The sequence below is a fragment of the Scyliorhinus canicula genome, chromosome 6 (assembly GCF_902713615.1).
Source record: "Scyliorhinus canicula chromosome 6, sScyCan1.1, whole genome shotgun sequence".
In the NCBI taxonomy this organism is placed as follows: domain Eukaryota; kingdom Metazoa; phylum Chordata; class Chondrichthyes; order Carcharhiniformes; family Scyliorhinidae; genus Scyliorhinus; species Scyliorhinus canicula.
This window is the reverse complement of record NC_052151.1, coordinates 173561381-173633469: the sequence shown is the minus strand read 5'-3', so window position 1 is coordinate 173633469 and position 72089 is coordinate 173561381. Positions and strand designations below refer to the sequence as shown.

The window sequence follows — 72089 nt, the reverse complement described above, 5'->3', positions numbered from 1 at the left end:
TGCAACTCCACAAGGTCCCTGGCACTGCCCCACACTTCAGTCCATATTCAGGGCTCCAGGCTCTGCTCCAACCTCAGCTCACACAGTGGGCTTCTGGTTCAACCCCTAGAGGAAGTTGCTATCCACCAACACCATCTAGCAGCAATGACCCAACTGACATATCTGTTCGGCAGCTCCGAGACATGACCCACAAGGAGTGTCAAGCTGAAGGCGGGATCCAGCATCCAGCCACATGTCAAAGTCTGGAGTCAGGAGTCAAGTTTCAGCACAACTTTCCCATCACATAGAACATAGAACAGTACAGCACAGAACAGGCCCTTCGGCCCTCAATGTTGTGCCGAGCCATGATCACCCTACTCAAACCCACGTATCCACCCTATACCCGTAACACAACAACTCCCCCCTTAACCTTACTATTAGGACACTACGGGCAATTTAGCATGGCCAATCCACCTAACCCGCACATCTTTGGACTGTGGGAGGAAACCGGAGCACCCGGAGGAAACCCACGCACACACGGGGAGGACATGCAGACTCCGCACAGACAGTGACCCAGCCGGGAATCGAACCTGGGACCCTGGAGCTGTGAAGCATTTATGCTAACCACCATGCTACCGTGCTCCCACACTAGGATCGTTTTCCTGCAAGTAGCGAAAGTCAATGGTTAGCTCAACATCATGAAAGGTTTTGATCAAGTCAATAAAAAGAACCCATTTTCTATTGGCAGATTGGTTGATGAGCAGAAGACACAGATTTAAAGTGGCTGGCAAAACAACAGGCATCCTCTATGCACTCACACACATAATGAGATACAGACAGGCAGTGACACACACCCAGTACAGCCAATCAACACACAGGACAGAACACAACCAATCACCAGGCAGAACACTGGAAGGTGGTCTCCGACTGTAAAACACACGAGGCATCAACACTTTGCCTCTTTCCACTGGTGAGGACTGGAGTGACAGTCAGGGTGTATATATCAGTTAGCACCTTCTACACGTGGCTCAGAGCTAGTCTGGTCTAGTTAGTTACAGTAAGCACGCTAAGATTAGTAGAGTGTCAAACCCACAGCGAACTGTGTGCACTGCTTAACAAGTTCAATAAAGCGTATTGAACTACATCAAAGTTTGGAGTCTACTTTCAAGTACAACTACATCCAGTTGCAGTCCGTGTTACCCCAGGGTGAATAACACAACATTCTATACTGTACAGTTTCATCCTATGATTCTATGATAAGCTGAACTTGTTCAAATGCTTTGAGGTGCTGTAGTTAAATCATCCTCCAAGATTTCTATATGTATGTACAAACAGGGGCGGCATGTGGCACAGGGACTGCGGCGCTGAGGACCCGGGTTCAAATCCTGGCCCTGGATCACTGTCCATGTGGAGTGTCATGATATCCACTCATGTATATCATGAGATGCAGACAGGCAGTGATTGACACACAGGATAACCAATGAACACACACGACACAGAACAATCGATCACCAGACAGGACACCACCACTATAAAGCCCACATGGCATTAAGGCTCTCTCTCTCTCTCACAGGACATGGCTAGGGAGATAGTCGCAGTGCACAGGCCAATGAACATCATCACCATGTGATAGAGAGCTAGTCTGGTCAAGCCAGTAGGAGGTTATCAGTTAGGTTAATAGAGTGTCAACCCACAGCAGATTATGTACATCAATCAACAGGTTCAATAAAACAGTGTTGGACCATCTCCTGAGTCGGAAGCCTGTTTCTCGTTTTACTGCATCCAGTTGCAGTCGATGTAAGACCAACACAGATAACACATCATGAAGTTTGCACATTCTCCCCATGTCTGCGTGGGTTTCACCCCACAACCCAAAGATGTGCTGGTTCGGTGGATTGGCCACAATAAATTGCCCCTTAATTGGAAAAAAAAGAAAAATTATTGGCGACTCTAAAATTTAAAAAAATGTTTTTAAAAGGGTATGTAAAGAGAAAAAGTTTGATAAAAAACAATCTTACAGAAATTTGGGAATTCATAATGGCGATCAAAATGAAAATGAAATTAAAATCGCTTATTGTCTTATGGTCTTATTGTCACGAGTAGGCTTCAATGAAGTTACTGTGAAAAGCTCCTAGTCGCCACATTCCGGCGCCTGTCCGGGGAGGCTGGTACGGGAAATGGCAAATAAAATAAATTCAGGGCAGCACGGTGGCACAGTGGTTAGCACTGCTGCCTCATGGTGGCGAGGTCCCAGGGTGCAGGGTAGGCGGATTGGCCACGTTAAATTTTTTTTTTTAATAAATTTTTTTTATTGGGTTTTTGAACAAGGTATAATTACCGTTATGTACACAGGATAAGAAACATATATATATATATACACATATAGAAGAGAAGGGCACAGCCAAACATACCAAAGAGAAGAAAATAGTACATAGTAAAAAAAAATACAATAATAAATAAAATAGAATAACTGGTAGGGTATTGTACACCAGCTCGACAGCGGCAGCTCTGTACACCTGGCAAAATTATTTACAACACGTAAGTAGGCGACTGTTTGCGGGGGAAGGGGGGGTGGGGATTGGGGAGGCAAATATACATTTGGGTGCCGGGGAGATAATTACAGTGTGCGATACTTGGCTGTGTTTCGTGTTGTTGTCACCTGCTTCTCCTGGACGGATCTCGCTGCTGTCTCGCGCTCGCCTCCGCTTCTGCTGCTCCTGCCGTCCTCCGTCTTTATGTTTCTCGTTTTGGTATCCCGTGCCTTTCTTCTGGCTCCCATTTCCCTGCCCCCCCCCCCCCCCCCCCCCCCCACCACCTCGCTGGTTCTCCTCTCTTGTTTCCCCCCCCCCCCCCAACGGTTCGCCTTTCTTTCTTCAGGTTTAGCTGTCTCCCCCCCGTGGTTCACCTTTCTTTTCAGCCACGTTAAATTGCCCCTTAATTGGAAAAAATGAATTGGGTACTCTAAATTTATTTTAAAAAAAAGAAAATAAATTCATACTTTTCTTCTGTCTTCACAAAGGAAGACATTTAGAATGTACTGGAAGTTCTAAGAAACACAAGTTTTTGTAAGGATCTGAAGGAAATTAGTATTTGTAAGGAAATAGTTTTGGGGGAATTAATGGGATTGAAGGCAGAAAAATCTCCAGGGGGTGATAATCTTCATTCCAGAGTACTTAAGGAAGTGGTCCGAGAAATAATAGATCCATTGGTGGTCATTTTCCAAAATTCTTTGGACTCTTGAATGGTTCTTACAGATTGGAAGGTAGCTAATATAACCCCGCTATTCAAAAAGGGAGATAGAGAGAAAACAGGGAACTGTAGACCCGTGAGTCTAACATCAATAGTAGGGAAGTTGCTAGAGTCCATTATCAAAGATTTCATGGCACAGCATTTGGAAAGCAGTGGTATAATCAGACAAAGTCAGCATGGATTTATAAAAGGAAAATCATGCTTGACAAATCCATTAGAATTCTTTGAAGTAACTAGTAGAGTTGACCAGGGAGAACCGGTGGTATTTAGACTTTCAGAAGGCTTTCGACAATATCTCACATTGCAGATTACTATGTAAAGGTAAAGCGCATGGGATTACAGATAGTGTTTTGAGATGGATAGAAAGCTGGTAAGCAGACAGGAAGCAAAAAGTTGGAATAAATGCGTCTTTTTCTGATTGGTAGGCAGTGATGAGTGGGGTACCGCAGGGATCTGTGCTATGGCCCAACTGTTCACATAATATATTAATGATCAGGACAAAGGAACTAAATGAATTGGACGGGATTCTCCATCCCAACCTTGTTTTCCGATCAGCCATGATCATAATGAATGGCAGAGCAGGCTCGGAGGGCCAAATGACCTCCTCCGACTTCTATTTTCCATGTATGTTTCCATGTATGTTACATATCAAAATTATTTTTTTTTTAATGAATTTAGAGTAGCCAATTCTTTTTTTTCCCAATTAAGGGGCGATTTGAAAATGAAAATGAAAATCGCTTATTGTCACGAGTAGGCTTCAATGAAGTTACTGTGAAAAGCCCCTCGTCGCCATATTCCGCCGCCTGTCTGGGGAGGCTGGTACGGGAAGCGAACCATGCTGCTGGCCTCCTTGGTCTGCTTTAAAAGCCAGCGATTTAGCTCAGCGAGCTAAACCAGCCCCAATTTAGTGTGGCCAATCCACCTAAACTGCACATCTTCGGGTTGTGGGGGTGAAACCCACGCAGACACAGGGAGAATGTGCAAACTCCACACAGACAGTGACCCAGGGACGGGATTCGAACCCGGATCCTCAGCGCCATAGTCCCAGTGCTAACCATAGCGTCCCGTGCCACCCTTACATCTCGAAATTCTAAGGGACCGTTATGGCAGCATCACACCCCTGAGCTGACACTGTGATACAGCAACCTGTTTACTGCTGATCTTGTGGGTGATTTCTGGGGCGGTTCAGTTCAATATCCATTACCACCAATCGGGTGGAACACAGGAGAAATGTTTTGAATGTGGGGAGCCAGGAAATTAAGAAGCACTGCTTTTAAAAAGTCAAGCGTGGTTGAAGACTGCATCATCAGGTATATAAAAAAGTATTTGATGCAATGATTTACAATGAGTTGACTGTCAGATGGCTGAAATAGATGGCATCAAATGTGATTCAGTGTCAGTTTAAAAGCAGGCCTCCCAAGGATCTGGCACTTTGGAGAATGGGGCATGGTGGAGGTTGCAGAAGGACACAGACACTAAATCACTGAGCATGTTCAAGACAGAAATCAATAGATTCCTGGAGACCAATCATATCAAGGGATTTGAAGATAGTGCAGGAAAATGGCCTTGATGTAGGTTATAACCCATGATCTAATGGAATGGCAGAACAGACTCAATGGGCCGAAAGGCCCACTCCAATTCTTATGTTCATAAACTTTCCAACAGTGCTGGATGAAACACAGCAAATGAGAGGAAGATTGTTGGGTGCACATAGGAGGAAAGTATAGAAAATTCTCCAGAATGTGCAAGGCTACAGGAGTAAGGTAGGACCGAGGTGGAATGCTCTTGTAGGGAGTCAGTGCGAACAGTAAACTAAGCATTAGTTTCACAAATCCTGACATAAAGCTTATCCATTTTTGGATAATTCCCAGCCAGTTTTGCAATGTATGATTAACATATAGAGTGTTCTAATGGGTTTACGGATTTAAAAAGGTCATAATTGAGTCAGGAGATGGTTTGTTACGCAAGAGGGAGTTGGGGTTATTTCAGGCAGAGGAGACAATTCATGGAGACAAGGGTAGAAAGACTGGATTGAGAAAATTGGGAGTGAGAACCCAGAGAACTCACATTCGAATGAGGAACGCTGAGTCAGGGACTCAAGATAGAACCAATTCGTCCAAGACTGATCATAGAATCATTGAATTTACAGTGCAGAAGGAGGCCATTCGGCCCATTGGGTCTGCCCCAGCCCTTGGAAAGATCACCCTACTTAAGCCCACACCCCCACCCCATCCCCGTAACCCAGTACCCCACCTAACCTTTTTGGACACTAAGGGCAATTTATTATGGCCAATTAACCTGTACATCTTTGAATTGTGGGAGGAAACCGGAACACCCGGAGGAAACCCACGCAGACACAGGAAGAATGTGCAGACTCCACACAGACAGTGACCCAAGCCGGGAATCGAACCTCGGACCCTGGAGCTGTGAAGCAACAATGCTCAGCACTGTGCTACCATGCCACCCAAATAGGGTGGGATGAATTTCAGGGGGAGGGATTTTATAACCTGCATGCTTACCACTGGTTGGGGACTAATGGTGATCCCACAATCCTTTGGGAGCATCAGCTTCCCCAATTGGGAGGGGGGGGGGGGGCGGTGAAATCATCAGCAGATTCCCTGCATAAATAAAGCTGGCCAGTTTGCAACCAGCTAGAGGAGAGTGAGCAGCAAGGGAGTTGCTGCTGCTGTTGTATATGTTATTTCTTTCTATTCTTCAACTCGTGCTGGATTCTTCGTGGCCCTCACACAAAGCTCCCAAAATGTTAGGCCTCACCCAATTAATTCAAAGACCTAAACGCAGTTCCCATAAAAGACAGAAGATAGGAGAGGCATTCTGGACATTAGAGAGCTGCCCCTTTAGGAGAAACAGGTTGCACAGATGCTGGAGTCACTCTCCACTCAAGCCATTGGGGATGGCAAGTTAGAAGTGTACGTGAAAGATTAGTGGGTGCAGTCATAGACAGTTGGTATGACATTCTTATGAAACACTAAACAACCAGAGGCTTCAACACCCTCTCTGTTTCATTAATCCCAAGGGAAGTATGCTCATTCAACTTTAGTTTGTGCCCTCTCTTCAGAGGAATAATAAGGAGGAAGAAGAAGATGCTGAGCAGGAGTTGAAGCAAGAGCAAAGAAAATTCCTCCTCGTAGACAAAGATAATAATGATGAAAATATGGAAGGAAATAATGTTGAGGAAAAGGCCCTGCAGGAATTTCAGGAAAACATCTTTCCCCATGTCCCTCTGACACAATCCCTACAATGTCACTCAGTAAGTGGCTTACTTTCTAACTACTACTCACACCAGCTCAGGTGAGAATCAGCAAGGATTCTCAGAGCACAAAGGAGCCAGAGAAGTAAGGAGCCGGTGAGAATGTGAAACCTTCTCACAGGGGTTGTGGGAAAAGCTACCCATGGGTCCAGACTCTAGTCCATGGGTACTCACCCAGAAAGAAGGATGTTTTCAGAATATTGCACTTACATGTCGGTTCAGAGAATGTGTGGAGGCTGACAGGCTTGATTCCAGAATCCACAAGCCTATTTGCACCAAGGCCGATTTTCACAGGAAGTTTTTCAGGCAACAGTACAGTACATGTCGCAATTAACAATAGCCTGTCCACCCCTGAAGTGGCTTTTACAAGTCTGTGTCTTACCTGCATGGAATTGTAGACTGCGACCCCGTTAGGGAGCAGATTAGGCAACAGCATTGTGTTGATTGTCCTTTTAAGGCCAACACAGCAGAGTAAAGGTCACCTGGCCTGGGTAACCAATCGGGATTCAGAGTGGGGAATCATCCCAGGGGGAGGAATTCTCTCACGCAGAGGCATTCCAGAACTGGTTGCACACATGCTGCTGCTCTTGTAGACCCTTGTAAATAAGTCCTTGGTTGTTCACTAATGAAGTCTCTGAAAGTGAATCATTACAGGCACTAATAGCAACTTCCATTTATATTGTTTCCTTAACACAGGAATCCATTTGAAGGAGCTCAAAAAAAGTGTCTTCAGAAAAGGTTGCCATCATGCCAGGGAGACGGCATTTGGAGGAATGTTTTAACAAGGGTCTTAAATTAAGAGCGAGGTATGGAAAAGTTAAGCAGGAAACTCCAGAGTTTCGGTCCGAAAAGGCAGAAGGTAAGAGGCGAGGCTTGGAGGAACCTTGAGTTTCTCGAAGGGCGAGAGAATGAGAGGAGTTAAAGCGGAGAGGAATTTGAACACAAGGACTTCAGTTTTAAAGTGGAAGGGTTGGTGGACTGGAAGCCAGCAAATATAGGGGTCATAGGAGGACAAGTCTTGGTGTGAGTTCGGAATGGTCAACTCGGTGGAATTTTGAATGTGCTCAGATTACGGAGTTTGGATGTTTGGGATAGGTCAGAGAAACGTTGGTACATTTGAGTCTGGATGGAGTTTCAGAAGCAAATAAGCTGAGGCAGGGGTGGAGACCGGGAGTGATATGAAAGTAGAAGTAGGTGGTCTTTGTGACAGGGTCCAAAGCTCAGCTCAGGGTCAAGCAGGATGCCGAAGTTGCAAATCTAACTTTTGTATTACCTTTAACATCTCGGATACAGGAGTCACAGTGCCGGCTATTCGGATTCTCGGAATAGTTAATATTTTAAAAATATTTTTATTGGCATTTTCAACTTTAACATGTATAACAGTTTGACGTGTAAGGCACATGTTGTATTTACAAAGTAGCAGCTCAAGTGTGCCTGATATTTACAAGCCAGTTCATGTCTTATGTACAACAGATTTAACAAGTGGTTACCCCCCCTTCCCCACCGCTGGGGGTTGTATTCTTGCTCTTTGGTGTTGGAAGGGGGGGGGCCTGCTTGGCCCTTTCCCTCCTCCCCTTGCCCCCAATGCTTCGTTTTGTGCCTTCATTGGGGTTCCTTCCCTCCCCTCCCCCCCCCCCCCCCGCCCCTGTCTCTTATGTGTGCCTTTCCTTGCCTTTCTCTCTCTCTCTTCCCCCCCCCCCCCCTTCCTAGTCACCCTTTGCCTCAAACAGGTCTTGGAACAGGCTGATGAATGGTCCCGGCACTTTGTGGAAGCTCTCGTCCGACCCTCGGATGGTGTACGTTATCTTCTCCCGGTGGAGAAATTCCGCCAGGTCTGCCAGCCAGTGGAATAGTTAACATCAGACAACCCAGAGAGCTGATGAATGAGGACAAACTTCAGCTCTATCGAAGTAGTCCCACATCTGGGATGAAAGTGGGAGCCGACTCGACGGCCATTAACAGGCCATCAGTGCAAACGTCGCTCAACTGAGGATTGTGGCTCATCCCCAACAGCTTCCAGCCCGATCAGCAGCATCCCCAATGAGCGAAGAATGTTGGTAGAGGGGGGAACTAAACCTAAATTGGACAATTACTGTCTCAATTTGCCATCCTGCGGGTAGCCCAGCTTAACCAGAGAGGCTCCTGCTGTCGCTCATGTGCTATGGCTGTTTTGCACACTGGGCTAAATCGCTGGCTTTGAAAGCAGACTAAGGTATGCCAGCAGCACGGTTCAATTCCTGTAACAGCCTTCCCGAACAGGCGCCGGAATGTGGCGACTAGGGGCTTTTCACAGTAACTTCATTGAAGCCTACTCGTGACAATAAGCGATTTTCATTTCATTTCATTTCATTTCATGGCATCAGGAAGATGTCAGACTCCTCTCCTGCTACCTTCGTACAGCCACACTATCAGCCCTGCTGCCTGGCAGGCCCACAAACACCGGGCTGGGAAAATGGAGCTCATAGACTATGGGCAATCGGGAAGTGACCGATGTGTGGTTGCCACTTCTCAGGACAGATACACATGCCAGTCATTAGGTTTCTCCTTCAAAGAACCATACCAATGACATTTAGAAGGAAGATTTGCATTTATACAGCACCTTTGTAGCTGCAGGATGTCCCAAAGAACTTTACAGCCAATGAATGCTTTTTGAAGAGTCGCTATTGTAATGTAGGAAACATAGCATAAATTATGCACATCGAGCTCCCGCAAACAGTAATGTGATAATGGCTGGACAACCTGTTTTTGGTTATATTCATTATAATACTGCCCTTAGAAAATAACAAATTGGCAGCACGGTGGCACAGTGGTTAGCACTGCTGCCTCGCGTCGCTGAGGTCACAGGTTCGATCCCGGCTCTGGGTCACTGTCTGTGGAGTTTGCACATTCTCCCCGTGTTTGGGTTTCACCCCCGCAACCCAAAGATGTGCAGGGTAGGTGGATTGGTCATGCTAAAATTGCCCCTTAATTGGAAATAATGAATTGGGTACTCTAAATTTTAAAAAAATAACAAATTGCTTAAATGCAATGTGGAGAGGTGATCCAGCAGCAGCTCCCTGCAGGGTGACTAGGGATAAAAACTGCTTCAATTGCTAAATTAAAGAGGTACAACACAAAGTGTGAACCAACCATAAATGCTTATTTTATGGAGGGCACGGTTCCTATTAAAACCAAACTTCCTGGTAACTTGTTACTTCGTGGAGCAACGGTACAGTTTTCAGAATAGACGTGCCTATTTCAGAATAGGCTTGCCCTACACTCACACCAATAGGGCACATGAAGAATGCACTAAGATAAATTTTATTACCTTCCTCCTTGTACAAAATTGGCTGAGATGATCTGTGACTTTGCTAACTGTTGAATCTAGTTTAGCTTTCATTGAGTGGCGGAACAGATTCGATAGGCCGAATGGCCGACATCTGCTCTTGTATCGTATGGTCTCAACGTATTTCAATAAATCTACAGCGCAGTGGCATAGTGGTTAGCACAGTTGCTTCACAGCTCAAGAGTCCCAGGCTCGATTCCCGGCTTGGGTCACTGTCTGTGCAGAGTCTGGACGTTCTCCCCATGTTTTTTCATGGGTTCCGGTTTCCTCCCACATTCCAACGATGTGCAGGTTAGGTGGAATGGCCATGCCTTTAGAATTGCCTTTAGTGTCCAAAAAAGGTTAGTTGGGGTTACTGGGTTACAGGGATAGGTTGGAAGTGTGGGCTTAAGTGCAGTGCTCTTTCCAAGGGCCAGTGCTGACCTGATGGGCTGAATGGCCTCCTTCTGCACTGTAAATTCTAGAATTCAACAACTTTCCAAGGGCCAGTGCAGACCTGATGGGCTGAATGGCCTCCTTCTGCACTGTAAATTCTAGACTTCAACAACTTTGCCTTTATTTTCTAATTTTGTGTCAAAAGGAAGACAATTCATGTGCGTGGTATTTATTCCTGAATGGTTTAGGTTCTTCATGCGGACGCGCCCCATTTCCTTTTTGCTGCTACATCTAGCCTCACTCAATGTTGACTCATGATCAGATAGCCTGTCGTCACTCATTTCTTCTTCTCATGGTCCCTGCCCATGACAGGTGGGACCATGGTAATTATTCACCAAAGCGCTGTTTTTTTTTTACTGTGGGGTGGGAGGAGGGGGGGAGGCAGACCCCGGCCCTACCTCTGCCAAAATGGGGAATGAACTCTGTGCTATTGGTATTTATCTGATCCACACGCTGGCTGTCTAGCCAACTGAGCTAACCAACATCCACCACCCCCCCCCCCCCCATTAATTCACTTACACATGACGAATTGCTATTGTGTCAATATCATTGGATGAGGGCATCCATGCCCATAGAATTGTGAGTCAGTCACTCAAGAGCAGCCAGAGCATTCGGAATTGTGTCATAGAAACATAGAAAAGAGGAGTAAGTCATTTGGGCTTCATCATTCAATATGATCATGATCATCAATCTCAACACTATGTTCCTGCGCTTCCCCATACCCCTTGAGACCTTTAATGTCTAAAAATCTATCTATTCCTTCTCAAATATATTCAGTGACTTTTTTAAATTTTAGAGTATCCAATTATTTTTTCCAATTAAGGGGCAATTTAGCATGGCCAATCCACCTAGCTTGCACATTTTTGGGTTGTGGGCCAAAACTCACACAAACACAGGAAGAATGTGCATATTCCACAGGGACAGTGACCCAGAGCCGGGATCGAACCTGGGACCTTGGTGCCATGAGGCTGCAGTGCTAACCCACTATGCCACCGTGCTGTTGCCTATATTCAGTGACATTGCACAATACCCTTCTGAGGTGGAAAATTCCACAGGTTCACCTCTTGAGTGTTAAGGAAACAAAGGCTGTTTTTCTGGTGTAGAACAAAGCCAGCAGCACATGTTCAATGGCCATCCCAGCTGAGGCTATTCATGAAGGCCTGCCTGCTCAACCTTGCCCCTTGCCTGAGGTCTGGTGCTCCTCAGGTTAAATCAGCACCAGTCAGCTCTCTCCCTTAAAGGGGAAAGCAACCAATGGTCATCTGGGACTATGGCAACTTAAATTTTTCTTTGCCTTTCTAATGTCTATTGATAGATATTAGAAATAAAGTATAGTTTAGTTTAAGTGGGATTAATTAAATGATTCTGTGCCTGGAAGGATAAAACCTACTTTTGATTCATGCTGGACAAAGGTGTTTGTATGTGTTGGGGTTGGTTTCAATCCCAACTGTGACCCTTTGTGCTTAGATAGGATATGACATTAAGAGTAAATAGAAGTAAGCCATTTCAGTAAGTGACCACTTTCCAGAGGGATGGACTTTCCTTTGTTTTTAGTTTTAACTGGAAGCCAAAGCAGTTGGAGACAGGACACTGAGGAGGAAACAGTTCTTATCTGCCAGGAGAAGCTGGACAGGGAGTTGCATAAATGTAAGCTTCTTAAGGAACACAATACAATCCAGATAACCAGGGAATTGGGAGATATAATTTCTAAAGGTGACTGAAGTTAAGAGAACAGAGGAGGTATTTTTCAGGCGAATTCAAGAAAAAGTAAACAAAGTGTTCTTAGTTAAAGAGACAATTGCAATAACAATTAAAAGTGGGACAGCAGAGGTAAATTGAATGTTTAATACCATTTAATAGTCTGGGAATTGAGTGTGAAAGCAATTGTGAACAGTTTGTACAGCTGTCAAGACAAAGAGGTTGGTGCAAAATCCTGGACGGTATTCACTGTTAAAAGTGGAGCAGAACCCACTGTTGTAAAGTGTCATTTGGAAAACCCGGTCTGGATTTCGGAATTCAAATTACTAAAGGAAAGCATTGTTGAGTGAAGAATTTGACGTGTGTTTTTGGGACTCGTGTGACAATCATCTCTGGGAATTCAGATGAGAAAGACACAGACACTAACTTGGGTTCAGAGCGGATTGTGTGTATTTGACCACAGTCAAACTCTGTGCTTAAAAGAGACTTTGTGTGTTAATGAAGCCATTGTCTCTTGCTTTGTAATACATGTTAATCCTACAATCTGTATGTAATTGTTAATCTAAAGGGGGAGTAAAGGAGTATTTTATTATAATACAATTTTTTTCATGTTTAATATTATTTTTTCTTGTTAAAACTAATGAGTCTTGTGATTCTATTGCTCCACGTTTTATTTTTAAAATGTAAAAGGTACGGGGTGTGATTCTCCGCCCCCCCCCCCCACGCCGGGTGGGAGAATAGCGGGAGGGCCTCCCGACATTTTTCACGCCCTCCCGCTATTCTCTCTTCCCCCCCACGCCCGACCGATGCCACGAATCGCTGCTCGCCATTTTTTACGCGAGCTGCAATTCTCCGAGGCCGATGGGCCGAGCGTCCGGGCCTTCACGCCCGTTTCAACACGGCAGCAAACACACCTGCTCGCTGCCGTCATGAAACGGGAGCCAGATGCCCGTTTGAGGCATCTGGGAGCCCGATTGGTACGGCAGTACCACGGCCATGCGAAGGGGGGCATAGGCCCGCGATCGGTGCCTCTTTTCCCTCTGCCGCCCCGCAAGATCAAGCCGCCACGTCTTGCGGGGTGGCTGAGGGAAAAGACGCCAACTGCGCATGCGCGGGTTGGCGTTGTTCAACCTGCGCATGCGCTGCACGGGGCCGCGCTCCTAGCCCCGCCCAGTGGGGAGAATCGGCCCCGGAAGTGGGCATGAAGGCTGCCGTGGGTCACGGCCTGTCCCACGGCAGCCTTTACGATTCTCTGCATTTGCGGTGAATCTCGCCCACGGTCTTTTGAGCCAGGTTTCTATTCTGGGATTTTCCCATCCAGTTATCTGGGATCGTATCATGAGTGAACATGAGTGTAGCGACGAGGGGATTTTCTCAGTAACTTCATTGCTGTGTTAATGTAAGCGCACTTGTGACCATAATAAAGATTATTATTAAGTTTTTCCTAAAACTCAGTGCTGAATGGCCAAACCTGTATCTGGACACTGTGATATTGTTCCCAGCCAGGGGAAACATCATCCCTGCATCTACTCTGTCCAGCCCTGTCAGAATTTTACAGCTTTCAATGAGATCTCCTCTTACTCTTCTTGATTCAGTGAACACAGGCCCAGTCAACTCAATCTCTCTTCATACGACAATCCTGCCATATCAGGAATCAGTCTGGGTGAACCTTCGGTGCATTCTTTGTATGGTAAGAATCACAGGGTGAGTCAGCAACTTAAGGTGAGGAGAGCAGAACTTTGGAGGAATAGGATAATAAAACACAAACTTTGGGTTTGCAAATATTGGGAAGCAATATATCATTCGAAATAGTATGAAATTATACCAAGACATGTGATCTTAAAGTAAAAAAAATCCCAAAAGTTTAATACATCAACCCCGGTTTTCACAAATCCCACTGTACAAAATAATTCAATAACATTTCTACCTCGTGGTGCATTGGATTTACCACTATTTTACAGGAAACAATTACATATTGAAAAGCCTCAGTGGTTGTACCCGATGTACATTCTGGCAACAACCGGGTCCCAAACAGGAACCATTTTCAGCTTTCCAAGAAACATTATCAGCTTGAGCATTTCCTGCAATTCTCAACTTTCCATCAATACAAATTTATAATACAAGGTATTGTAGAAGCACAGAAAGCAGCGGAGCATGAGAAGGGGTTTGAATGGAGGAAAGATATCCAGCATTTGAAGGCGTTCAGGCATCCAATACAAGAAGCAGCAAGATAACTCTGCACTCTAAATCTACAAAACTAAATTCAAAAGCTCAAATCTTCTGAAGTTATTTATTCTGAAGCAATCTAGAAGCAGCCAAACAAAAGTATTTATCTCGTCACTATATCTTGCACATCATCATTGTATTCTATGCACTGGACTTGAAAACACATGGGATCATGGTGCACTGATACTTCGTGCATTCTGAGTACTATTTCAATGCAGGTGTTAAGTTATATAAAACTTGTTAACATTTGTAAAAACAAAAGTGGCATGAGACTCATAAATTGTCTCGCAGTGTACATAGAACATAGAACAGTACAGTACACCCGCACGAGTCCTACAGGTTGGAGCAATCAGTCTCCCCATGAGTCTCAACTAATATGAGCTCCGGGCAGCACGGTGGCGCAGTGGTTAGCATTGCTGCCTTACGGCGCTGAGGTCCCAGGTTCGATCCCAGATCTGGGTCACTGTCCGTGTGGAGTTTGCACATTCTCCCCGTGTTTGCGTAAATTTCACCCCCACAACCCAAAGATATGCAGGTTAGGTGGATTGGCCACGCTAAATTTGCCCCGTAATTGGAAAAAATTGAGTACTCTTAATTTTAAGGCAAAAACTAATACGAGCTCCCCCGCTAAAAGGACAGGGAGCCTGAGGACACTTATGATTGAGATCTGTATAAAGTCGGTCAGGTAAGCAACCGACAGCTCAGACCTGGCTGGGATCTGATGCAAATTGTAAATATAATTGCTTTTTTTTTTGACCAACTCAGTTCGGACTCGTTTGTGGCCTACTAAAGTAATTTAAAGGCTTTGGCTCGTTACTTTTTATGCTTGAATGACCCCACAAACCGCTGCACAAATTTCTCAAACTTATTTTCATTGTGGGGCGTTGCATGATTCCCTTGAAATGAGAGGAATCTTGAACCATGGCGTGACTGATTCCTGAGAAAAGAGTTGTTGCTATCAGTCGACCTCACTCGTAATGGAGTTTGGTCAGCTGCTTCTGGTTTCAAGTTATCACATTGCGGCATGTATACTTTCTCAAAACGGCTGTAAACTCTCCGCTCGTTAGGTTGGTAGCTCAGTTTTGTGGCGTTGACCCTGTTTTTCGGTTCTTCAGGATTTTGGTTCTTCAGATGAGAAGGGGGACTGGAACCTGGTTTCTCTTCTCTGTTACGTATGTCTGATTGGTGTTCCATGGCAAATCTTGGAGCTGATGCATCTCCTGGACCCATGGCGTCCTGCCCATGTAAATGAGCATCTTCATTGAATTGTTCTTGGTTACTGGCATGAGCAGATTTTGGAGTGTTTGTGGAATTTGAAGATACGCTTGCTGTCTTTACTTTCTGCTCATTCCATGTGAATTTTGCTATTTTTCTCCTTTCCTGCTGGTCACTCTCAGAGGTCAATGTATCAGTACTGCTATTCATATTATTCGATGCATATGACCCTCTACTTCGAGGCCCATTGTCTCTTTTATCATTGGAGATGTTGAGCAGAGACCTGATCTTCTCTGAGCTTTTTTGAAGGAAATTGAATGTTGCTCATGACTTTTGTTGGATTTCCCAAATGCCACATCTTGGGAGATTCATTTCCATTTGTGTCAGTTAGAGAGTGGATTGACAAAGTCCTCCCTGAAGAGGAATGAAACTTTGTTTTTGGTAGTGTGAGCTGTCCCGATTCTTGTCTGGCGTTGTAATCTGGCTCTCTGTTTCGATCAGTCAGATGTGCTCGGAAGCTGTGACGAGAACCACATTGGAGATTGGGTCTTTGATTCACCTCTGTATCATTATGCAAACCTGGTGAATCACTAGATAATGCTTCAACACCTCCTTGAGTTGGAGTTTTTAATTCATCGGATGAATGCTGTTTATCTGCATTGAACAATGAGTACCCAGACCCACTCAATGGTTGATCTTGGGGCGTTGTTGACCCCGAGTTTGCACCAATAGTTGAAGCCGTTGATTCTAAGTCAGGGCTGATGACATCAGTCTGTTCCATCGCAGGGGTCCTGAAAATCAGTGAAGAACGCAGCCGGGATTGTGCCAAATTGGGGTTAGTTTTCATTTCCGCTCTGTTCGTTAATTCTAAATTTACTTGCATCCTGGGACCTAATGGATTTTCAAACCTGTCTGTTGTATTCAGATTGGTGTTGTCAAGTGGATCAGTGACAGAGTTCGTTGGAGGTCCAACTTTATCATTTAGGTAACTTTCAATTCTCCAGTTCCGTAAGCCTGTCTTTTTCATATTTTCTAGGGTTGGCAGTTTGTGGGTGGAAGACAGGTGCAGAGTTTTGGGCCCATGATATGTATTCCGAATATTTGAGCTCCTTTCGAATTTCGGCGTTGTTCTGTTTTGGTTCAGACGCTCAAGAGCATCTCTAACGGTGCTGGACTTAAATTCACCTCTCGATGAAGAAGTAACACTTTCATTTTCTTCGAGCAAATTCTGGTCACTTCTTTGAAATAAGGGTCTGTGGTTTGCTGATCTATTCAGCAAAAGATAGGACGGTGTTTCCGGCTGCTCGCCAGCATAACTATGTCGTTTCCAGTAATCGCTTCTCTCATATGTCTGCAGACGGCTGATTCTGTTGGCAGGATCTAGACCATTTGGAATGGGAGGTCCAATATGTGAATTTCGGAGATTAAATGTATTATCAATATTATTCCACTCATTGCGATGCATATTTTGCCTTCCACTAAACTTTTGATATAATGTGTCAAGTGTATGCCTCTGGGGATTATGTCTGCTGAATGGCTGGTTCTGGCTAGATGATGAAGCAAACGAAGATCCTGAATGCTGGTAGATCCCAGTTTTAAGACTACTTTGCCACATTAATGGTTGCTTTCTTTCTACCAATAATGCAGAGTTTTCAGTTGAAAACATGGCAGGGATAGCTGATCGAGCGTAGAGTGTCCGAAATTCTTCATCATACGATTCTACCAGGTGTCCAGTGATCACTTGCACCATACTGAGGTTTATCTTTTCGTAGGACCACATAAAGCTGAAAATACATAATTTATCAATTTAGTTGCAGAAGGATAAATAACGAGCACATCAAAATCTGAAATTTCAAACTGTTGAAGAATACTACAGAAATGGGTTGCTTTTAGTAACACAGTTGTGCTTAAAATAAATCCCAGACAGTGAGGAGGGAGCTGTATATTGATTACTTTTTCCCCCTCATGCAGATGACACACCTCTTGAAGGCACTAGCCTGCTGGTTCCCCATCTTCCCCTCCTGACTCCCATGTCAGTGGATAATGTTAATTGTTCTCTCTCTTCACATACTATCCCTCTCTCCTTTTAATCTGTTGTCAGCACCTCACCATCCTTGCAAGCTACCATCCAATCTCCAACTTTCATTTCTCAAGTCTTTGAACAGTTCATCAGTTCCCAACTCCATGCCCATCTTTCCTGTAATTCCATGTTTGAACCCATCCAATCTGATTTCCACCCCTGCCATTGTACAAAAGCAGCTCTTATCAAATTTGCAAATGACCTCTTATCTGTGGTTGCAGCAAACTAGCCGTCATCATCCTCCACCGGACCGCCATCTTTGACACCATTCCCCTGACCACCCCCACCCCCAAAGCCTATTGGCTTCCGACTTCCGGTGGCGGCAATGCAGAGCTAAGCCGCACGTTCGGCAGCTCCCGCTAAAAACTGACATTGGGGCTCTTTTCAGGGCCCCCAACGGAAGAATTTGCGGATCCTGGGCCTCACGGAGGGGCTGGAGGGGTCGGACCTGGCGGCCTATGTTGTCGTTATGCTGAACTCGTTGATGGGAGCTGGGTCCTTCCAGGGGCCCCTGGAGTTGGAGGGGGCCCACAGAATTCTGGCTAGGAGGCCCAAGCCGAACAAGCCGCCGCGGGCGGTGTTGGTGAGGTTACACCGGTTCGTTGATCGAGAGTGCGTGCTCCGGTGGGCCAAGAAGGAACGGAGCAGCAAGCAGGAGAACACGGAGGTGCGGATCTTCCAGGACTGGAGTGCGGGGGTGGCTAAGCGTAGGGCCGGGTTCAACCGGACGAAGGCGGTGCTCCACAGACGGAGCGTGAAGTTTGGCATGTTGCAGCCGGCGCGTCTGTGGGTCCCTACAAGGACCGGCACCATTATTTGAGTCCCCGGAGGAGGCGTGTGCCTTTGTGCAGGCCGAGAACTGGACTCAAACTGAGGGCGGGGGGAGGGGGGCACCGGGTTGCTGCTGAATGGCCAGGAATGAGCTTGGAGTATGCAGGGGGTGCTGGGAGGGGGGGGGGGGGAAGAGTTGCCACCGTGGGGAACAGGCCGAGTGGGGGACGCTGGCCAGTGGTGGGCAGGGGATGGGTTATGGGTGATCGGCAGGGGAGGGGGGCAGGGAGCCCTCTGATCCAGCTGGTCGACCAGCGGGCCGGTCAAACGGGACCGGGTGTTTGCGCACTTGAAGGGGCTGAAGGCGGATGTGGCCATGCTCCAAGAGACACACCTGAAAGTGGCGGACCAGGTTTGGCTGAGGAAGGGATGGGTGGGCCAAGTATTTCATTCAGGGCCGGATGAGAAGAATCGGGGGGTGGCGATCCTGGTGGGAACGAGGGTGTCGTTTGAGGCGTTGAGGGTGGTGCCTGACAGTGGCGGGAGGTATGTGTTGGTGAATGGTAAGCTGCAGGGGGAGCGGGTGGTGTTGGTGAATGTTTACGCCCCAAATTGGGATGATGCGGGGTTTATGCGGCGCATGTTGGGCCGCATTCCGGACCTGGAGGTGGGGGGCCTGATCATGGCGGGGGACTTCAACACGGTGCTGGATCCCCCATTGGATCGATCCAAGTCCCGGACGGGTAGGAGGCCAGCGGCAGCTAAGGTGTTGATGGGATTTATGGATCAGATGGGAGGGGTGGATCCCTGAAGGTTTGCCTGGCCAAGGGCCAGGGAGTACTCGTTTTTCTCCAACGTGCATAAGGCCTATTCGAGGATTGATTTTTTTGTCCTGAGCAGGGGGCTGGTTTCGAGGGTGGAGGATGTTGAATACTCGGCCTTTGCCATTTCGGATCATGCCCCGCACTGGGTGGACCTCGGGCTGGGGGAGAAGAGGGACCAGTGCCCGCTCTGGCGCTTGGAGGTGGGGCTGCTGGCAGACGAGGAGGTGGCCGGGAGGGTTCGTGGGTGTATTGAGAGGTACCTTGAGGCCAACGATAACGGGGAGGTCCGAGTGGGGACAGTCTGGGAGGCATTGAAGGCGGTGATGAGGGGGGAAGTTGATTTCCATCCGAACCCATAGGGAGAGGGGGGAGCAGAGGGAGATGGAGAGATTGATAGGGGAGATGATGAGGGTAGATAGTAGATATGCGGAGGCTCCGGAGGAGGGATTGCTGGGGGAGAGGCGTAGCCTTCAGGCCAGGTTTGACCTATTGACTACCAGAAAGGCAGAAGCTCAGTGGAGGAAAGCACAGGGGGCGGTGTATGAATATGGGGAGGAGGGGAGCAGGATGCTGGCAAACCAGCTCCGAAAGCGGGACGCGGCCAGGGAGATTGGGGGAGTGACGGATAGAGTTGGGAAGGTGGTGCGGAGGGGGGAAGATGTTAATGGGGTCTTCAGGGACTTCTATGGGGAACTGTACCGGTCGGAACCCCTGGTGGAGGGGGGGGAATGGGGCGCTTCTTGGACAAGCTGCGATTTCCGAGGGTGGAGGAGGGGCAGGTGGAGGGACTGGGGGCGCCGATTGAGCTAGAGGAGCTGGTTAAATGGATAGGGAGCATGCAGTCGGGGAAGGCGCCGGGACCGGATGGGTTTCCGGCCGAATTTTATAAAAGGTATGCGGACCTGTTGGGCCCCCTGTTGGTCCGGATCTTTAACAAGGCAAGGGAGGGGGGGACTTTTCCCCCAACTATGTCACGGGCGCTGATTTCCTTGATCCTTGGGACAAGGACCCTCTGCAGTGTGGGTCATATAGGCCGATCTCGCTGCTAAATGTAGACGCCAAGCTGCTGGCAAAGATCTTAGCCACAAGAATAGAGGATTGTGTGCCGGGGGTCATTCACAAGGACCAGACGGGGTTGTGAAGGGAAGGCAGTTGAATACTAACGTACGAAGGCTCCTCAACGTTATTATGATGCCGGCTGTGGAAGGGGAGGCGGAGATAGTGGTGGCATTAGATGCGGAGAAGGCCTTTGATAGGGTTGAGTGGGGTATCTGTAGGAGGTGTTGGAAAGGTTTTGGGTTTGGGGAGGGGTTTGTCCGTTGGGTGAGGTTGCTCTATGCGGCCCGGATGGCGAGCGTAGCCACGAATAGGAGGAGGTTGGAGTACTTTCGGCTGTACCGGGGGGATGAGACAGGGGTGTCCCCGTCCCCCTTGCTCTTTGCGTTGCCAATTGAGTCCCTGGCCATGGCGTTGAGGGAGTCAGGGAACTGGAGGGGCCTGGTGCGGGGTGGGGAGGAGCATCGAGTGTCGCTTTATGCGGACGACCTGTTGCTGTATGTGGCGGACCCGGTGGGGGGGATGCCGGAGGTGATGAGGATTCTTAGTGAATTCAGGGGCTTCTCTGGGTATAAGCTGAACCTGGGCAAGAGCGAGTTGTTCGTGGTGCACCCGGGGGATCAGGAGGAGGGGATTGGTAGGCTCCCACTGAAGCAGGCAGCGAGGAGCTTCAGGTACCTAGGAGTCCAGGTGGCTGGGAGCTGGGGGGGCCCTGCACAAGCTCAACCTCAGAAGGTTGGTGGAGCAGATGGAGGAGGAGTTCAAAAGGTGGGATATGTTACCGCTGTCACTGGCGGGGAGGGTGCAGTCCGTTAAGGTGACGGTGCCCCCGAGGTTTTTGTTCCTGTTCCAGTGCCTTCCAATCCTTATCCCGAAGGCCTTTTTAAGGAGAGTTAACAGGAGTATTACGGGATTTGTGTGGGCGCATGGGACTCCGAGGGTGAGAAGTGTGTTCTTGGAACGGGGCAGGGATAGGGGGGGGGGGGGGGGGGGCTGGCGCTGCCCAACCTCTGTGGGTACTATTGGGCTGCCAACGCAGCGATGGTGCGTAAGTGGGTAATGGACGGGGAAGGGGCAGCATGGAAGAGGATGGAGATGGCGTCCTGTGTGGGCAAGAGCCTGGAGGCGCTGGTAACGGCGCCATTGCCACTCCCTCCAACAAGGTATACCAAGAGCCCGGTGGTGGCGGCTACCCTCAAAATTTGGGGGCAATGGAGACGGTATAGGGGAGAAGTGGGGGGCTCGATGGAAGCCCCAATACGGGAGAACCATCGGTTTGTTCCAGGGAGCATTGATGGCGGATTTCTGGGCTGGCACAGGGTAGGGGTTAGGAGGTTGAGGAACCTGTTTGTGGAGGGGAGGTTCGCGAGTTTGGGGGAGTTAGAGGGGATGTTTGGGCTCCCCCGGGGAACATTTTTCGGTCCATGCAGGTTAGGGCGTTTGCCAGGCGGCAAGTGGAGGGGTTCCCCTTGTTGCCCCCACGTGGGGTACGGAACAGGTTGCTCTCAGGTGTGTGGGTTAGAGGAGGGAGGATTTCGGACATATACCGGGTAATGCAGGAGGTAGACGAGGCCTCGGTGGAGGAACTGAAGGGTAAATGGGAAGAGGAGCTGGGTGAGGAGATTGAGGAGGGGACGTGGGCAGATGCCCTGGAGAGAGTGAATTCCTCCTCTTCCTGTGCGAGGCTTAGCCTCGTACAGTTCAAGGTGCTGCATAGGGCCCACATGACTGGGACAAGGATGAGTAGGTTTTTTCGGGGGCGACGACAGGTGTGCTAGGTGCTCGGGGAGCCCAGCGAACCACGCCCATGTGTTTTGGGCATGCCCAGTGCTGGGGGAGTTTGGAAGGGGGTAGCAAGGACGGTGTCGAGGGTGGTGGGATCCAGGGTCAAGCCAGGCTGGGGACTCGCAATTTTTGGGGTTGCAGTGGAGCCGGGAGTGCAGGAGGCGAAAGAGGCCGGTGTTATGGCCTTTGCGTCCCTAGTAGCCCGGCGGAGGATCTTGCTTCAATGGAAGGATGCAAGGCCCCCGACGTGGAGGCCTGGATCAATGATATGGCGGGGTTCATCAAATTGGAGAAGGTGAAATTTGCCCTGAGGGGATCAGTACAGGGGTTCTTTAGGCAGTGGCAGCCTTTCCTGGACTTCCTGGCGGAACGGTAGGGAAATAGGCCGGCAGCAGCAGCAACCGGGGGGGGGGGGGGGGGTGGTTTGGTTCGGTGGGAGGGAGAATTGGGTACATGGGTTTGTTGGATGTGGCGGGTGTTATCTCTTTCCTTTTTGTTGTTGGCTTTTTTGTTTGTTTTTGTAGTTGCTTTTGTAGTTGGGTGGTTGTTGTTCTTGGGTTTTTACCATGGTTGTTTTGTTAATATTGTTTTGTTGTTTATATTTTGTGAAAACCTTAATAAAAATTATTTTTTTTTAAAAAGCCTATTGGCTTCCTGGATTGGGCCGCACACATCTGATTCCATTCTTATCTATCCAATCATGGCCAGAGAACCAACTGCAATGGCTTCTCTTCCTGTCACTGTACCGTTGCCTCCGGTATCCCTCAAGGATCTATCCTTGGTCCTCTCCTGTTTCTTATTTAATGCTGTCCTTTCAGTGACATCATCTGAAAACTTTGGGTTAGTTTCCAGTTGCACGCCAATGATACCCAGCTGTATCACCGCCTCTCTCAACTCTACTCTAAATTATCAGACTGTTTATTCGACTGCTAAATGAGCAGAAATTTCCTCCAATGAAACATTGGGAAGACCAAAGCCATTGTCTTGGGTTCACCCCGAGAAAATGTGTTCGCCAGCTCCTGATTCTATCATCTTCCCTAACGACAGTCTGAAGCTGAACCAGATTGTCGACACCCTGGTGCCAAATACAAACCTGCCCTAAAATAAGGGTCCCATCACATGGCTGTACTGTCACTAAGACCGCCCGATTATCACTTCTGTAACATGTCCTGATTTCACTCCTTCCTTAGTTCATCTGCTGCCAAAACCCCATTCATACCCTTCTTACCTCTCTGCTTGACTCTTCCAATGCATTCTTGGCTGGTCTCCTCCATTCTACCATCCGTCAACCTGCGATCATCCAAAACTCTGCTGCCTGTATCCTTGCTCTTCCCAAATCCTGCTCACCCATCACCCCCAAACCTCTCTACCTCTCCTTATTCCTTTCAGAAGCTCCTTAAAAAATAACTATTTGACCGAGCTTTTGGTCATCTGCTCTTTAATTTTCATGTAAGAATAGGGAAATCCCTGGGAATTACAGACCAGTCAGTCTTACGTCTGTGGTGAGCAACATACAGGAAAGGATTCTGAGAGGTAGGATTTATGATTATTTAGAAAAACATAGTTTGATTAAAGATCGTCAGCATGGCTTTGTGAGGGGCAGGTCATGCCTCACAAGCCTCATTGAGTTCTCGGAGGATGTGACGAGACACATTGATGGTCGGGCAGTAGATGTGGCGTATATGGATTTCAGTGAGGTACTTGATTAGGTTCCCATGGTAGACTCATTCAGTAAGTCAGAGACATGGGATACAGGGAAATTTGGCTGTTTGAACAGAATTGGCTGGCTGAACGTAGACAGCGGGTGGTAGTGGATGGAAAGTATTCCGCCTGGAGATCGGTGACCAGTGGTGTCCCGCAGAAATCTGTTCTGGGACCTCTACTTTTTGTGGTTTTTATGAATGACTTGGATGAGGAAGTGGAAGGGAGGGTTAGTAAGTTTGCCGATGATATGAAGGTTGGTGGAGTTGTAGATAGTGTCGAGGGCTGTTGCAGGTTACAACAGAGCATTGACAGAATGCAGAGCTAGGCTGAGAAGTGGCAGATGGAGTTCAACCTAGATAAATGTGAAGTGATTCATTTTGGAAAGTCGAATTTGAATGCTGAAATTGAAATTTAAAGGCAGGATTCTTGGAAGTGTGGAGGAACAGAGGGATCTTGGGGTCCATGTACATAGATCCCTCAAAGTTTTCACCTAGTTTAATAGGGTTGTTAAGAAGGCATATAATGTGTTGGCTTTCATTAACAGGGGGATTGAGTTTAAGAGCAGTTTTGCTGCAGCTTTATAAAACTCTGGTTAGACTACACTTGGAATATTATGTCCAGTTCTGGTCGCCTCTTTATAGGAAGGATGTGGATGCTTTGGAGAGGGTACAGAGGAGATTTACCAGGATGCTGCCTGGACTGGGGGGGCATGTCTAATGAAGAAAGGTTGAGGGAGCTTGGGCTTTTCTCGGAGCGAATAAGGAAGAGAGGTGACTTGATAGAGGTGTACAAGGTGATGAGAGGCATGGATAGAGTGGATAGCCAGAGACTTTTCCCCATGGTGGAAATGGCTGTCACGAGGGGACATAATTTTAAGGTGATTGGAGGAAGGTATAGGGGAGTTGTCAGAGGTAGGTTCTTTACATAGAGAGTGGTGGGTGCGTAGAATCCACTGCCAGCAGAGGTGGTGGAGTCAGAGTCATGAGGGAGCAACTCATGGACAGGCACATTGAAGTGGTGTAGGTTAGGTTGATCTTAGATTGGGATAAATGGTCGGCACATTGTGGGCCGAAGGGCCAGTACTGTGCTGTACTGTTCTATTCTATGTTTTATATGTGATTCAGTGTCAAATCTCACTTTATCACGCTTCTGTGAAGTGTCTTGGGACATTTTGTTCTGTTAATGGCACCATATAAAGGGAGCTGTTTAAGGATGATACACAAACACTGAATCAGAGCCTAAACAGCTATTCCTTAGCCTTTGTGAGAAAAGCAGAACGTGGGCTGTTTTTCATGAGATATTTGCTTACATCACATTACTGGTATTTATTTTTGTGAGCATGGCTAATACTTTTATTCATGACTACCTTATATTTACGCCCTCTAGTTTCAATCTCCCAGAGAAATTGTTGCTGTATGTATAATTATATAGCACGTTACCTGTATGTTCCATAAACCACCGTCTTACAGTCAACCAGAAGAAATTTTTCCATCATCTTCCCATGGAACTTGCTTCCAGATCTGCAAAGGTAATCTAAACCCTTGACTGTCCGAACTCTCATGTTCTGTTAAAGAAGGTGGTTGGAATTAGAAGCATTAGACATTCAACAGCAACAAATTATAATGAAACAGCACATTAGTCTATTAAACATGTTAGCAGATTGAAGTGAAATATCATAATTAAAAATTAAATTAACATCCATCATTGACGCATCTGAGTACATTGGTCACGTCCCTATATATAAATCATCATACATTATTAGGAACTTGCAGGAAACAAGTATTTCTTTCATTCCCAACTTGATTCACCCTGATTTGAACTAATAACAGTCCAAACAAATCTGACACTTCCAAAACTCTTCTTCCTAGCCTCCCATTTTCCTCTATCCATACACTGGAACTCATCGAAAGACTCCACTGCCTATAGCCTACCTGGCACCAAGTCCTCCGCACTCATCAACCCTGTGCTCAGTGGCCTACATGGCATCTAGTCTGGCAACGGTCAATTTTTAAAATGTCTGACCTTTTTTCAAATCTTGCAATGGCCTCACCCTCTCCTTCTCCTTGTAATCTTCTCAAACCCCTTGTTCCTCCACAACATGTGCACACTGGGGTGGGGAGGGGCAGTTGGTGATCGGAGGGCTTGGAAGGAGAGGAGCCCAGGGACGCAGGGGGGAGAAGAGGGTGGGAGGTCAGGGGAAGGGCAGCACGGTAACATTGTGAATAGCACAATTGCTTCACAGCTCCAGGGTCCCGGGTTTGATTCCGGCTTGGGTCACTGTCTGTGTGGAGTCTGCACATCCTCCCTGTGTGGGCGTGGGTTTCCTCCGGGTGCTCCGGTTTCCTCCCACAGTCCAAAGATGTGCAGGTTAGGTGGATTGGCCATGATAAATTGCTCTTAGTGTCCAAAATTGCCCTTAGTGTTGGGTGGGGTCACTTGGTTATGGGAATAGGGTGGAGATGTTGACCTTGGGTAGGGTGCGCTTTCCAAGAGCCGGTGCAGACTCGATGGGCCGAATGGCCTCCTTCTGTACTGTAAATTCTATGATCTATGATTAATAAGATTGGTGAGAGTTGTATGGTAGTGGGGTAGGATGTGGTGCAACTGCAGGCATACTGAATGCAGCAGGTGGATGGTAAGAAACTTTTGACATTTATCTTCTGAATTGTCCTAGGTCTCTGTATTTCTAGTCCAATGACAGTACCACCACATCCCCCTTGATCTTTAACCTCACCGCTTTTGCGCAGTAGCATAGTGATAAGCATTGTTGCTTCAAAGCGGTTCGATTCCCGGCTTGGGTCACTGTCTGTGCGGAGTCTGCACATTCTCCCCGTGTCCTGCGTGGGTTCCCCCAAGTGCAATGGTTTCCTCCCACAAATCCCAAAAGACGTGCTTGTTAGGTGAATTGGATATTCTGAATTCTTCCTCAGTGTACCCGAACAGGCACCAGAGTGTGGCGACTAGGGGCTTTTCACAGTAACTTCACTGCAGTGTTAATATAAGCCTACTTGTGGCACTAATAAAGGTTATTATTATTTTCTCCCTCTCTGATTTCTTTGCTGAACTCCTCCATTTGGCCTGCAAGTGTAGCCCTGAGCTTCGGGATGCGTGCCATTTTAATTTTGTCTGACCTCTCTGACCTCAGCCTCCGACACTGTTCCAATAAGATTCAGCGTAAGCTCAAGGCAATGACCAAAAAAGAGAGATTCTAGCCATTCCCCCTTAATAATAATAATAATCTTTATTGTCACAAGTAGGCTTACATTCAAACTTCAATGAAGTTACTGTGAAAATCCCCTCGTCGCCACATTCCGACGCCTGTTCAGGTACACAGAGGGAGAATTCAGAATGCCCAAATTACCCAACAGCACGTCTTTCAGGTCTTGAGGGAGGAAACCAGAGCACCCGGATGAAATCCACACAGACACTGGGAGAGCGTGCAGGCTCCACACAGGCAGTGACCCAAGTCGGGAATCGAACCTGGGACCCTGGCACCGTGAAGCAACAGTGCTAACCACTGTGCTATCAATGACATTGCATAGTTGAATTCCCCTCCCCATTAACATCCACAGTCTGCATTGACCAGGACCTTAACAGAACCAAATACTGAGGCAACAGGAGCAGATCTGAAGCGAGGTATTCCGCAGTGACCTTGTTATACTCCAACACTTTCCCAACATCTATAAACACAAGTCAAGAATGTGGAGTAGTCTGCACTTGGCGGGATTGATTTGTCCAGTAATAACATCAGCTGGGATTATAACATCATCCAGGCCAAAGCAGCCCATTTGATTGAAATCCCCAGCCACCATTTTAAGTATTCACTCCCTCTGCCACCAGCGAAGTAGCTGCAAAATGTAATATTTCCAAGATGTGCTGCAGCAACTCATCAAGGTTCACGTAACAGCTCCTTCCAAAACCCACAACTCTACCACCCCGAAGAACAAGTACATTAGTAGTATGGGGCAGCACCATCTCCAGTTTCCCTCCCAAGTCATACACCATCTTGACTTGGAAACATATTGTCATTTATCATTGTCGCTGGATCAAATTCTTGGAACTCCCTGTCCGACAGCACTGTGGGAGTACCTACTGCAGCGGTTCAAGGTGGCAGTTCATCACCACCCTCTCAGGGGCAATTAGGGATGTGTATAAATGCTGGTGTAGCCAGGGAAGCCCAAACTCTGAATGAATATAGAAAATGTAAACAATTGGGTAGAAAATGTTGGGTGCCACAGATCAGTTTTGAGCTTTGCATTGCTATCATCAGTAAATCTGATCACCTCTTATTGAGTTTCTGGCTGGAATTTCCTCAGCCCCAGAGAGGAAGTGGACAAGGTGTACGGAATATCCAAAGAGGAATATCAGTCTGGCTCCCCAATGTGTCTCTGCATTGTTGCGTTTTATCCGAGGAAGTCACCCTGCAGCAAAGGATACCCACTGAGCACTGGTGGGGAGCCAATTAAATGTATAAATAGCCGTTATTTCACCAGCCCAATGAAATATTTGCAATGCGGTCCAGGTCTCGGGCAGTGTCAGGAGCTCAGCATCTCAGAGCTGCCAAAACACACAGCCGGGAGTCATCACTGTTGCAACTGACATTGAGGTCAATTACTGGGGCAAAACAGCAAGGTGCAGAGCAGGACTAAATAAATTAACAAATTAATCAGGAACAGATAAGAAGGCAGAATAACATGTATAAATCCTGCAGGGAGAGCGGTGAAGGGGCTCACTGGGAGGAATACAGAACATACAGAAACTTAACGAGAGCAACAAAGAAGGATGTGTAAAAACTTTAGCTGTAGAAATAAATCTAACAGTAAGGAAATATTTCAGTTGTTCAACTGAGAAGGTAGGTGAAGACACCTGAACAAAGTAGAATCTGAGGATGAGTGCAAAGTAATCAGCATAATTATTATAATGAGGGGAGGTGCTGGCACAGTGGTATTGCCGCTTGACTAGTAATCCACAGAGACCCAGGGAAATGCTCTGGGGACCAGTTTCAAATCCCACCCCTGCAGATGGTGTAAGTTAAACTCAGTAAAACATCTGGAATTAAAAGTCTAATGACAGTGAACCATTGTCGATTGTCATAAAAACCCATCTGGTTCATGAATGGCCTTTCGGGAAGGAAATCTGCTGTCCTTACCTGGTCTGGCCTACATGTGACTCCAGACCCACAGCAATGTGATTGACTCTTAAATGCCCTCTGAAATGGGCAGCCGTACTCAAACATCAAAAAGGAATGAAACTGGACAGACTACCCAGCATCGACCGAGGCACCGGAAATAACAACAGCAAGCACAGCCCTGTCGATCATGCAAATTCCTCACGGACTATTTAAGCAACAGCCTGACATAGTTATACTCATGGAATCATACCTTTCAGACAATGTCCCACACATCATTATCACCATCCACGGGTATGTCCTATCCCACCAGCAGGACAGACCCAGCAGACATAGCGCACACCGCTTGGAAGAACCAGGGATCTTCCGTGCCAGGGATCAGGCCCAGGGTGCCCTATCCTTATCAGGTAGAGTGCGGGGGGCTGTGGTCTCACCTGTGCTACAGGTGAATTGGGGGCGGGGGTCACATTTTAAAATGCCACCCCAATCTTTTCCTCCACTGATGAGCTCTGCTCGCTCGATGTTGGAAATGCAACTGAGTGCGGCCTCGGCAAGTCGTTGCCTGTTGTGGCTCAAAAAACAATAGAGCGCCGTTAGATAGCGGGGTCGTTCTCGACGGTTACCCCTCTAATCCCGCCCCGAACGGGATACTTTTTTCCCCGTTAGATTGCAGGGGTGCCCTCTATATATTTCTGACATTCCTTCAAAATATAACACACTCAATCGCACGACCAATCCTATCTCTTGTTTGACGCTGAATGCGGAGATAGCCTGATAATTTTAAAAAAAAATTTTTTTTTTTGTTTAAATTTAGATTACCCAATTATTTTTTCCAATTAAGGGGCAATTTAGCGTGGCCAATCCACCTACTCTGCACATTTTTGGGTTGTGGGGGCGAAACCCACGCAGACACGGGGAGAATGTGCAAACTCCACACGGACAGTGACCCAGGGCCAGGATCGAACCTGGGACCTCAGCGCCGTGAGGCGGTTGTGCTAACCACTAGGCCACCATGCTGCCCTGATAGCCTGATAATTGACTGCCTCCTTTATGTTCATGCCACAGGCCATAGCACTAACATAGGTGGGATCAGGACCCGGAAATGGTACCATCTCCCAAGAATTCTAACATTACTGAAGATTTTGGACTCAGAGTCTAGTTTATGTAAATGAAAAATATTGGAGGTCCCAACACCAAACTCCTTAATATTTCCCACCTAACACCACCTACATTTACTTATTGTATGCTACGCATCAATTAGTTTCTTATCCACGGTAGCACAGTGATTAGCACTGTTTCTTCACAGCTCCAGGGTTCCAGGTTCGATTCTTGGCTTAGGTCACTGTCTGTGCGAAGTCTGCACATTCTCCCCGTGTCTGCGTGGGTTTCCTCTGGGTGCTCCGGTTTCCTCCCACAGTCCAAAGATGCACAGGTTAGGTGGATTGACCATGCTAAATTACCCAAAGTGTCCGAAAAGGTTAGGTGGCGTTACTGAGTCAAGGGGGGAGTTGTGGGCTTAAGTAGGATGCTCTTTCCAAGGGCCGGTGCAGACTCGATAGGCCGAATGGCCTCCTTCTGAACTGTAAATTCTATAATGATTAATTCTGAGAGATTAGAATCCCCAACAGCTTTCAGCTTTCATCAGTAGAATGATCAGGAATCTTGTCAAATGCCTTTTTGGAACTCTAGGCTTACTGAATGTAAAATGTCTCTTGGGTGGCATTGTAAAATGGTTGACAGAAAAACAGTGACGTATTTTGAAACTCTTCTGATTTCTTATTTCTGTTGACTTTAAAAAGAAAAACAAGTCAGGTAGGGTGCACCATAAGTTGTTAATGCACTATTTCCCATTTCACACGCTGTAACACAAGGTAAAGAAGTACCCCAGTGCGTCTGGATATGTATACATCATCAATAACAGATGACAGGAAGGAAGAGGGCTCTTTTTGTGTTATGCAACAAGAACAGCAACATGAATCACCAGGTGAGTCCATTCAAAATAGTGCCGCGGGATCATTTATGTTCACTTGGGAGAGCAAGCAGGGTGTTGTCCCTTGGTTTAACACTTTATTGGAAACATGGCACTCCCTTGTACTGCAGGGCGGGGGAGGTGGGCCCGTCAGCCTGGACTTTGTGCTCGAGTCTCTGGAATGGAGTGTGAGCCACAATATTCTGACTCAGAGATGGGAGACAAACCCACTGAGGTACAGTTGAACCGATTCCATAGCTGCCCGGGAACAGCTCAACTAGAGGGGCTAGTTCTGCAAAGCAAGTTTTCAGTGCTACTGCTGAGATAGTCTGTGTTGTGTCCAGTGAACTCAGCTGCTTCTCAATGCCATGTGGAGTGAACGGAATTGGCTAGATGCAGGGATCAGTGATGGTGGGAAGCCTGGGAGATCCGCACAGTCATTGCAATCTGCCTTGATTCAGTCTTGCACACACATACAGGGTTCGACCATGGTTGACACATGGATTGTGTCTCCCATTGCTTTCCTATATCCCTCTCCTATTATTTGCTTGATTGTTCACTATCATTCTCAACTGGATATGATGAAGCTACAGACATATGCCTGCATTAACTTTCTGTATGACCACTTAACTCTGCCTATAGCCTGCTGCTTTTTATGTTTGGCAGATATCTTGGTGGGGTAGATTCATTAGGTTTTAACATTTTTCTAAAGCTATGTCTGGTGTTGTGTCTGACGCCTCCTTCTGCATTCCCAATTGGGCTAAGTGTCCTTGCTGGAAGGCGTTAGAGTACAGGAACATAAGGGCAGGTGTAGGCTATTCAGCCCTGTTAAGAACTGGGGAAAAACAAGAAAAAAAAAGCAAACTAAAAACAGAGAGTTGATTAGAGGCAGACATCTGGGGAAATGATGAGATGCAAATTCGCCTATCAGTGGAAAACAAGTCATATGTGTGATTAGAGAAAACAATGGGGTTATAGAGGTGGTAATTTCAAATTGGAGAGTTATGGAAAAGATTGAATAACATAAAAGGGAATAAATAGTATAACTGTAGAACTAACTAAAGAAAGAGAAAGCAAGAGAAAGCAAACATCAGAAGTGCATCAAGTTTCAGATATAATCTCCTGACAGCCGCAGCCATTTTCAGTCTTCATTGAACATGAAGTCTATTTCCCAGACAAGGACACCTTAACCTGGTTGTGGTAATTACTTGCTGGATTTAGCTCATAAAAGGTACTTAAAATTGGATGTTGTTTGGAAAAAGGGGTGTCTCAGAGTTTAGGTGCAGTCAGAAGTCTCACAACACCAGGTTAAAGTCCAACAATTTATTTGAAATCACAAGCTTTCGGAACGCAGCTCCTTCATCGGGTGAAGGTGGTGTTGAAGGAGCAGTGCTCCAAAAGTTTGTGATTTTAAATAAATCATTGGACTTTAACTTTTTGTGTTGTGAGACTTCTTATTGTGCCCACCCCAGCCCAGTGCCGGCATCTCCACACCAAGGTTCAGGGAAATATAGGTAGTTGAGGATCAATGGATAGTTTCATGCAAAGTTATATGTATATAGTCATCAGTATACTTAAGCGTCATAGCGTATTCTAGTCCTTCTTGTCAAGTCAATTGTTCACACAATGACTGGGTTGTACACCATTCCTCACATTATACCCCAAAAAATCACATACATCATGAACTGGTGCTCCAAGTTCCGCCATCGGGGTTTTGGGACAGCCTTGCATTTAACATCAGTTTGGTTCATAACAGCTCCTTGAGCCTCTTCTACCATTCACAGCCGATTTGTATCTTAACTCAGCTTGCTCATCTCAGTTCCTTTAACATACTTGCCTCACGAATGTTTACCATTTTCAGTTTTTTGAAGTTTTCAACTGACCTAACCAAACAACTTTCCAGATTTCCACCACCCTTTGTGTGAATACCTGTGTCCTGGCATCACCCCTGAATATAATGGCCCTAATTTGATAGTTACCGTACCTTGTTCTAGACAGCCACTGCCAGAGGAACTAGTTTCTTCCTGTCGAATCAATTTAAACACCCGAATTAGATCACCCCTTCATCTTCTGTGCTCAAGCAAATACAAGCTTTTCCCATGCAAATAGGGCTCAGAATTTAACCCTCTAATCCCCAGCACATTCCAGTGAATTTGCATTCATCCCTCTCCGGAGATGCAGAACTGAATGCAGTACTGCAAAAGTGATCAAACCAGAGCGGTATACAACTGGAGCGTAGTGTCCACCCTTTTTGTGTTAATTTCGTTCAACTTTTTTAATGATTGTTTTGTGCCTGCCCAACTCCACTACTTACTGTGTCGCTAACGCAGGGATATCAGCAAATCTGCCTGCTCGGTATTGAGACCACTGCTCATTTTGTACGTGTTCTTACACCTTCGATGTATTGGACATAATTTCAATGTTTGGAGATGGCACAGAAATGTACCCATCTAACCTGCATTTATTTGGACTGTGGGAGGAAACTAGAGCTCATGGAAGAACCCACGCAGACATGGGGAGAAAGTGCAAACTCCACACAGTCACCCATGGCCGGAATTGAACCCGGGTCCCTAGTGCTGTGAGGCAGCAAAAGACTGAATAAAAGTATACCAGATCCTTGGCTTTATAAACAGGTGCACGGAGTACAACAGCAAAGAAGTTATGCTTTATAAAAGAACATTTGTACATATACGTCAAGGTCCAATTTGCAGAGCTACAGGGAAAGAGAAAGGGAGTCAAACTAGTTTAATAGCTTTCATAGACATGACAGGAATGATGGGCTGAGTGGCCTCCTTCTCTATTGTATTGCATATAACTTTAAGATTGGTATCATACTGGGATTGTCTTATTTTTTTCTATTATTTGTAAATCTTGTGAGTGGCCCACTGGCCTCCCACCCGTGGGACATTAGCGAATTATTCTGACACCATCTGGCATATTTCCTCATTATTGCTAGCCCACAGATTCGCAGCGCATTTAATTCAGTTTCATAACTGGCCATGACAGAATTTGAATCCTGGCCTGATAGTCCAGTTACTATAATTAATGCACAAATTAATATTCAATCATGTGAAGCATGATTATGGACAAAATCAGCTCATTCAGGAGCCAGCATCTTGAGAGAATTCTATCACAGTGCAGCCAGATGTTGCAAAATTAGCTCCGCTATTTGATGTGCTTTGATAAAGGATCTACGTGACACTTTTCAATGGATTTTCTTAACAACATCTATGCTGACTTAATTTCTCTTTAATGAAAGGAAGCCACATTGCAGATTGGGATGCAGGCTGCCATCCAAAGCTGGCATGTCATCTCTACATTCTGCTTCGATGCATACATCCGATTGTACAAATTGATTACCGTGGCGCAAGATAAGAGTTAGTGGTCAGCAGCTGTTGATCCACAAGCAAGGGAGGCTATTACTCCCTATGTAGGAGGGTTTTTAAGAGGATGCAGACATTTCTGATTCTTACTCGTTCTTGGGATGTGGGTGTTGCTGGCTGGGCCAGCATTTCTTACCTATCCTTGAACTGAGTGGCCACTTCATGAAAATGAAAATCGCTTATTGTCACGAGTAGACTTCAATGAAGTTACTGTGAAAAGTCCCTAGTCGCCACATTCCGGCGCCTGTCCGGGGAGGCTGGTACGGGAATTGTAACGTGCTGCTGGCCTGCTTGGTCTGCTTTAAAAGCCAGTGATTTAGCCAAGTGAGCTAAACCAGCCCCTTTAGAGGGGAGCAGTTAAGAGTCAACCAGCTCACTGTGTGGGTCTGCAGTCAAATGTAGGCCAGACCAGGTAATGATGGCAGATTTCCTTTTCTAAAGGATATTAGTGAACCAGATGTGTTTTTCGATAATTGTCAATGGTTTCATGGTCATCAATAGACTTTTAATTCCAGATTTTTACTGAATTAAAATTTCATCACCTGCCACAGTGGAATTCGAACCCGCGACCCCAGAGTATTATCCTGGGTCTCTGGTTTACTAATGACAATACCACTACGTCACCGCCTGCCCTTGGAGTAAACATTCTGGGATTCCATTTCACAAATAGTGTTTAGCAGGCAGCCTATGGCTTATCAGGATAACTGTGGCTTCATGAAAACCCAGACGTATGGCTCAAAAGGCAAGACGTCTTGCATACTTGTCCCAGTTTGGGATTTTGGAAAATGAACACCTCAATTATGTCAATTAGTAAAAAATGCACCATGCAATCAACTGGCTCCAAACTGGGATAACTTTCAAAAATTCTTTCTCTTTGTCATTGTGCCATCAATTTGTGCACAAACATTCCAAAACAGATCATTCACTCAAACACCTGCGCCAGCAATATGGTGACTCCAATTAGACAACAAAGTGTGTTATTTGCATTTCCAGCGCTGGCTCTTCGAAATGATTTGCTGATTTTGAGTGATATTATCTTGCAGTCAACAGCCACTGTGCAAATTATATTTGTGGTGAGTGACTTCACAGGCTGATCGTTAGTTTCACATTATGTAAGTATTTTCAAAATAGAATGTCATAGAATTTACAGTGCAGAAGGAGGCTATTCGTCGCATCGAGTCTGCACCATCCCTTGGAAAGGGCACCCTACCCAAGCCCACACTTCCACCCTCCCTGTAACCCCGGAACCCTACCCAAACTTTTTGAACACTAAGGGAAATTCAGCATGGCCAATCCACCTCACCTGCACGTCTTTGGACTGTGGGAGGGAACCACAGCATTCGGAGGAAACCCACGCAGACAGGGAGAACGTGCACACTCCGCACAGACAGTGACCCAAGCCAGGAATCGAACCTGGGACCCTGGAGCTGTGAAGCAACTGTGCTGACCACTATATAGTTTGTCACGCAGTTGATATGCTGGAATCAACCCCCAGTTTTTGTTGAGACACAGAGGCCGGAATTCTCCCTTCTGGCGACTGTCCCCACGCTGGCCGCAAAACCGGCGGCAACCACTCCGTTGTCAACAGCCCCCAAAAGTAAGGAATTCTCCTTACGTTCGGGGGTGAGATGGACACCGGAGGGGTTGGCACCAGTCAAGCCAGCGCAGAAGGGATGACGCAAGTTTGCGCTTGCGCAGACCGGCCGGCGTATTACTGTGTATGCGCATGGGATCTCTTCTCCGCACCGACCTCCGGGCAATATGGCGGATCCCTACAGGGGCCCGGCGCAGAGGAAAAAAGTGCCCCCATGGAACAAGCCGGCCGCAGATTGGTGGACACCGATTGCGGGCCAGGTCACCGTGGGGGCCCTCCCGGGGTTGGATCTCCCCGCGCCCACCCCGTGGACTGCCCACACATACTCACCTGCCAGGTCCCGCCGTGCGTGAGGTGAGTAATTCACGCCGGCGGGACTGGACAAAACTGGACGGCTGCTCGGCTCATTGGGGCCTGGAGAATCGCCGGGGGGTCCACTGTCAACGGCCCCCGACCAGTGTGGCGGGAATCCCACCGCCGCCCAAAAAACGGCAGCGGAGAATCGGGCAGCTGGAGTCGGGGCATCGGGGTGGGATTCACGCCTCCCCCCGAGGATTCTCCAAACAGGAGGGGGGGGGGGGGGGGGGGGGGGGGTTGGAGAATTCTGGTCCTAGTTTTAGATACTTTCCTGTTCCTGTTCCTCATCACCATGCTGTGACTGGACAACATTGTCAAAAGGCATGGGAACAGCTTCCTTGGGTTCACAAAGTCCATCCAGCTCTCCCTCACCAACACCTTGTCCGGCCCTTCTACTGCATGTATTGTCAGCCTCTTTGTCTGACGTCTAGGCTGTTTAGCACAGGGCTAAATCGCTGGCTTTAAAAGCAGACCAGGGCAGGCCAGCAGCACGGTTCAATTCCTGTACCAGCCTCCCCGAACAGGTGCCGGAATGTGGCGACTAGGGGCTTTTCACAGTAACTTCATTTGGAGCGTACTTGTGACAATAAGCCATTTTCATTTCACTTCAAGACTGACGGCATCACCTTCGTCTTTAACCGCAAACTCTGCAGCGTTGTCACTATTTATGTCTCCCTCTACAGTCCTGCTCTTAGAGGGAACCTGAGCACATGCGAAGCGAAAGATCCCTTGGAACCATTGTTTTTCATCACCCTGGACAGGGATTCTATGGAGTGTCTTTTGATACTTTCCTTCCTGACAGATGATCCGGGTGAGTCTCATTACAGATGCGCCTGCTCCAGGAACGTAAACCACCCTGTTCCTGGGATTTGGGACGTGGTTGATACCAAGTGCTGCAGGTTGGAGAGAATTCCACTCTCCTATTCTTTGGATGCATGCTGGAAAACAACTGGGGCTAAGAGATTTTAAGGAGGGAGGAACAAGGTTCCTTGTGTAGTGATTGGTAAATAGTATTACATGTACCTTTCAGTGTCATTAAGGCCAATCAGTGCAAATTCAGTGATCCAGTGCCCCGAGTGGTCAGTTACCCTCGAAGCCAGATGATGCCAACCGGTGTACACGTTGGTGTACCATGAAGGCCCCACAAGGGTGCCGCAAAATAAGGTTTAAAATGATTACACATTAATGTAACTAAACTAAATCTAATCTTCGTTTTCAACTCTGTGCTCCAAGCCCGATGAACCTTGGGCTTCTCGTGCATGCTCCGGCTGGGAGTGGGCTGCACATGCGTGGTTTGGAATTTTTAACATTGGGCATGTGCATGATCCTAACCGATGTAAAACAAAATCTGAACTGTACATGTGTGGCCTTTTCCCGGTCACCGCATGCACGGTTCGGATTACCAACATAAAAAATTCAGTACAGTGCATGTGCAACCCTTTCCTGGCTGACGCATGCACAGGAGATCCCAGTTACCTTGGGAATTGAAGATGCTGAACATGGAGTTGAAGCCAAAGGCTGCGCCTGCACAAAAAAAATAAGGGCGCAAAAGCCTGGGGAAAGCAAGGGGGAATAGGAGAGGTTGAAAAATAAACAGAAGAGAGGGAGAAGCAAAACAAAACAATGTTCCCAGGAAGGCATGCTCTGGGTCAGTGTGATTTTCCAATGCTGAGTTAGTCATAGAATTTTAATAGTCATAGAATTTACAGTGCAGAAGGAGGCCATTCGGCCCATCGAGTCTGCACCAGCTCTTGGAAAGAGCACCCTACCCAAGGTCAACACCTCCACCCTAAGCCCATAACCCAGTAACCCCGCCCAACACTAAGGGCAATTTTGGACACTAAGGGCAATTTATCATGGCCAATCCACCTAACCTGCACATCTTTGGACTGTGGGAGGAAACCGGAGCACCCGGAGGAAACCCACGCACACATGGGGAGGACGTGCAGGCTCCGCACAGACAGTGACCCAAGCCGGAATCGAACCTGGGACCCTGGAGCTGTGAAGCATTCGTGCTATCCACAAAGCTACCGTGCTGCCTTAGCTACTGCTGGAAGCTGCAGGATGGAGAGAGAGAGGCGGATTGATCCGAATGAGCAACTTGATGAAGGTGTTGAAGAAATGCTTTTGCAGATTGCTGGTGATTTTATTATAAGTGTGCTGAGTGCTGCATGTCGGCTAACATGTCATGGCCAGTCAGACATGCTGGACACTGAGGCTATTTTACTGCTCCTTGAACACAAGTGGTGCTGCAGGTTGTGTTTGCTGCTTGCTGCTGCTTGTAGCTGCAAATGCCTTGAGGCTGCTGTTTCCTTCCTTTTCTGTAGGCTGAAAGGACAATTTTTTTCTAAGACACCTTGAACACTGGACTCAGGGGAATGTATGAGTCCACTCAGATTTGAAGCAAGGAGACACTCCAGAACCTGGTGCACTACATTGAACCAAATAAGCAAACTGATGGAGACGCTGAGGAAATGCTTTTGCAGATTTCTGATGCTTTGGAAGGTGGCGTGGTGAGTGTTGCCTGTGCCTAGCACATCATCATGGGTCAAACATGCTGGAAGTCAAGGATGTTTAACTGCACTTGAGCACCAGTGGAGTATGTGAATGTCAGGATTTGGTTCAGATGCGATTGGGCCATTTGGGAGGGTCTGCACAGCTGTTACTCATGGTGGAGAACGGCACTGATACATGGAACAACCAACAAGTGCGGCATTGATGAACTGTTCATGTCCACAACAAAATTCTGGACATGATAAAACACTCTAAGGCCTAACCTCCATTTCTGTGAGGAACCTGCGAGGGGTGATACCAGGTATTTGTTTTTTTAATGAAAATGAGCTGATATACTTTGATTGGTACCAATATGGAACGTTGGTGTTTCCTTGTTGATTAATGGTTAGTGTGATATGTGGAATGTTACGTAGTTGATTTTTTTAACTCTTTGTTAGTGTTGACCATTTTTGCCAATAAAAAAAACTCAACTCTCAAGTGCCTCCTCAAGGGCACACATGCCATGCCTCAGAGGATGATTAGCGCACTGCATGTCCAGCAAATTATGATGCCTGAACAGTGCCTGAACTCTAGGAGTGTCAGCACCACACAGGCAGCTGCCAACAATCAAACACTAAAGAGCAGGGCTTCACCATTAGGATCCTCTCATGGCCAAAGGGTAAGAATAAGATGAGTAGAGGGTAGCTGAGCAAGGCCTCCCTAATGTTGACCCCAGAAGTACGGGGTCTCTTGGCTCCTGGTGTGACTGGGGGTGAGTATGCAGAGCAAGGTTGTCAGCACAACTGGCTCACTGGAATGCCGGGATAGTCATGATAACGGTGGAGGAGGCTTGGGGGGATTTGAGGGTCCCGGGATTGAAGCCCTAACTGATGGTTGGTCTCTCTCTCCTTCCCCAATTCGTCCAGACATAACTGTTTGCTGGTGTCAATCCCACAGAGACTGCACTCATGTTACTTGTGGCAGCCGAGGCGGACAAACGCCACATTGTCTTCACCTTCCCCACCAAGCTAGTGAAATTAAATTTCCGAATCCCGGCCCAATCCCCGGCCAACTGCACTCCCAAATGGCAGCACTCCCAAGGGGAATGGCAGCTCCCCACCGCCGCTCCCACACCCAGCAGAGAGGCTATAAAATATTTGATTGTCCCTAGATTCAATTTATACCCGGAAAATGTCGTGAATCTCTGGAACAGCGCCATTCTACTCCCCACTGGCACACTCGGTTCCAAAGTATACAATGGCAGATCATTGGAAACCTTGGGTGGGATTCTCCGACCCTCGCTGGGTCAGAGAATCCCTGGGGGTGGGGGGGGGGGCGGTGTGAATCCCGCCCCGTCGCTGGCTGCTGAATTCTCTGGCGCTGTTTCTCGGGTAGGGGCGGGGATCACACCGCACCAGTCAGCGGCCTTTGGCAGTAGCCCACCCCCCCCACAATTCTCCGGGCCCCGATGGGCCGAGCGGCTGCCTGTTTTCAGCCAGTCCGCCGGCGTGAAATGGACATGGTCCATCACGGCGGGACTTGCTTGTCGGCCGCCTATCGGGGTCCTCGGGGCTCGGGAGGGGGGAGCGGGGGGGAGGGGGGGGCAGGGGGGGGGGAGAGGGGGAGCGCGGGGGATCCAGCCCCGGGGGGGGCCCCCACAGAGGCCTGGCCCGTGGTCGGGGCCCACTGATCTGCGTCGGGCCTGTGCCGTGGGAGCACTCTTTCCCTCCGTGCCAGCCTCTGTAGGGCTCCACCATTGGCCGGCGCGGAGAAGAACCCCCCTGCGCATGCAGCAGAACACGCCGGCTCCTTGGACCTGATCTAACATTGGACTGGATGATGGATGAGTTACAACATCTCTCCATTTTCCAGTAGGTCTCGTATCCCTTGATACTCTTGCAGCACTAAACTCCACCATTGTCAGTATTTGAATCCTTGAGTATCTGAGCCTCCGTCCACTGCCTTTTTGAGGAAAAATTGCCACTAACTGTGCTTCCTTCTTTCATTCCTTATTGGAGTAAACGGAATGTTCATATTTCAATCTTTTGTTCTTGATTAAACCACCAAATGAGGTTGTTTATCCACAGCAACTCGATCAAATTCATTTCAAATACCTCGATCACATCAGTCCTCAATCTTCTAAAGGGAATTCAAGCCACGTTTATGCAACCTATCTTTCAGAATTTAATTCAGCAATGAATCTACACTGTATCCCTTTGAGACCAATACATTCATTCCAAGGTGTAGGCCACAAAATGAATACAATGCTGCATGGAAACAGCAGACCATTCAGCCCCTTATGTCTGTCCTGCCATTCAATCAGATCACAGCTGCTCTGTATCGTGGATCAGTGTTTTTCAAATCTTTTTTCCGGCGACCCACTTTTACAAAATGACCGACTCTCATGACCCATGTTGCGTCCACAATAAATTCTGCGCAGTTCCTTTTTAAAATGTCACATTCATTGTTGGCGCTTCTGTATTATCAAATGTAAAGATTGTAAATTTTTTTAAAATTTCAATTGTTTGTTATTTGGAGATCTAAATAACGTCTAATAAAAATCTCTGCTAAGGTGCAGTTTTCCCCTGACTGGGATGGACGGAGTTCCCAAACCCACTGAGCTGAGATCAGAATGGAGTAAACGTGAATCAGCTTCAAAATAATGGACCAATTGAAAGGCAGGAATATCCCCACATGGTACACAGGAATTATCTGCTAAATCTCGTATGTGGTAGCCCTCCGGGAACGGGATGCTGACTGAGGTACTTGTTGGAAACATATTCCAGTGAGAAGTCATTTTTTTCGGGTGGGAGATACAGTCCAAGCAAAAATTAAGAGCGCGAAGCACAGCTGGAAACTAAATCTATGCAGAAGGAGTATCTTCAAGGAATAAATTTAAAGAGAATTGATTTTTCTTTTGGACTCTTTAGTTTTAGTTGCAGGCGCTGACTAACCGCCTTGGAGGCTGCTGGAGGCTGTGTCGGTGACTGTAACAGTAGCCCAAAGGGTCAAGAAAGTCAACGGCACTGCCCCCAACATCAGCTTCATGTGGTCATACACGGTACTGCAGCGAGAATTTACCCAGAGAGAAAATGGGAAAAATGGTCAGGCAATCTTTGGGGATCGTTTTTTGTGACCTATTGGCGACCAATTTTATAACATCCCACAACCCACCTAGAAGATGTTCCAACTAAGCTCAATGAAAACTCAAGGATCAGAAGTTCATCCTTTGAGGAGGCACTTTAACGTCTTCAAGGCTCAACTCTGAGTTCAGCCATTTCAGAATGTGGCCTTCGTTTTGCTTTTTTGCTTTTTGCTATTTTTGTTTTATTTTCTTGTTTTTTTTTTATTTTTTCCCTTCCGGATGGCAGCACTTGATTATTTCATTCCTCGCACCTCTAGACATTTGTATTGATTCTTTATTTGTCCCATTACCACTCCCTTTGGCCTTTTAACAACAACACTGTAATTTAATCTCTCCTGTCTGTGGTGTTCTTTGTTTTGCTTATTTAGGATGATGTGGAGATGCCAGCGTTGGACTGGGGTGAGCACAGTAAGAGGTCTTATAACACCAGGTTAAAGTCCAACAGGTTTGTTTCAAACACTAGCTTTCAAACACTAGAAACAAACCTGTTGGACTTTAACCTGGTGTTGTAAGTTCTTACTTATTTAGAATGGTTGGCGTAGTATTCCACAAAGGCCACAGCGTAGCATAGCTTTTACTTAAACAAAGCTATGATATTATTTACACTACTAAAACTGCGTTTTGACACTTAGTCCAAACACTACTGGGGGCAGCATGGTAGCACAGTGGTTAACACTATGGCTTCACAGTGCCAGGGTCCCAGGTTCGATTCCCGGCTCGGCTCAGTGTCAGTGCGGAGTCTGCACGTTCTCCCTGTGTCTGTGTGGGTTTCCTCCGGGTGCTTCGGTTTCCTCCCACAAGTCCCGAAAGATGTACTGTTAGGTGAATTGGACATTCTGAATTCGCCATCTGTGTACCCGAACAGGCACCGGAATGTGACGACTAGGGGCTTTTCACAGTAACTTAATGTAAACCTAATTGTGACAATAAAGATTATTATTATTAGTCCTTTAGAATGCAGAATGGATCAATACATCTAACTACATTTATCACCACTGGTATAAACTATAATCTAACCTTCTCACACAAACTGCTCTTATTTTTTTTTTTTTAAATTTAGATTACCCAATTATTTTTTCCAATTAAGGGGCAATTTAGCGTGGCCAATCCACCTACTCTGCACATTTTTGGGTTGTGGGGGTGAAACCCACGCAGACACGGGGAGAATGTGCAAACTCCACACAGACAGTGACCCAGAGCCGGGATCGAACCTGGGACAAACTGCTCTTATGACCTTCACTTATGATCTTCCTGCTTACACTCCTCCCCTAAGGTCCAGCATCACTGCTTTATATAGTAGTATCTGCAGCTCTCTGTAAAGCTGATAGTTATGATAATACCACACTATCTTGCATCCTATCACAGACATTCCCTTTTGTTCTTTATGCTTTCCTCCTCCATTTCACTTGTTTAAAACCTATTGCACTCTAATCTTTCCCAGTTCTGACAGATGCTGACAGATGTGCTGTTTTTCTTTCTGATTTGCAGCATCTGAAGTATTTTGCCTTTGTCGCCCCCCCCCCCCCCCCCCCCCCCAAAACAAATTCAACCGAGTAATCAAACAGGAGCTTGACCAAGCCCATACAAAATCTCTCAGACCAACTCATATTTGTTCAATTATTTTGTCAGTCCATCTTCAGTGACAGCTCCTGGTATAAATGCGGTAAAGTTTCTGTGCGGGTTCTTCCAATTTTCCACCATAACCTCAGCAGAAACCCCAGAGAAACTGTACTTGTGCAGGGTTTTTGTCGTTTTTTTACGGAATTAAGGGCAGCACATCAGGACAACCCGCACACTAATTTTTGTCCTGTCTACAAAATGGCAAACATGACAAAATTGGTGAGGAAGAAACAATGTTTCTTGTCATCTAAATAATCTTTACTAATATTATGACCGGGAAATGTAATTGCACTGATAATGGGGTCATAGAGGATATATAGGGTTCACTGCAACAGTCAGTTTAAGTTGCCACAGGAAGCATATAACATTTGTGCTGCTTGCTCATTGCGATTACTCAATCAGTGTTATTTGTTGGCAGCATACTTGTTTGGGAGGGTCGAGGGGGACAGATAATGGACCTCTCTGCTGCCACTTACAAAGGTATGCTCAGGATGCAGGTGGAAGGAGAGATTTGGAAGAAGAGAAACGGCAGCAAATATTGAAAGGGCATTTAGGTTCTCCTGGCTTTTTGGGAGACCCTGGTGCAGGTGGGAGGCAGAGACAGAGAGGCAGATGCTGCCAGACTTGCTGAGATTTTCCAGTATTTTCCCTTTCGATCCAATTCTCCCTTAGGCAGAAACCCACCCCTCCCCCCTCCCCAACCCCACAACTGAGACTCAGCTCTAAAAACATGGCTGCAATATTGGAAAAAAGTCAATTACCTCAACAGAGTTACTAAGGTAAGAAAGGTCACAGGCCTGAAATGTTAACTCCTTTTCTGTCTTCACAGATGGTGCCACTTTGAACATTTCCACATCTTCTGTTGTGATTTTATTCAGATTTGCAGCATCTGTTGTATATTGCTTTTGTACCATGATAACACTATTACCGTCTTGCTCTCTGCTGATCATCTTTACCACCTCCAGCCTGACTACTACAGTTCGCTGCATTGCCCCACTTACAATTGCTGCATTGCGTCTCCCTACCTCTCAACCTCCTCAGACACTCACCACAAGAGCAACACTCACTCCTCCTCATCTCATATCTGACACATTTCACAAAAACTGTCACAGACAACTCCCAGAGCAGATCGCACAATTCCAGGCAGAAAGATGCCTCTTAACTGCCCTCTGAAATGGTCTTGGAAATTGCTCAAATGCGTAAAAAAAAACTGTCACAACCAGTTGCAGCACTTCAAGAAGGTGACTTACCTTCTCAAGGGACAACTAGAGATGGGCAATAAATCCCGGCCTCACCAGCAATGCCCAAATACCATTAATGAATTTGATGTTTTAAAATTACTTCATACTTCAGAAAAATTTGCTCAGTCTTCTAGCCGAGGGCAGAGCTGTGTAACAGGTTGCGTTGTAACACTGCAACGATATATTGTAGTGGGACCATATTCAACACTGGAAGAGGTCTCTGACTAACCATGATCAGCATAAAATAAATTTACTCCAGTGTTCGATTCTGTCATTTTGAATGGAGATGGGGTTGGGAATTAACATGCCAGGCAGGAAAGCAGTTCTTTGAAATGCTGCCTAAAACTTTGCCACCCAATCAGTGAAACTCAAGCTGATACTAAACCTGGGAGAAAACAAACACTCAGTGTTTATTATCATGATGAGGTCACTAGTCTAGGAATTATACTACTTTCAGTTACGGCATCTTCAATGTCGCTGTCATATACAAAAATCATGTGGTTTGCTGATCCACATCTAGAGCAGTGAGCATGTCTCTGTATTTCACAAACAACAAAGAAAAGAACAGCATAGCAACGGCCCTCCAAAGCCTGCACCGACCATGCTGCCCGTCTAACCTAAAACCTTTTACACTTCCGTGGTCCGTATCCCTCTATTCCCATCCTATTCATGTATTTGTCAAGATGCCCCTTAAATGTCACTATCGTCCCTGCTTCCACCACCTCCTCCGGCAGAGAGTTCCAGGCACCCACTACCCTCTGTGTAAAAATACTTCCCTTGCACATCTCCTCTCGACTTTGCCCCACACACCTTAGTAATTGATTCTTCTACCCTGGGAAAAAGCCACATTCATCACTTTGACATAGTTTGTGATAGTTATGGATGAAATAAAACACATTACTGAGATTTCTTATATTGTGCCTTCCAAGTCTACATGCGCCTTACAGTCTCCCCAAACACGTAATTGACTCTGATGTACAATTTCAGAAAAGGTATTTAGTAGCAGCTTTCATTTCTGTACCGTAAATATGATACATCTGTACTTTTAGCAGTAGAATGGAATTTGCTGACTTATCCATGTTAACGTTTTATGAGGGTATTTCCACTCTGATAAACCAAACAAAAGTGCTTTTGAAACACTGGATAAAAGTAAATTTCTGCGGATGCTGGAATCTGAAACCAAAGAGAACATGCTAGAAAATCTCAGCAGGTCTGGCAGCATCTGTAAGGAGAGAAAAGAGCTAAAGTTTCGAGTCCAGATGACCCAAAACATTGACAAAGGGTCATTGGACTCAAAACATTTGCTCTTTTCTCTCCCTACAGATGCTGCCAGACCTGCTGAGTTTTCCAGCATTTTCGTTTTGCTTTTGAAACAACTGACATTCAAATGGGTGAATTGGAAGTTAGTCTGATTTCTCTGATAGTATTACCCAACCCATATCATCGGACCGCACCGACCCTCTCACAGAGCATCTTACCTCGGCCGACACCACCGCCGTACCACGTAACCCCACCGAACATAAGGAGCAATTGATTATGGTCAATACACCTAACCTGCACATCTTTGGACTGTGGGAGGAAACCAGAGCACCCGGAGGAAACCCACACAGACAACGGGAGAAAGTGCAAACTTCACACAGACAAGTTACTCAAGGCCAGAACTGAACCCTGGGTCCCTGGCACTATGACGCAACAGTGCTAACCACTGTGGCACCGTCCCATCGTTTACCCGTGCCTCCATGACATGTTTGAGCAGAATATGACATGTCTGGAAACACAAAACTACATGCATGTTAAACATCAAAACCAATAAGCTATAATTAGAACCAAGCAGTCCCACAACCAACAGATCAGGTCAAAGACCTGCAGCCTTACCTCATCCAGTTATGAATGATAGGGACAATTAAAAAGCTAATGGGAGGAGGAGTCTCCATAAAGGTTCCTATCCTCAATGAGTCGGGGGGGGAGGGGGGGGGCGGGGGGGGGAGGCAACATGTGAATGCACAAGATGGGAATGAAGGATAGTAACTGGACGCGATTCTCCGACCCCCACGCCGGGCGGGAGAATCGCGGGAGTGCCGCGTTTTGCGACAGGCCACTCGGAGAATCGCCGCTCCGGTCAAGCGGCGATTCTCCAGCCTGGATGGGCCGAGCGGCCTGCCTAATACGACCGGTTCACGCCGGCGCCAACCACACCTGGTCGCTGCCGGCGTGAACAGCGTGTGACTGCTGCGTGTGGGGCCTGTGGGAGGCGGAGGAAGGATCGAGCACCAGGGGGGTGCTCAGGAGGGGTCTGGCCTGCGATCGGTGCCCACCGATCGTCGGGCCGGCGTCTCTGAAAGACGCACTCTTTTCCCTCCGCCGCCCCACAAGATCAATACTCCATATCTTGCGGGGCAGCGGAGGGGAGGACGGCAACTGCGCAATGACGCGGCCGGCGGCGCCACTTTGACACGGGCGTCAAGGCCCAGCGTGCGAGATTGACGCGCCGCCGCTCCTAGCCCCATGGGGTGGGAGAATAGGGGGTGAGGAGTGGCCTCCGACGCCGGAGTGAAACACTCCAGTTTTCACTCTGGCGTCAGCACTTTGTCTCCCTTTGGGAGAATCGCGCCCACTATCTCCAAAGAAAGTTATAGGGAATATTCCTTTTTCACCTCCTTCTGAGATCCCCTACCACAGCAGTTAATTTGATTTATGGTAGGCTGAGTGAGTGCATTGAACACAACAATTCTATGGGCGCCAATAATCTCCCACCTTAATCCTGAAGATTTGTGCTCCAGAATGATCTCTGCCAGAACCGAACAGTTCAGTTTAGCTACAACACTGCCTGACGTTTATCTGACAATATGGAAAATTGCCCACGTATGCCCACAAAATAAAACACAGAACAAATCTAATCGACCAATTTCAGCCCCATCAATCAACAGCAAATTGGTGGAAAATGTCATCTTCCATGCTATAAAGCAGCAATTGCTCACCAATGACCTGCACATTGATGTTCAGTTGGGTTTGGAGGACCACTCCGCTCCAGACCTCATTATAGCCTTGGTCCAAACAAAAGCTCAGGAGGTGAGGTGATATGACTATTCTTTTTTTTTTAAATAATTTTTATTGAGAAATTTTGATTTTATACAACAATAACGCACCTTAGTAAAATACCGAAAATAACAATAATATTAACAATCATATACATTCGCCCCATCCCCATGAACAACCCAGCATTTTAACAACAACGCAAATTAACACACTATAAAGTTACAGAATAAACACTACAATAATGCACCCCCCCCCCCCCCCCCCCCCCCCCCCCCGGGTTGCTGCTGCTATTGACCCAGTTACCTATCTCTGAGCCAGGAAGTCCAGAAAAGGCTGCCATCGTTTATAGAACCCTTGTATTGATCCTCTCAGGGCAAATTTGACCTTTTCCAATTTTATAAATCCCGCCATGTCACTGATCCACGTCAAGACAGACCTTAACCAAGTGTAGCACCATGAAGCCCTACTGAAACTGGAGTCATACTTAGCATAAAGGAACATGGTTGTGGTCGTTGAAGGTCAATCATTTCGGGCCCATATCTTCAACTGTTTCATTAATAACCTTCCCCACATCATAAGATCAGAAGTGGGGATATTCAGTGATGATTACACAATGTTCATGTCACAATTTGCAACTGCTCAGATACCGAAGCAGTCCATGTCCAAATGCAGCAAGACCTGGACAACATTGAGCCTTGGGCTGATTAGAGACAAATAACATGCACGCTACACCAGTGCCAGGCAATGGACATCTCCAACAAGAAAGTGCATAACCACTTTCTATTCACATTCAACAATATTACAATCACCAAGTCCCCAAACATCAATGACTTAGTTATTTGACCTGAAATTTTCCAGAAGGAAAGAAACAGTGTAATTTGGGAGAATGATTGGTGCCAGTCTGAACTGGTCACGTATACCTGAAAATGGAACTCCAGTTCAGACCATTACCAGCCATTTCCCAAGTCTTACTGGTTTCTCTCTCTGGGTTAACAGAGCTAGCCACATAAATACCATGGTTACTAAGAACAGATCAGTGACAGGCTACTCTGTAGTGGTGGCTTTCCAAAGCCTCGACAGCACCTACTAAGCACAGGACAGGAGTATGATGAAATACTCTCCACTTGGCTGGAGGATCAAACAGCTCGGCACCAACGAGGCAAAGCAGCCCTCTTGATCGGTACCTCATTCACCGTCAATATCTAAACATCCCTTCCCTCTGCCACTGAAGTGCTGGAACTTCAATGTCTGGTGTCTTGCAGTACCTCCCAAATCCGTACGCTACTCCACCTAGAAGAACATCGTCGCCTCCCAAGTTTCCCTCCGAGTCATTAACCATCCCAACACTTGGTATTTATTGCCATTCCTTCCTTGTCACTGGGTCAAATGCAGCTCAGGGGCAAGAGCCCCCTCCTGATGAACTGTGCTCCCTGGTACTTGCCCAAGGATGGCTACTGGGGAGGCTGGTGGCAGCCTGTGGATGGAGCACCAAGTAGGCAGCACCTTATTCAGCTGATGTCTGCAGCCCAGGTTTTGGCTGGCGTTGCACCTCCTGCCTTGGGCACACTTTGCAACTGTATCATCGCCTTTGAAACCAAAACCCGGGGCAAACATATGTACTCACTTTAGCGAGGAAGGACTAGCGACCTCCAAAGCAAGAAAGCCTTACCATGAGCCGCTGAAGGTGAACTCCTTGTTTCTCACACATTTTGGTAAAGTGATTGAAGTTAGAGTCATCAAGCACGATGTAGACCGGGACTCCTCTTGTTGCAGCCTCGAGAACATCCTTAAAGATGTCCACATCAGTGAAAATATCCATCACAATAGCAATTACCTGTTTGAAATTCAAAATAAAGATTAGTTCTTGGCAGTGGAAGTGTCTTGTTATTATATCACTATGGTAACAATACACTCTTTTCAAAAACATTATGGAACTTAGCCAAGTTTCAATGTTCTCTCACTATTGTGTGAAATACAGGAGAAGGTAAAAACACAAGGAAGTTGTTTGGAGTATGTCACTGGTATATTCACTCGTTCGTGCGTATAACATGTGGGGGCAAGAATGCTGAAATATTAGGCCCAATACTTAATGGGAAGCAAGAGGGTTTGTTTTAGTGAGGCTGGGGATGCTGATCGCTGAGGCAGCACCTCATTAATAGTTCAAGAAAAGCAAAAGAACTGCAGCTGCTGGAATTCTGAACCGAAAGCAGAAAATACTGGATAAACTCAGCAGGTCCGGTCTAAAGGGCAGCCTGAACAATGAGGATAGTCCTTGATAATTAGGGTGGGGGTTGGGAGTGTGGGACATTGGCATGAGATGGTGAGGGGGCGGTTGGCAGGTGGGGCTGGTGGAGGTTAATGCTCGGAGGTCTTGATAGGAGAATAAGTGGGGCGGTGACAAGTCACCGATTGAAGCCAGTGATAGGTGAGCACTGGGGAGGTGAGGGAGGTTGAAGAGCTTCTTAATGTTTACAAAGCCAGGGCAGCACGGTGGCACAGTGGTTAGCATTGCTGCCTCATGGCGCCGAGGTCCCGGGTTCGATCCCGGCTCTGGGTCACTGTCCGTGTGGAGTTTGCACATTCTCCCCGTGTTTGCGTGGGTTTCGCCCCCACAACCCAAAGATGTGCAGGCTAGGTGGATTGACCATGCTAAATTGCCCCTTAATTGGAAAAAATGAATTGGGTACTCTTAAATTTATATATTTTTTTAATGTTTACGAAGCCAGCAGCCCCCACCTTCCTTTTACAACCGCACTACCCGATTTCCGAGGAACCTGTACATCACCATTACATCTTAAATCAGATTCTCATTTACAGCATGGGAGAGTACATTACTAACAACCGGAACCGGGAAGTCTCACCTTCCATGATCTGGGAGGCACTAAAGGCGGTGATTAGAGGTGAAATTATCACCTCAAAGACATGTAGAGACAGGGAAGAGAGGGCAGCTAGGCAACAACTGATTGGTTCCATTCTGGAGGTTGACAGAAAGTACACCGAGGCCATAACCGTAGAGCCTCTGTTGGAGAGGAAATAGCTGCAAATGGACTTTAACCTGCTATCCACCAGGAAGGCAGTGCACTAACTATGAACACGGAGACAAGGCTAGCTGCCTGCTAGCTCACCAGCTGAGAAAGCAGGCAGTCACGAGGGAAATAGCCCAGGTGAAGGATAGCAGAGGCGGACTGGTAGCCAAACCAAAAAGGTTAACAAAGCTTTCAAAGCGTTCTACTGGGGGCTGTACACCTCCAAGCCCCACAACAGGGACGCGGGGATGAAACAGTTCCTCGATGGTCTGGACATGCCAGTTGTTGAGGACGATAGACGGAGGGGGATGGAAGCACCAATAGGACTGGGAGAAATTATGGAGAGCATCAACTGCATGCAGGCGAGGAAGGTGCTGGGACAAGACGAGTTCCCAGCGGGCTTCTACAAATATTTTGCAATGGCAATGGCCCCGCAGCTGCGGGAGATGTCCGCAGACTCGCTAGCGAAGAACACCCTGCCTCCAACGCTAACACAAGCCACCAACGAACATCAGACGACTGCTGAAAGTGATAATGACTAAAGGTGATCGTCTCCCTAGATGCAGAGAAGGCCTTCGACAGAGTCGAGTGGAAGTACCTCATTGAGGTACGAAGGCAGTTTGGGCTAGGAACAGGGTTCACCTCATGGGTGAAACCCCTGTACAACACCCCTAAGGTGAGTGTATGGACCGGCACCAGCTGTGAATACTTCCAGGTGCACAGAGGCACAAGGCAGGAATGCCTGCTGTCCCCACTCTTTTTCACCCTGGAAATCCAACTGCTGGCTATCGCCCTCAGAGCGGCGAGAAGCTGGAAGGGAATCCGCAGAGGAGACAGAGAGCAGAGTCTCGCTCTATGTGGGTGACCTGCTCCTCTACATCTCGGACCCGCAAAGTGGCAATGGAAGGGATCATGAAGCTCCTGAGAGAGTTTAGAGCCTTCTCGGGCTACAAACTCAACCTGAGCAAGAGTGAAGTATTCCCTGTGAACCTGAAAGGGGGAGGGGCGGAGCTGGAGGGATTATCATTCAAATTAGCCCAAAATAAATTCCGCTACCTGTGGATCCAGATTGCCCATGACTAGACAGGAATCCACAAGTGGAACCTGACCAGTCCGGTGAAGGAAGTAAAAATGGACCTACAAAAGATGGGATATACTCCCGCTCTCCCTGGCGGGAAGGGTACGGATGATCAAGATGAACGTACTGCCCAGGTTCCTCTTCCTGTTCGGGTCCATACCAATCTACATCCCCAAGGCCTTTTTTAACACGATAGATAAGATGATTATGGTGTTTGTGTGGGGCGGGAGGAAGGATCCCCAAAAAAATCCTACAGAAGAAGAAACATGGGGGGCCTGACCCTCCCAAACCTACAATACGACCACTGGGCAGCTACGGGTAAAATAATGAGGTGATGGGTGAAAGAAGCAGACGCGGAATGGGTGAGGATGGAGGAGAGCTCCTGTACTGGGACGACCCTGTGGGCCCTCACCATGGAAGTGCCCCCCATCCCCACCAACAAAACACTCAACAAGCCCAGTGGTGGTAGCCACCCTCAGAACCTGGAACCAGATGAGGCTGCACTTCGGTTTGACTGAAATATCCACCATGGCCCCCATCTGCGGCAACCATAGGTTCGCACCAGCCATGCTTCACGCCACCTTTAAGATGTGGAGACAGGACGGGGGGGGGGGGGGGCACTGGCTGTTAGAGACCTTTACACAGAAGACAGACTAGCGACCCTAGAGGAACTGACGGAGAGATTGGAGCTACCTAGCAGAAACAAACTTTGACATCTACAGGTTAAGAACTTTCCCTGCAAGGAGACAACAACATACCCATGGACCCCGAGACACATAATGTCAGAGTAGCAACTGGACATGGGCAATGTGGGGATGGGAAACTGCAGGGGTCTGAATGGACGACTATTAGAAAGGACACAATCCCCACTGGACGAAACAAGGGAAAAATGGGAGGAAAAACTAGGGACAGAAATAGGGTGGAGACACTGGAGAGAAGCACTGAGCAGGGCCAACGCCACCTCCTCTTGAGCAGGGCTAAGCTTCATGCAGCTGAAAGTGGTGCTCAGAGCACACCTGACAAGAACCCGAATGAGCAGCTTCCTCCGGGAGGTGGAGGATAAATGTGAACGGTGCAGGGAGGCCCGGCCAACCACACCCACATGTTCTGGGTAGCCTTCTTCGAGGCAATGTCCAAGGTTTTAGAGGTGAAGGTGACGCCATGCCCGAGAGTGGCAGTCTTTGAGGCATCGGACCAGCCAGAACTATTCATGGAGAAGAGGGCCGACGCCCTTGCCTTTGCTTCTCTAATCGCCCTCTGGAGAAACCTGCTTGGCTGGCAATCAGCAGCACCATCCACAGCGGCAGACTGACTGGCAGACCTGGCAGAATTTGTCCACCGGGAAAATATCAAGTTCGCTATCCAAGGATCAGATGATGGCTTCCACAAAACATGGACCTGTTCGAGGCCAAACAACCAATAGAGCGAGGGGAGGTGGGGGAAAATGGGACCTAAGCGATTGCAAGGAATGGACAAGGAAGGGAGGGGAGTGGGGGGCAGGAGAGGCCAAAGAGAGAGCGGGGGAGGCCGTAAAACAGATATCAGGAGGCCCAGAGCGAGGCCACAAGAAACGGAACCGCCAAAGAAACACCAAAAGTGAAATGGGGGGGTGGGGGAGAAGGGAGGTGGGGGCCAAATGACAAAGCGGGAGGGAGGAGATGGGGAAACCCTGCAGACATGTAAATAGAAGATTTATTGTATAGCCATTGTATAATAACCGACCCAAGAAAAGATCCTGAAACAACAAAATAGGTTGATACAAAGGGAAATGTCTTGTATCTTGTAACCAACGCACATACCTGTGCTGAATGTAGTGTATAAAATGCAAAACTTCAATAAAAACATTTTTTTTCAATTACATTGTGTGCAAATTAACTGTTAATCAAACATCCTGTCCCTACATGGGACATTAAAGTGCCCCGATATTTGCCACTGCAAGATGCTCACAGGCGTTTGAACAAGAGTCACATTCCGTCCATTTCACTTATTAACCCCATGTAGCAGAAAGCCTTTTTATGGTGTAGCAGGAGGTAGATCTGAGAAAATACTCAGCCTAAGAATAGATTCATTTCAGTTTATCACAATAAAGTCTGGAGATGCATTATAATATAACACAGTGCAACCTCGCAAAGGCAGGATGTTATTTCCACTCAGTACTTTGGGCCTAATGTTCATGTAAGGCTTTGTCGCAATAAGATGGCTACCACTGGAAAGTAGAGTGTGCAGATATAACATCACTGCAGCTTTAAGCGAATAATGCAAAGCATGACGGCAATTGGCTAAGTACTATCTGATGGAGAGAACTGGAACTAAATTGCTGCTACAATTCTAATATCAAAATAAAAGTCACCTGTACTCCAAAAGCAAATAGGCCTGAGCTGTAGAAAAAACATCGTGGCACCTGAAGAATCTCATAGAATTTTATAAATTACAGCACTGAAGTAGACCATTTAGTCCTATGAGCCTGTGGCAGAACTGGAGCAATCTATGTCAGACCAATTTACTGTCTTTCTCCATATTTTTAACTACTTTATTTTCAAATACTAACCCCTTTTAGGATGAGTGCATGCGCCGAGAAACACCACACTATCTATCGAGCCTCTGGGCATCAGTGGGGAATGCCCTGCCGAAGTCTCACTTAGTCCCATTTCCTGCACTGACGAGCTCCACTCGCCTCAGTCCTGGTCCTCGGTGCAGGAAGTGATCGGGACGCCATTTTTAAATGGTGCCCTGATCTCTCGACCCCCCCGACGTGACACTTGACCAAAGCCCCAACTCACCTATAAGGGGGTCCACGGGCCCTTCTGAACCCCACCTCACATGGGCAAGGCACCTTCAGACCCTATCACGGCATGGGAAAAATGCAGTGGCAGTGCCACCTGGGCAATTTGACACTGCCAGGTTGGCAGTGCCAATATGCCCGGGTGGCAGCAACAGTGCACGTTGACATGCTGCCGAGACGGGAACCACTCGGGGACCTCCAAACCCCCAGCTGGTCTGACGAGCTGACTCGTTCTAATATGAAAATGTACCAGATAGTGATCCCGCCCACAACGGCCAGGATTCATGTTGCAATGTCTCGCGAGATCACATTGCACCTCGCGAGGCATGGCGAGCTGGGTGCATCCCAGAAGAGGGCTCTCGTTGCACCTACCAGCCGCGCCACCGTCTGGGCGTGGATAGTGCCCTTAGTCTTCCTTCCCAGCCATACAAATACTGCGGCACCAAAAGCAGGTCAGAGTTCTGTTGCTGGGTCCATATCTTTGAACTCCCTCCGGAAAAGCACTTTGGTATACTTTACACCACATGGTTCAATGACGCTCATCACCATCTTCTCAAGAGCAATGGGCAATGGGCAATAAATATTCTTGCCCGTTGAATGACAGCTACAATATGACACAGTTGTCTTGGCTGGCCTCCATAAGTATTGACTTATCAGATAAAAAGCATTGTCACTTCTTTGGGTGTCTAAAAGAACGAGGGAAAATGAATAATACCAAAGAGGTTGGTGGTCCTACTGCCTAAAATCCATCATGTGCAATTTGTGACAATAAATCTCCAGGTATCAACACATTTTAACTTAAATCTTGATAAGAGTACACAGAGTAATAAATAATAACCACAATAAGAAACTGCCCTCAATAATGTTTTTTTTTCAAATTTGGGATGAATGTAATCACTGCCTGCCAATTGGAAAAAGAACTGTTAATTCTTGCTCTTTGTTTCCTGTCTACCAACCAGTTTTCTAACCATCTCAATACACCACCACTAATTTTTTTAAACATTTGTTCATAGGACGTGGGTGTCGCTGGCTGGGCCAGCATTTATTGCCCTTGAGGGGGCAGTTAAGAGTCAACCACATTGCTGGAGTCACATGTAGGCCAGACCAAGTAAGGACAGCAGATTTCCTTCCCTAAAGGACATTAGTTAACTAGGTGGGTTTTTATGACAATCAGCCATGGTTTCATGGTCTTTATTAGACTTTTATAGAACATAGAACAGTGCAGCACAGAACAGGCCCTTCGGCCCTCGATGTTGTGCCAAGCAATGATCACCCTTCTCAAACCCACGTATCCACCCTATACCCGTAACCCAACAGCCCCCCCCCCCCCCCCCCAACCTTACTTTTTAGGACACTACGGGCAATTTAGCATGGCCAATCCACCTAACCCGCACATCTTTGGACTGTGGGAGGAAACCGGAGCACCCGGAGGAAACCCATGCACACACGGGGAGGACGTGCAGACTCCGCACAGACAGTGACCCAGCCGGGAATCGAACCTGGGACCCTGGAGCTGTGAAGCATTTATGCTAACCACCATGCTACCGTGCTGCCCTAAAAAGGATTATGTCCAGATTTTTATTGGATTCTAATTTCACCATCTGCAGTGGTGGGATTCGAACCTGGGTCCCCAGAGCATTACCCTGGGTTTCTGGTTGAGTAGTGCAGTGACAATACCAATACGCCACCACCTCCCCATGCGCTTTGTCAAAAGCCTTCTGAGTGTCCACATACCACACCCATTGGCTTCCCCTTATCAACTCTACTCGTTACATCCTCGAAGAATTGCAGTAGATTTGTCAAGCATGAAGTCAGGCTTACTGGTCTATAATTTCCTATTTTCTCTCTATCTTCCTTTTTAAATAATGGAGTTATACTAGCTACCCTCCAATCTATAAGAACTGTTCCAGAGTCTATAGAAACCTGAATGATTACCACCAATGTATCCACTATTTAGAGCCACTCCGTAAATACTCTGGGATGTAGATTATCAAGCCCTCAGAATTTATCAGCCTTCAATCCCGACAATTTCCTCAACACCATCAGTGGGATTCTCCGACCACGCCCCCCCCCCCCCCCCCCCCCGCCCCACCGGTTCAGAGAATCCGGCGCCGGTTTTCGGGCGGGGTTCAAGCCACACCAGTCAGGGGCCGCGGCATTTCTCCGGTCCCTGGTGGGACGAGCGCCCGTCCATTTCTGGCCAGTGATGCCGACGTGAATTAGACATGGACCCACATGGCGGGACCTGGCAGTTAAGTCAGCAGGTACGATCCTCGGGGGGGGGGGGGGGGGGGGGGTGGATCCAAATCCATGGTGGCCTGGCCCGCGATCGGGGCCCACCGATCTGCGGGCTTGCCTGTGCCGTGGGGGCACTCCTTCCTTCCACGCCGGCCTCTGTCGGGCTCCGCCATGGCCGGCGCGGAGAAGACAACCCCCTGCGCATGCGGCAGAATACACCGGATGATCTGCGCATGCGCGGTACCACGTCGGCGGTTCTGCGCATGCGCGAGATCATGCCGACCCTTCGCCACATGCGCTAACTCGCTCAGTCCCTTCGGCACCGGCTGCGTGGCGCCAACCCCTCCAGCATCCACCTAGCCCCCGGAAGTACGGAGAATTCTGCACTTTTGGGGGCTGGTGACGCCAGAGTGGTTCCCGCCAGTTTTCCCGCCGGCGTGGGGACTTGATCCCCGCACAAGAGAATCCTGCCTCATTTCTCTACTAATAGTGATCTCCTTCAGTTCCTCCCTCTCCATAAATCCTGCATTCCTCAACATTTTTGGTATCTGATTTGTGTCCTCATTTGTGGAGACAGAACCAAAGTGTGGGTTTATTTTCTCAGCCATTTCTTTGTCCTCTATTATACATTCCCCTGTTTCAGACTGTCCTCACCAATCTTTTTCTTTTCCCAGACCGACAGAAACGTTTATAATCAGGTTTTATGTTCCCTGCAAGCTCACTCGCATACTCTATTTTCCCCTTTTTAATCAATCCCTTGGTTCTTCTTTGCTGAATTCTGAACTCCCAATCCTTAAACCTGTGGTTTTTCTTGGCCAATTTGCCTGATTCTTCTTTGGATCGGGTATATCTCCAATTTCCTTTAAGCCATGGATTGGCCACCTTTCCCATTTTACTTTTGTGCCAGAGAGGAATAAACAATCGATGCCCATGTGCTCCTTGAATGTTTGCCATCGCCTATCCACTGTCATCCCTTTCATTTATTTTTTATTTTTTATTATGAATTTAGGCTACCCAATTCTATTTTTTCCAATTAAGCGGCAATTTAGCATGGCCAATTCACCTACCCTGCACATCTTTATGTTGTGGGAGCGAGACCCACGCAGACACGGGGAGAATGTGCAAACTCCACACGGACAGTGACCCGGGGCCTGGATCGAACACGGGACTGCAGCGCCGTGAGGCTGCAGTGCTAACCATTGTGCTACCATGCCGCCCTGTCATCCCTTTAAGTAATGTTTCCCAATCTATCAGACCCAACTTGCACCTCATGCCATCTTTATTAAGATTCAGGACTCTAGACTCAGAATCAACTACGTCACTATCCACCTTGATGAAAAATTCCATTATATTCAGTGCATTGCATTCACTTTATTGAGTAGTATTGTCTAAGGGGCAATTGTAAATTATTTTCTGGTGTGACATTAAAGGTATTTTAATACTGTGATAGTAATAACGTTTGTTTTATATACCTATTCTTATTCATTCCTGGAGTGAGGTATACTTACAGTCTTACAAAATATGAATAAAATATCAGGGTTTTGGTCCAGTATCCTAGCCACTATTGGGGTCTGGTCTGGAATCATCATAAAATACTGAACTTTAACTTCCCTATTGGCACTTCTCAAGTTTTCGTCCTCTTGTCTCAACCTGTGGCTTTGTGATCTTGTCACAACACAATCCGGAAATACCCCTGGATATGCTTGTTGCAACACCTCAGTTGTTTGACTTTCCACTGGCATCACTCCCACCTCTGATCCAGTTGTAGTTACCCAGGTTAAAATGTACTCCTGAAAAAGGTAATTTTTCTATTTATCCTACCACAACTTCACCACTTTTCACCGAACTCTCCAACCCAGGGTTTTTCAAACTGCGGGCCACGACCCACGGGTGAGCCGCAGGCGGATGTCAGAAGGGTCGCGAAGCTAAGGGTCACGGTGCTCTGAATCCATCAGCCACTAACGCAGAGTTTTCTAATGTCAGCATTCAGAAGCCTGTGGGAGAATCCTGTCTAATACGTCAATTCAGTCCTCTAGAACAGTGCATCTCAAACTATCTGATGTGGCGGACCGGCAGTTTTTTTTTTCAATGTGCCTGGGACCGGTGAGCGAAACGGAGCAGCTATTTGACGGATTTCTTGTAAGCTTCAGGTTACCGCCAGCACACCACCAACAACTCCTTCCCGGTGGTGGCTCCGCTTTGAAAAACATTGTGCCGCGAAACGTTTGTCAGATTCCTCAACCTCTCCTGGCCAAAGCTGCTGCCCAACAGTTCGCCCAGACGCGGTCCATCTGCATTTCCACCCCTCTGGACACGGACCACCATGTGTTCTGCCCCGATTCAGAACAGTGGTCCTGTGGACTACATCAAAGAGGACATTCATTCCTCTCCGGGAGACCATCCTGCAGCAGAAAGAGGCCTTCATGAAACAGGAGACCATCAGAGAACTCAGCGCCAAACTCAGCAGATACAAGAGTCAGAGTAGTCACAGCCCTCGGACATGGACAGGGAACCAGAGAGTGTGTGCGTGTCTGTGATGTCTCCGCGCAGACAAATAGCTTGAAAATATTCTGCAGATCTTCTTTTAGTGCCACTGCTGCTGAGGGACCATAAGTGGGGTGTGTGAGCAACGGCATGGAAGCACATTTAGTGGGAAAGAATCGGCTGCCATTGCAGCTAGAGCTACATTACTGGAGACAACGATCTCCACAAAGTGACTGCAATGGCATGTCTTCTGGCCTGGGAGACATGAGCGCATCACAATGCCACAATTGAATATCTTAGAAAATTATGAATGTTTGAGGAAACTTTTTAATATCCATTGAGTCTGATTAATAACAACCAGAACAGTTAATTTGTCTGTTGTCTGTGGGTCAGTTTTTTGTTGTCAGCATTCATCAATATTGGTGAACTTGTTTCCAACAGTGTACTTTGAAGTTGCATAAACTTGCATCAAATAATTGAATTGCATTTAAGCCAATTCTAAATCAATATTTTAATATAACTATCATTAGGTTTATGGCTGTTTTATTTACAAGAACCACAAATGGCTCTCCCACACTGATATTTATTCTTTGTTCTCCTCAACTCGGTCTTCTTCCTCCACTTCTTTATTTCCTCGAGAAGGTCCCACAATGAATGCAGGTTCACAAGTATTTCTCATGAGTAACTATCCTTCATGTGTGACTCTGGATCCTGGACAGTGAACTTTTATATATGGGAGAACATCACAGGCATATTTGATCCTGTCCTCATGCAATGTTGTCATAAATTCAATGTACCAGAGGCTATTGGATAGTGAATAAGAACAGGAAAACTAGATTATTTATTTTCCTTCCCTTGCCTGGAGCAATAAAACTTTAGTTTCTCAAACACTGCCTTGAATAAGGGTAGACTGGGTTAGCAAGCCCAGACAGCATGGGGCCTGAAGGTCAGTCAGTTGACAAAGGTGGATCCCGGGAAAAAAAAGTTTGAAAATCACTGCTCTAACCTTACCTTACATAGTAGTACATATTCCTCTCACCAGTAATTCCACATATCAACACCTTTACTGGCAAAACTCCTTCCAAACTATGTACCGCTTTATCTCTCACCATTAAACACTGACTTGCTACTGTATCCCTGAAGATTTTAATCGCCTTACCTACTCGACCTTGTACAGACTGGTAAACCTTACCCTCACAAATAAAATCCTTAAAAGGCACCTGCTTATTCACCAGTCTCTGAATAGGCTGTATACTCTGTCGCACTTCTTCTACTGGAACAATGTTTTTTCTTCCCACTTTAATAAATCCCTCTGGTTTATGGTGTTTTAACAAGTTTATCTTCCCAGTACTTTGCGACTTGTGTCCAACATTATTACAATGAAAACACTTACGTTTTTTTATCTCTCTACCACTAACATAGGTTTCCTTTTTAACCTGAGGCACACTCCTTAACATTGCTAACTGGATCTTTTTTGCCTTGTCTATCTGGGAATTTCTCATTTCCCCAGTTTCTATCCTTCACAGATTGAAATGGATGTTGAAAACCAGACTTTGCTTTGTGAACGAATTCAAAACCAGCAGCCATTTCTGCTGCCAGTCTAGGCATTTTAACTCTTTGCTCTTCCACATGAGTTCTCACTACTACGGGAAGTGAAACTTAAAATTCCTCGAAAATAATAATTTTCCGAAGAGCATCAGATCATTTTTTCTTGTTTTTTAATAAATTTCAAGTACCCAATTAATATTTCCAACTAACGGGCAATTTTAGCGTGGCCAATCCGCCTAAACTGCATATCTTTGGGTTTGGGGGGTAAAACCCATGTAGACACGGGGAGAATGTGCAAACACCACATGTACTGTGACCCAGGGCTGGAATTTGAACCCATGTCCTCAGTGCCGTAGGCTGCAGTGCTAACCACTGTACCACGAGCCACCCTATTTTGGTCTAATTTTAATGCTCTCATCCACCTATCAAAATGCTTTTGTTTAATTCTTTCAAATTCTATATATGTCTGATCTGGTTCTTTCCTTTGATTTCTAAACTTCTATATATAGGCTTCTGACACTAGTTCGTATGCACATAATGTTATTTTCTCACTTCATCATAATCCCAAGAGACCTCCCCTGATAGTGATGTAAATATTTCACTAGCTCTACCTACTAACTTTGTTCAAACAAACACTGCCTACATGGTTTTTGACCAATTCAATTGTTTGGCAACTTTCTCAATGAGATGAAAAAAGCTTCCACGTCTTTCTCATCAAATCTGGGCAGTGCTTGAATATATCTAAAGATAACCCTATGAAGATTTGAAGCGGATGTGTTTCTCCTCCCTCCAGACTTCACTCAACTATTGCCTTTAACTCCAACATTTTGGATATTATCTTTTCCTTTTCAACTCCCTCTCATTCATTTCCATTTTGTGATGTACAAATCCTCTCTCTTTTTATTTTTCTTCTGCCATACCCACTTTCTCCTTTTCTTTTTCATCTGCCATAGCCATTCTCCCCTTTGCTTTTTCCTTAATTTCCAATTATTTCATTTGTAATTGAATTCTAGCTAATTCTAATAATTCAGGCTGTGTCTCTGGCAAATTTAAATGTTAAGCAATTGCTTGTCTTTATCTCTACCTTCCTCAGCCCTTCAGATAAAGTTAACTGCAGTTTTTTTCACCAAACCCAAAAGTTTTGTTTTAGACACCCTTTGTAAACCTGCCCGATTGACCTCTTTCACACCCAGGAAAGCTTTTGCACCTGAAAGAGCTACTCCCTATTTGAACTTCAAAATCTGAAAGAAAGCAACTGGTCCATACACACTGACTGTCGTTAAAGTTCAATAATCCCAAGCCAAACAAGAAATTATATGTTAAGATTCCAGGAAAGAGCCCACAATTTCATTACGATCCTGGAACAGACCCCAACAGTGGGAAGGATATTGGACAGAAACCCCAATATTCTTTTTACATTTTGTAAGACTGTGAGGAAAGAATACCTCACTCCAGGGGCGATTGCAAAAAGAAATAAGGATATGGTATATTAAAACAAACTTTATTATTAACACAGTATTAAAATATCATTAACATCACACCAGAAAATAACTCACAATTACCCCTAAACAATGCTACTCAATACAGTAAACTCATTACCCTTGACAATTATCCTCATTCCCACTCAAACAAGTCAAACCATCTCAGCTCTCAATCCACTTAAATAACATTAATACATAGTAATGCCTGCTATAAGCGATGTTCTTTGAGAATGAGAGATCTTTTGCCACTGCTTTAAAGAAAATACTTACATCCTGTCAAAACCATACAGAAACTCTGGCTGTATTTCTTCAGAAGCTGTTTCAGCTGATTTGTTCACCTTTCCAACCACTCAGCTCTCCTGTCTGCCGACATACCTTTTAACTGAACTGCAATGAGCAAACTGCTTGGCTTCTTGATGCACCATCATCTAACTCACACCTGAACTGCTTTTCCTACAAAACGCCCGATAACTAAGCCCCACCCAGTAACGACGTCACCTTACTGAGCTGAAAACTAATTAACTCCACAGGGAATCCCCTTAATCCAAACTAAACTGCATTAGCCAAGCTTTTTACGATGGTTTGATTGCACCCCCAAGCCCCCAAAAGCTTTGTTGTCTTTCAAACTAGGATTTATTTTCAAACAAGGCTGCAGCAGTCGGTCAGAAGTGGCAGCAGTGACCTGGCCAAGCGCCCTGCAGGTGCACCTGATGTCAAATGCCCTGTATGTACATGCATTTAGCAGCAAATCACGGAGAGCTTCTTCTATTTTCTAGCTGCAGCACAGTAGCACGGTGGTTACCACTGTTGCTTCACAGCTCCAGGTCCCAGGTTCCATTCCCAGCTTGGGTCACTGTCTGTTGTATAATGGTCTATGTCTGTTACTTAACTGTCTGCACGTTCCCCTGTGTCTGCATGGGTTTCCTCCGGATGCTCCGATTTCCTCCCACAAGCCCTGAAAGACGTGCTATTAGGTAATTTGGACATTCTGAATTCTCCCTCAGTATACCCGAACAAGCTTCGGAATGCGGCGACTGGAGAATTTCATAGTAACCTCATTGCAGTATTAATATAAACCTACTTGTGACAATAAAGATTATTATTATTCCTGTTATTATTATTAGCTGCTGGCAAGCAAATACAGAGGACTATGAAGATAAATAATTTCTTATAAGTTAGAGATGGCCACAAATGGGCAGTGTACCTACTGAACATGATCTCACAACTGGATCAGCTGCACAGGAGAGTCCAGGGCAGGACAGAGGTGCTAGTGTTTGCTCTGTACAGAGCACCAGGGCCTCCGGTGAACAGCCGACAAAGGAGAAACTCAACTCTGGAACAAAGATGATTTCTTGAGATATGGTTTTGTCAATTGTGCCAATGCAAACAAGGATGCAAAGCCAATGTGTGTTGTATGCAGGGAAGCACTGGCAAATGAGAGGAGAAATTTCACATGTTGAAAGAGAATTGGTTGGTGAAAAATTCCTTTTGAGGTTGCGACCTCAAGAGGCAGTTATCAACTTACAGTTGACTCCAAATGAAAACATGATATTGCTATACCTGACCTGCGATACCACATTAAAAACATGCCAAAAGCCTACGAGGCTGTCAGCATTCTGGAGTAGCATCCCCCTGGAGAATCCAGTGCTGAGTAAAATAAGTATTTTGTTGCTGTTGCCCTTCATGGCGACCTACATGTGCCTTCACAAAGATGAAGATGGCACATAGGAACTGGCTGAAGTCTGCACTGGATATATGCATGCCCCCTCCTCCTGTGAACCTGATTGGAGAGAGATTGTGAGGACCAAGCAGGCTCCCTTTTCACATTAAAGGTAAGTGAACGTTGCATGTGTTGTGCAGGTCAACCATCGTGGGTCATGAAGGTCAGCCAGTGTGGGTCCCGAAGCTCGGCCAGTTGGCAAAAGTGACCCGGGAAATAAAGTTTAAAAAACACTGCTGCTTCTTTATCTGCCTCTGATGTGTGTGCTTCCTTGCTGCTTATTTGGTCGCGTTTGCTTTCGGATTTGGAGGGGTTGTGTGGAAACAAGATTGCAATGTGTCGCAGGCTGCTATAATTGGTTCTATAGGTGCTGGGTAGGAGAAAGGCTGAGATAGAATAATAGGTTGACAGGTTCTAGTGGGGAAAGGGTGGGGCACCCCCCAGGTGTAATAAAGGACCAGGCAAGTTGGGACTTAGGTGGTTTTAAAAAAATCATTGATGGGTTTTCTGTCTCCCTAGCAAGGTGAGCATTTTTGTCCATTCCTCATTGTCCTCAAGAGCAATTAAGAGTCAACCCATTGTTGTGGGTCTGGAGTCACACAAATGACAGATTTCCTTCCCGAAAGGACAACAGTGAACAGTTTTTAAGAAGCAGTTAGACATAGCACTTGGGGCGAAGGGGATCAAAAGGTATGGGGAGAAAGTGTGATTAGGCTATTGAGTTCGATGATCAACCAATATCATAATGAATGGCAGAGCAGACTTGAAGGACCAAATGGTCTACACTTGCTCATATTTTCTATGTTTCACAACAATTGATGATAATTTATTATCACTGAGACTAGTGATCAACTCCAGACTTTTACTTAATTGAATTTAAACCCCACCAGTTTCCATGATGGGATTTGAACCCATGTCCCTAGTAGCCTGGGCCTGTGGTTACCACTCCAGGGGAATACCATTATGCCACCTTCTCCCCCATAATGGGTATGTGCAGGCAAAGGAATCCAGCCAGAGTCCCCAGTACCTGAGAAAGGAATTGTGAAGGGGATGGAGTTGTAGCTCCTTTCTTCACCTCGCCTAGTCACACATCTTGATATGTTACTTTTTCCTTTCAAGACCTGCTCCCAAAGGACATAAAAGTTTTGAGCAGAGGAAATTGTTCTGATTGTCATGTTATGCACCCACTCTCCGCACTCCAAACGGAGAAGGATATTAAGATCTAAATAGAGTAATTTATTTAAGACTAATAGAAAAGAATCCTTTCAGTTGTGCCTCATAACTAGTAATGTGATTTTAACTCTCCCTAGTTGGTGGCAAAGGGGAGTGGTTAAAATAGGGTGGCTATATTCTGTTCCATTGAAGTCAAAAATCAGGAGAGGAATAAATGCCAGATGTTCTCTTGCTAGTATCTGTTTTGCATCAAGTCCTGATCCAGCACATTATTTGGTGGGCAGTTGAGGTGCCTGTAGACCCCAACAATAACATCAACAGTAACTGAAAATCAGTGGGTCTCATGATAGGACCCTGATAGAATTTTAACTGGTCCTGAGTGGGGCACATACCCTGCTTGTCCAGTCAGGAAGCCAGTTCAATAAAATCTTCTTCAGCGGGACTGCAGGGGGAGGACTGTTCCTCCATGCCCCACAAGGCGTTCTCCATTTGGAAACAACCAAGGCCCTCGCAAAAATATCCTCTCCCATCGCACTGTCCATCCCCCACCCCATCCCCTGTGTCTTGTACTTCCCTTAAAACTGGCAGCTTCTTAGTAGTGGGGGTAGCCTAGAAGATGCCCACGTTGCATTTCCCCCAACTGGCCAGGTGTTATTTTCCACCAAAACAGCTCAATTCAGATGGAGCCTGACTTCCGGATAAAGACAAGATTGCCGTCTGCTTATGCCAGCTTCTGCTGGGAAGTTAACATTGACCCTTCAACATTTTGCGCATGGAATTCCTTGAACCGATTGCATAACGACACAAATCCTTACAACTGCGTATTTTTGTTTCATACAAAAAAAATCACAAATCTAGGTCTAAGCTTCAGACGTCATTCAGACTGATCATTGACAGAACCATAGTTAGAATGATAGAGCACAGAAAAAGGCGGTTCAGTCCCATTGTGCCTGTCACAGCTCTTTGAAAGAGCTCTACCCCCATTTATCCCACAGTCCTGAAAATTCGTCCTTGTCAAGTAAATAACATTTCCTAGTCCCTTTGGGAAGTTACGATTGAATCTGCTTCCACCATTCTTTCAGGCAGCACATTCCATATCACAACAACTCACTTTGTAAAAAACAATTTCCTTTTGTCCGGCTGTCCCCTCAGTTAGTGACCAGTGGAAACAGTTTCTCCTTATTCATTCTATCAAAACTCTATATTATTTTGAAACTGGCTCTGCCGAGACCAAATGATACAACCCATCCATATGAACCTGTACTGCTTTCAGCCAAAGCCTCGTCCTAATCTGGCCACTAACATGGTCAGAGCAATCAGTCCTCACCTCCAAGAAGCTTAAATTTGGGTGCAACAATTATTTCACAATTAAACTATTGTAATACCTGCCGTCCATTCTTTATTAGTTTCCTGACTATCTCCTTGATTGTCGGTGAGTTTTCTCGAGGCGGATGAAAGCAAAGATCAATTTTGGTTTGTGTCTCCAAGCCTCGTACAACATAAGGCCACCCCAACTCTAAATCTGGAGCATCTGTGTCCGATTGAACAGGCCAGTAGGTGCCAGAGGATGAGCCTTCATTATCTTCATCCAGAGTGTAGGCCGTGATTGATGGAGGCAATTTCCTAGTGTTGTCCTTGATGAAATAAAGCTCCTCCTCAGCCAGAAATTCACTCAGTCCTTCCTTTGCGAGAAAGCTTTCGTAGGCAGGAATACCTTCATCTGCCAACGTATCAATAGCTACCCGGTACCATTCCTTATAATGAGGCTCAACATAGTCAACAGTTTTATATTCTTCTCCCAGTGAAGAGATATGGGAAGATAAGTTCATGCTGACAAAATCCAATATTTAACGTTATCCAGGGCTCAGGTTTGTGCCTACACAGGAAAGAAAACAAAGTATTATGATTCTGAACTGCAAGGAATATAAACCAGATCAAATACAGTGGGGGAAAAAAGCAAATTACAGTGGAATCTCCTTATACTGGAAATCCTTTAAAAATGTTATTTTCTTCTTGCTTTACAGATAACTAGTACAAAGTGACTGCTCTTACGGACCACCGATACAAAATCAAAATACCGTCGATGCTAAAAATCTAAAATCAAAACAAAGATTGCTGAAAATACTCAGCAGGTCAGGCAGCATCAGTGGACAGGAACAGAGAGTTAATGTTTCAGGTCAAGATGACCTTGCATCAGAATGGATGGCCTAAAGCGTTAACTCTATTTCTTTCCACAGATGTGGCCTGAATTTGCTGATTATTTTCAGTTATTAAGGACCAACTGACGTGTAGGGCTGGATTCTCCCAAAACGGTGCTATGTACCCACGCCAGCGTAAGGACGCCGGCGTTTCACTCCCGAGTTTCCAATAAAAAAGAACCGTCGATTCACTCACCTGCAGGGGGCGAGCAGGGACTTGGGAGGGACTTATCACGCAGCTTTAGCTGCGGATACAAGCTCCCACACTTCTGTCTGGAGTCCGCGCATGCGCGCAGTGGCGGCCTCCAGCGGGCACGCCGAGCGCCATGGCGGACTCAAACCACAGAGGCAGGTTCGAAATGTAGGTTCCCCCAATCGGCTGCACGCCTGAAGATCCGACCGGACCGATCTGTCCCCTGGCCGCCCATAAGGCCCCCCGCCCCCCGGTGCCCGATCTTGCCGCCCCCACCAGGGCAACCGCGGACAAGCGAGGTTCCAGAACGGCAATAGGTGGTTAGAACCACGCCGTCGGGAACTCGGCTGGTCGGGAGCGGAGGATTGCCGGACCGGTGCCAGGCCTAATTTCAGCATAAAAGTTAATTCTCCGCTCCCCGCGCCAAACACGGTTTCAGCGCGGGGTTGAGTAGAATCCAGCCCATAATCCTTTCATACCCAGTAGGGTCATATGGACATGAAATGTTGACTCTGTTTCTCTCTCCTCAGGCACTGCCAGTGCTGCTGAGTTTATCCAGCATTTTCTGTTTTTACAACAAACGTGGCTGACCCTAAAATCTTACCAACGACCGAAGTCAGGCTAACCAGCCTATAATTTTGCATCTTCTGCCTCCCTTCCTTCTTGAGCAGGGGCGTTACATTAGCAATGTTCCAGTCCTCTGGGACTCTCCCTGACTGCAGTGATCCCTGAAAGATCACCACCACTGCCTCCACAATCTCCTCAGCTATCTCCTTTAGAATCCTGGGGTGTAGTCCATCCGGTCCAGATGATTTATCCTCCTTCAGATCTCTCAGCTTCTGAATGAGGCCGATGTATGAGGAGAGATTAAATAGTTTGGGCTTATTCTCACGAGAGTTTAGAAGGATGAGAAGGGATCCGATCGAGATATATCAAATACTAAAAGGGATTGATAAAGAAACATACACCAAATGTTTCCCCTTTAAGGCAACCTAGAATGAGAGGTCACAGATATAGGTTGAGATTTAGAACTGAGATGATGAGGAAATACTTCTCACAGAGGGTGGTGAATTTGTGGAACTCTCTGCCCCATAGTGCGGTGGAATCTGAGTTGTTAACTGATTTTAAGAAGGAGATAGATATATTTCTGATTTTAAAAACAGGTTAAAGCGATATGGACAACAGGTAGGGAGGTGAATTTGAGACCAGGAAAAGATCAGCCATGATCTGATTGAATGGCAGAGCAGGCTCGAAGGATTGAACCAGGGCCGGCCCAAGGTACCGGCAACTCGGGCAGTCGCCCGGGGCGCCATGTGCTAGGGGGCGCCAGAGACTCGGGTCCCGCGCATGCGCAGTTGGGCCGGTGCCAACCAGCGCATGCGCGGTGGCCGCCCTCCCCCAGGGCGGCCCCCTCCGCCGCCCCCCCCCCCCTCTGGCCTCCGCACCCCCCCCGCCTCGGCCCCACCCCAGCCCCGCCCCCCCGCCCCGCCTCAGCCCTGCCCCCTCAGCCCCGCCCCCGAAGGGCGCTGAAGTTCAGCTTGCCCGGGGCGCCAGCAACCCTAGGGCCGGCGCTGGATTGAACTGCCTACTTCTGCTCTGAGTTCCAACGTTCCTTGCACCATCTCCTTAGTGATGGCCACTGCACTCACCTCTCTGCCCCCTGACTCTCTTGAAATTCTGGTTTCCCACTGATGTCTCCCACCTTGAAGACTGGTTCAAAGTAACTATCCAGTTCCTCTGCGATTTCTTTGTTCCCTATTACTACTTCTCTAGCCCAATTTTCCAGGGGTCCAATATCTATCCATTCTTGCCTCTCTCTTACCTTTTATATACATATTTTTAAAAAGCTCTTGCAAACTTTTTTTATTCACTGCCCTGTGAAATATCCTGACAGGCTGCACAGTTTAAGGGAAGTTCGGGATGGACAACAAATTCTGACCCAGCCAGTGTCACCCACGTCCCATAAAAGATTTTTTTTTAAAACTGGGCCACAGGAGCACTGCGTAGGTTAGGCTCTCATTATACTAAACATCATTGTTAACCAAATGACCTTTTTCAAGCAATTATCGATAATAATGCCTGAATGTAGAACCAGTGCCGAAATGTCTTGTTCCACACCCACAATCCATGCCCCGCACAGACCAGAGTTAAGTTTGATTAGATTTATGTCCTGTCTTCAGAAGTGGCCTGGGACTATTTGTATTGGCGCATCGATGATCACACTACTTTCGTTTTTGAAAAAACAGCATTTTTTTTTTGCAAATTAAATAGATGAGAGAAGGTTAATTGCCATTTATTTGACAGGTCGTCGGCTGGTCGTCTGTGACTCAGAACTAACAGGTGAAGAAAGGCTTAAAAGAGCGAAGTTAGCTGAAGTTTCAACTTACTTTGTGCGGCAGTTTAAGGAGCCGGGGCGCGAAATGGTAGTCTGGATCTCAGTTTACGTGAATCTCTCTTCAAAGCTGTTGAAACATCCCAGTCCAACCTTGCTGCGTTTAATGTTCTCTCTGGCCGATTCCAAACTGAAAAGTTTAGCAGCTACGTAAGTAGGGGAACGGCACTGGAGCACAGGGCGTGGAAACCAGTTCCAACATGCAGCTGGATGTCAAGGTGTATGTGTGTCAACCAGTGTTCCTGACGCGGGGCCAAAGATTATGCAAAAACCTGTTTCATTCTGTGAGCCGCCCTTTTCATTGCAACCAACACCTTCTCTCGAAGGTATTTGAAAATGAATGGGGATCGCACCTTGAAGCTCCATAGTTCATGAGGTGAAACTTTATATTTGCAGTACTTTATTCTTTGCACTGTTTTCCCTGCCACTTGCATAATGTCGGTGGGTTGGAAGCGTCCGACAGAGTAACAGAGGCACTCTGCACTTCATTCGCCGTGAATGGAGAATTTTCCGTGATCTACTATTAAACAACGCGAGATTATTTTCTTAAAATCTGCTACTGTGCATGGAAGTGCTGTAATAGACAGGAGCAAAGGACCAGATCCGCCTCTATTCAGCAGGCGCTATATTCACTCGTCTCACAATCGCTGACTAAAGTGTGGTTTCCTCTGGTATCGAACACCATTGCTTCTGTCAACAATTAGTCACTAACGTGATCCATCTCCCTCCCTCCGAATGAATTGGTCTTTTTTATTAGCCATTTAGGGTGCTAACCTATCTTTCTCCACCAGGGATATTCCTGGGTTGGAGTTTCGAAACTTCCTGTAACACTGAATTCGGTTCTGAAGGAGTTACTTCCTCAAGGTTTTGTGCAATGTTTTTTCTTGACCCTGAGCCACCTGTCTGGCTCTGGTCTTGTAGTGGTTTCGGACTTTTAATTGGTAAAGTTGATATGTACTCCCACAAACATTTCATGCCATTGTGAGAACACTGTTTCCTGATGTCATCTGAGTGGAGGAATAATATAATTAAATTCAATTGGCACAAGTGAAAATCTTCTGCGCTCATACTTTATTATAATAATCTTTATTTACAGAAGTAGGCTTACATTAACACGGCAATTAAGTTACTGTGAAAAGCCCCCTAGTAGCCACATTCTGGCGCCTGTTCGGGTACACGGAGCGAGAATTCAATGTCCAAATTATCTAACAGCACGGCTTTCAGGTCTTGTGGGAGGGAACCGGAGCACCCGGAGGAAACCCACGCAGACACAGGGAGAATGTGCAGACTCCATACAGTGGCCCAAGTCGGGAATCGAACCTGGGACCCTGGCGCTATGAAGCAAGTGCTAGGCACCTATTTATTTTAGTTCTCCTCCATGCTCGATTTTTTTTTTTAAAAAGTCAATTTTCTCCACCTTATCCACATTCTCCACTTTGTTTATTCTGATATGCAGGGGAATGGCACTGAGCTATAATGCTTGTTTAGAGAGCTGGTGCACAGACAATGGGCCAAATGACTTCCTTCTGCACCTTTGCCATTCTGTGATTTCAGTTTTTCCAGTTTATGACGAGGCAGCCAATCGACCCCACCATTAGGTGGGCAAGTTTAACGTCAGCTCGAGAGAGAGAGAGTAATCTGGCAGGCCACAGCAGCAAATAACCGAAATGTCAACAGTCTGAATTGGCATGACTTCAAAGACCAGCCTACACAGATAAGAAAGGTGACATATTTTAACCTACTGTCATAACCAAGGAATGTCGGAAAATTGCCTGTTCATTCGTATATTTATGTAAAGCAAAAAGATTGTTGGTTAGCAGCCTTGGCTTATCATACTAACCAACCTCTTTGAAATCGTGCCACCAGAGTGCAGACAAGTCTTCAGTGAAACGTTTCCACTGAGACATATGCAATGACGTGTTCTTTTTAAACTAACACTATAATTAACATCAATTCTTTAATTAATGTTACTAATTCACTTTCTGTTTTCCAACAAAGTATACAAATGAATCATATTTCAATTTGAATATAATTTCTACATATAATCTTATCAGTTTCATATTCAGGGGTAGCACGGTAGCATTGTGGATAGCACACTCGCTTCACAGCTCTTGGGTCCCAGGTTTGATTCCGGCTTGGGTCACTGTCTGTGCGGAGTCTGCACATCCTCCCCGTGTGTGCGTGGGTTTCCT

The 72089-nt window shown here is 46.6% G+C and overlaps 1 protein-coding gene across 1 annotated transcript; it reads right to left on the bottom strand.

The window, feature by feature from the left end:
- Positions 1-13796: 13796 nt before the first annotated feature.
- On the bottom strand, positions 13797-70049 carry fam83b (family with sequence similarity 83 member B). Its single transcript, XM_038800459.1, is given in 6 exon segments — positions 13797-15717; positions 15719-17182; positions 25058-25182; positions 49254-49418; positions 66500-66990; positions 69893-70049. Coding segments are annotated over 5 exon segments (2919 nt in total). The 5' UTR covers positions 66944-66990; positions 69893-70049; the 3' UTR covers positions 13797-14996.
- Between the last annotated feature and the right edge of the window lie 2040 nt (positions 70050-72089).